General features: G+C 41.6%; 2 protein-coding genes across 3 annotated transcripts in view; one reads left to right on the top strand and one right to left on the bottom strand.

The window, feature by feature from the left end:
- Positions 1-1,649: 1,649 nt before the first annotated feature.
- On the bottom strand, positions 1,650-40,202 carry APPL2 (adaptor protein, phosphotyrosine interacting with PH domain and leucine zipper 2). Of its 2 annotated transcripts, XM_061371849.1 has the most exons (21): positions 39,984-40,202; positions 35,097-35,195; positions 25,024-25,083; positions 24,488-24,559; positions 20,070-20,157; positions 17,905-17,946; positions 17,727-17,785; positions 16,626-16,772; positions 14,345-14,427; positions 10,337-10,495; positions 9,081-9,269; positions 8,715-8,757; positions 8,581-8,637; positions 8,380-8,468; positions 6,620-6,772; positions 6,446-6,498; positions 5,146-5,320; positions 4,478-4,514; positions 4,210-4,350; positions 3,492-3,539; positions 1,650-2,727 (listed from the first exon to the last, which is right to left on the bottom strand). In XM_061371849.1, the coding sequence occupies exons 1-21, from the start codon at positions 40,035-40,037 to the stop codon at positions 2,599-2,601; spliced, it is 1,977 nt and encodes a 658-aa protein (XP_061227833.1). In that variant the 5' UTR covers positions 40,038-40,202; the 3' UTR covers positions 1,650-2,598. The 2 variants fall into 2 exon arrangements, with proteins under 2 accessions (XP_061227833.1, XP_061227834.1); XM_061371850.1 differs by lacking the exon at positions 24,488-24,559.
- A 17,000-nt stretch (positions 40,203-57,202) lies between these two features.
- Positions 57,203-60,041, top strand: part of CUNH12orf75 (chromosome unknown C12orf75 homolog) — a 19,981-nt gene continuing 17,142 nt past the window's right edge. Inside the window, exon 1 of the mRNA XM_061371848.1 lies at positions 57,203-57,546. Within this exon, the coding sequence (XP_061227832.1) occupies positions 57,282-57,546 (265 nt within the window). The 5' untranslated portion in view covers positions 57,203-57,281. The remainder of the gene's footprint in view (positions 57,547-60,041) is intronic.

Raw genomic sequence — 60,041 nt, 5'->3', positions numbered from 1 at the left:
GTCAAGACATTACCTGCACACTAATAAAATCTGTACTTTTCCCTCCTCCTAGATAGGAGACTCTCTTTTGGAAAGACACTGTCTCGGATAGGAAATACACTGCAGTTGAACTTGACATGGACTGTGCATTTTCTCAACAAACTGCTGTGGTTCTAGTGATGGCAGTTCTGCAGGCAAAACATAAGTCTATTTTTATAGAACCCTGTTTAATCTGGGAGACCTGAATGTATACTGTATGTGGCAGAAATGTATGCATACACACAAATATGTACAGTGATAGTATAGCTATTCTTGCAAATACAGGATTGTAGTTTGTATTTCCTCTTTTCTTTGTCATGTAGCAGCATATACAATTTTTCTCAACTGAAATACAAAATGGGTTCTGGATTTGGATGTGTCACACACCCCTCTGTCAGCAAGGGGCACATTAAATCCTTTTTCCCTTCCACAAGGAGCTGGAAGGGGGTGCAAAGGTCTTGCTTGTGGTGCTACTACTATTCTCATTGCTTTTGCCCTCCTGTTCTGATTATGGGAACAAAACAGATCCTGGGCTGGAGATGAGACTGTGGAGCTAAAACATAAAAATCCCCCAACCTCCCAGAGGTGATAAAAGGAAAGTGAGGATGATGAGTTTGCTCCAGGGACATAATGCAGGTCTGTAGACGTCTTCCTTCAAGACAAGGGCAGAACTAGGCTGAAGTGTGCCTGCCCTCATGTGCTCAGTCTTGTGTCAAGCAGTAGCAGCTGCTGTGCCAGAGGCATCTCAATCTGCTTCTGGTATGACACTGTGCCCTTTTGTGCCAGAAGCCAGGGGGCTGCCTTGCTGGTCCTCCTCCCAGCATGGTAGTAAGGGAGAGTGAAGCCACCTGATGCCTCACTCAGCCCCCAAGTCAAAAGGCATTTGCAGTGAGTGGTCTCTTCAGTGATGGTCCCAGAGGCACCCAACTGCTGTGAGGTGCATGGTACTGGTGCTGAAGGTAGATTCTGTAATTGGAAGTGAATTTGAGTTTTCATCTGACATCCATTAACAACAGCTGTTTTCAGCTTCTCAGGTACAAAGGACCAAATGTAACACTTAATGTTTCCTAACTCGGTGTACAAAAGGGTATTTTGTTACCTCTGTCTCTTTGGTTTGTGAGTAGAGAACATTATGTATATAAAACTGTGTTAATAAATGCAATTTTGAGAACCTCATTCTCAGTGTCTTCAGTAACATCAGTTCAGGAGGTGTTTGTTTATTTGTTTTTAATAAGACAGCTTCAACTTTTATGAAGTTTTTGTCAGTTACCAACAGTTTTCTTCCATGGTTGTTTTAAACATTCAACAACTAGCTTAAACTGAATTTATTCCATGTCAAACACTTGCAAACTTGGATCTTTCACATTCTACTTACAGAAAATCTAGTTTCTGATTAAGTGACTGAGTTAAGTTCAAGGAATTTCAGTCATTTGTTCTGGTTACCTTATCTTGATTAATACAAACTTCTGGCATTGATTATATCCCCCCAATACCAAATGTTTGTTTTTGCAGAGTACCATTTCTCATGTTTTCAGGTTAAACAGGAAGGGGGGAATAAAGTGAACTTATTAGCCAAATCCAATTTCAAGAAGACTAGAATAAACTCAAATAGACTATGAGACTAGTCAATATATTGTAGACTTACAATCTAGCATTTTATTACTCAGTTTCTCAAAACCAAATATTGCTGGTAGATTCAGCTGTTGCATATCACCATAATGTTAAAAATACAAAGAATTCTTCTTATAAAAGTACTTATTTGTCCTACAGTTACCACCTCTGGCAGCTTTGAAGTAACCTAACCATAGAAACAACTGCAAACAACTAACACACCCCCTTCTCTGACTACTCCTGCTATTTGCATGTCAGTGGTATTTAGAATAATAAATCATGGAGGTACATTCTGTCCATTATTTAATTACAGATGGTGTGAGTGTGGTCCCAAGGAAAGTAAGAGTAGGCACTTAGATTTGTTTTGTAAGATTATTCTAGATGCAATATAAAAATAGATTATATTAACAGGAAAAATTTAGTGTTTAACAAGTTGTTTTGGAAATAGGCTAGCACAAAAGAGAAGTCTTGTTACACTTAAAACTAGACTAAAAATAACTTCATCTGAAAACAAACGTAAATAGTGCATGTTTAGCCTTCATTCAGATGCACATCATCATGCAAACCATGGAAATAAGACTATGGTGGGGAATTTGAGGCTGGGTATTTGTTGAAGGAGCTGATGCTTGTACCAATCTCAGTGGAACTGCAGACTGCTGGCCAGGTCAAGGTGAAGAAGCGTTGATAACCCTTTGTGGCTGACAGCAGTGCTGTCCCAACAGCCAGCAGAAAGGGGCTAATGCTGAAACATTCCCAAGGATTGTCTGCTTCCTGGGCACACCTCCACACTGCACACTTGCAGATGCACAAGTCCTGCTGCTGTTCCACTGCAAATCCTGAGGAATCTCCAGTGCAGATACCCCTCTCCCTCCAGCAGGAAGACGGGCACTGACCTTCTGTGTGCAAGATGGCTGAAAACATACTCCTTGCTGCTCCTGCTCCCAGGCTGCAGGCAACTACAAGAGTCTGTTATGCTTCTGATTCCTCCCCTTCTTCACGTATGGCTCCGTCCTCTTGTGACTCATCATTCAGAAGAATGAACTTCCCGTCGTTTGTGAATGGCACAGACTTCATTAGCTGAGCTAGTGCTTCTGGATCCTGAAGGGAAAAATACCACAAGGGAGGTCAGCAAGCTGCAGCACTCCTTGAGGAGCACATGCTCCTCCCAGCAGTTTGCAACTCTTGGTAAGGTTTTACAACTCTTATGACAAGCTTTAGACTAAAGATTTGAAACTTACACAATCGTTTTTGGTTCAAGTAAACCCACCCCTTGAGTATGTGAGGGCAACAGTCATTCACTTTGAACTTTTATTTTGCTGTTCTTATCTGGCATTGCTAGAATTACTGAAAAACAAGGAGAAAATAACTGACTACATTAATTATTATACTTGTGCTTATTGCCTGTGACTAAAAGCTGATTCCCTCAACTGTTCTGAAACCTCAGCAGCAAAAATATGCAGCATATGTTGATACATTAGCGTCACATCTTTCTATAGGTAAAATTTCTCTAGTTAAGTGATGTTGCCATTTAAGTGAAAACCACTTTACCTTACAGTGTTTGGGGCTTTTTTACGACTTTGCTCACAGCTTCCATTCCAACACGACCAACTGAATTTGTATAGTTCTGAATCGGATTTAGGGTGGCAAAATTTTATCTAAAATTAAGCTACTGCAAAGTCAAACTGAATTTATCTTCACATGAACTACCCAGGGGCTGGATTAAATAAGAGTGCTCAGGACTTTGGCATTAGGAAGAATCGCAGTTCTCCTTTCATACACACACCAGGGGTACTTAAGAGGGTGCTGCCAAAAGTACAACAGGATGGATCACAATGCAGACAGGGAGAATGAAACAAACTTACCTTCTTTGCCTCAATGATTTCTTTTCCCAAGCTAATGGCATAGCAAATCTAAAACAAACAAAAAAAAAGTGTATATATATATGTAAAATTCAGGTTTGGGGTTTTGTTTCTTAATTGGGCCTAAAACACAGAAGTGTCAGTGCACACCCAGTCTTAAACACAGGTCTAACAGCAGAGGTGGAATACGCCTTCTTTGCTAACTACATAAACCGATGTTGGGTTCTGCTTCAAAGCTCACTTAAGCTGGTAAATCATTGTACTCAGTTTTACTCACCAAACTTTATTTCCAAACCCAGGGCATCTTTCCAGTGCATGTAAGACTGATGTTGTTTTTTAAGACAAAAATTCTCCAGCACATTCCTTATTTCTAATAGCCTGTTGTTATCCCATTGCAGTGTATTGTTTCACCATACCTATTGGTGTTAACACAGAACGACTGCCCTGTCTTTTGAAAGCTTTACAGATGTGCATGTCTTAACATGAGCTGATGTTCACACTTGTCACTGCTCATGCTTGGCACATGCTTCCCCCCCCCCTTCCTCCTCCTGGCACATGCTGCTGCAGCACCTGTGTGAACCTTTTCAGACATAAGCTATCAAAGGCTCGCATCTTCTTGACAAGAAACAGCTGCTGTTACTTCTGTAGCACTATTTCCCAGATGTGTAAGCCAAGAAGACCTCTTTTCTAAAGTAAGTATTTTATCAAATGTTATGCAAACCTTTTCCCCTTCTGTGTTGCTCTCAAAAACATATGCACTCATGGATTCTTCTCCCAGTGGCTCGCTGAGATGGACCACAAAGCCAATCAGTCGCTTGTTATCCTGATGAGCAGCAAACTGTGTCACAGTGGGGAGGTCAAACTGGAAAAGTGTCAAAAAGGATTTATTTTAACCAGTATATAGTTAGCTTGGTTGAGAGCTCAAGTTCATGTGACTTGAGTATTCAGTGCTGTGGTAGAAAACCAGGTTCAAAACAGAAGTTACTTACACTTGTTCGTGTAACTTGGGTCTGAGGATCTATTAACCTGTGATTGTGTGTAGGGGACAAAAAAGATTATTTTAGAGTCACTGTCAGCAATTTCAAAGTGCTGTATAATAAGAAGGCAATTGCTGTAGCAGTTCTACAGCTGGGGAAACGTGCACAGTCAAGTGCTTTATCAGTGATCCCAAGTTCGTCGACGGCAAGGTTCAGCTCTAGACCCTGACTCTCATCTGTCTAACCTGTGCAAGTCACAGGATCTTTCTGAAGCACGGACATGGTAGGCACCCTTCCAGCAGGAGTTACGCACTGGATGTAAATGCACTCCAGCTAAAATAAGTATCTTGCTTCAGCACATTCTACAGTGACAAGACTGTCCACATGACAGCAATGGCTGTCTTGCTGTTATTACATGTAAGCATCCTCAGTGCATCTTTATTTTGCATCTTTATCTTTGTAGCCCTGCTGCATCCCCTAAGGTTTGGTAGGATGTTCTTACAACTTCCTAGATACTACAGAGTAAGAGAAAGAGACATTTTTACAAAGTAAACTTAATCCTAGGGTCTTGCTGTCTTGAAGGGTGTATTTTTCTTGGGAAAACAAGCCCCAAAGTACTTCACTAATCACAGGCTGTACGAAGGGAAAAGAACACTGACAAGTTGAAAGTTCCACAGTACCTCAAGTTCTTGCTAGTGACCATGAGATGCGATTCAGTCATACGGAATATGTTGTGGATGGCACGAGCAGCTAACACTTGTCTCATTGCTTCATAAATCACCTCACTTGTGGCATCTGACTGAACAGCCATAGAGCCTAAAAACCGAACTATGAACATCTGCTGCAGGAGTGAATCTGGAAGATAAAAGGTGTGATTTCCTTTGCTGTGCTGCCTCAGTTTTCCAGTAGCTGAAGTTATCCATGAAGTAATTTACTTCCACCTCAGAAATTCAATAGTAAACCCTGTGGGTGGTGACTGCTGCAAGCAGTGACCTCCTGCTGTGCACCAGGCAGTGCTCTGACCCAGTTTTAAACAGTGCTTGAACTGGCAATGAGTGTGTACGTGTGAAATTACAGTTGCTTGGAAACTCTCAAAGTGTAACTGGCCCTTTATGCCTTATTTGATTAGCTAGTAAAATTTACTTGCCTGTCTTACCAGGTACACGTGAACTATACACATAAACCACGATAAACTTATGACTGTGATAAGCCTTGGCTTCCATCAAATTAACCCTTATCTTTAAGCCTTCTTACATGTCCTTCTGATCTTCCATGCAGCTGGGTCTAATGAGGTTGTCATTAAATCCTTCCCTGATTGTTGACTATCACCACAAGACTCCTAGCTGCAACTTGGTAGCCATTATGTGACAAAGCCACTATTTGATCAGTCTCCCTTTATGGTTGGTAGCGAGCAAGGTAAAGCGGGATGAGTTCTGTTGAATGTGATGGTTCAGAAGCTGCAACAGCTGTGTCTCCATTGCAGCAAAAGATACACAGCAGCTTGAGCTTAGTGATACCATCCACATGTGCAGCATGAGATGCAGGGCAGTCACCGGAACACTGCACTACCGTGTGCTGGAGGAGAGTAGGGTGCTGCTGCTGTCAATGTGGAGGTGTCTGTCACAACTACTCTGCTGCCAGGCAGCTTGCAGCCATCCTACCTTGCACTGGGATAGCACACATAAGAGACTGTTAAGGCTTGATCAGCTTGGAGAAGAGAAGGCTCCAGGGAGACCTTAGAGCAGCTCCCAGTGCCTTAAGAAATGTGGAGAAGGACTTTTTACAAGGGCATGTAGTGACAGGACAAGGGGGAATGGCTTTAAACTGACAGAGGGGAGATTTAGATATTAGGAGGAAATTCTTTACTGTGAAGGTGGTGATGCACAGGAACAAGCTGTCCAGGGAAGTTTGGCTGCTCCACCCCTGGAAGTGTACAAGGCCACGTTAGACTAATTTTGTCTGGAAAAATGAAGCACTTACCTTCCTCTTCATCTTTGCTGCTGTCTTCAGATTCCCCAAATGGGTTTGCACGCCTAAGAAGTAAGAAAAAAAACTGTAATTACAGATTCTGGTCAGCACACACATGCTGCAATACCTAATTTTCTCCCCTGAAATCACTCTATTAAGGTGATCAATCAATGTCTCTGGCCATACCTGCCACCTCTGTTCTGGTCCAGGAATTCCATGGCAGGCAGTACAATATCAAACTGAATCGGTGTTCCAGGAGCAATGAGTTGTGTGGAGTCTTGAATGCTGGCTGATTCACTGGGAATTATTTTATCATTTTCCATATTCTTTACATTCTGGCTAAAATAAAAAGGGGGGGGGGAGGGAAGTATCACAGTATGTTAGAGATTGTTTCAGTCAACCAGTGATGCCCCATCTTTGCTCAGGAAGGGAGACAAGATTATTCAAAAATCCAAAGCAGGACGGAACCACTATCCATAAACTTAAGTAACAGTATTTACCTATTTACCTGTTACTGAGGACTCTAAAAATCTGTTCTACCTTTTTTATACCTCAAATTGCTTAGGACAAATGTAAATGCTGGCATATTAAACCTGACTGCAGATCAAAGCTGAGTGTGGGCTCGCTTTCAGCAGCAGGCTGCTATTGGCCTCCCTGCCCTTCAGTGGCCATATTCTTAGCAGCACTATCAGCTCAAACAGCAGAGACCTGGACTTGTGCCTGCAGTTGCAAACGGCAATCCTGACATCTTAAGATCTTCCTTGGCCACAGTCTAGTCACAGTGCAATAGTTATGAAGTAGTATTACACACTGGGGCTGATTTCTTCCGGCGTCTTTTCTCAAAGAGAATGAACTTCCAAGTTTCCCACAGTTACAGAAGGCTTACCTATACTCATTGCTACAGTGGTGCAACTAGGTTTATCCTACTTCTAGAAAGTTTTCTGTTTCTTTCTGGTTGCATACAGATGTAGAAGTGACTCTGGAGATTAAATGGCAATACTCCTCTGTTTATAAATAGAGGAGCTGCACTGTGAATAAAATTAGAAAGAAACTGACTAGCATTCCCCTGGATACAGAGAATCTTTGGAATCTGTAAGCAATCATAATAAAGGGAATCATAATCATAGCAAAGGCACTGGCCTGAGAGAGGCAAAAGAGCTGGAAAAGGTTTCAATTTCTAGAAGTAAATATCTGAAGTAAGAATTTACAATTTTCTACCAAAACTTGCAGAGAATTCTTTCCATGTTGAAGTCAGTGTAACACAAACTTGCCCTATTTGTCACATCGCTTTTGAGAGCTGGATTTCAGTCCAGTGCTGCGATTGAAAGCTATTTCTGATGATGAAGTCTGAAGATTTCCCACTGAACAAGATACTATGATCATGTGGACACAAATAAATGATACATAAAATATGTATTTTGAATATCCTAAAACATTATTAACAATTTTTGAAGGAGGGGAGCTTTACTGGCTCCCCAGGGTTACTGCTGGGAGGCTTACTGCTGAATGAGCAGAAGAGAACAGGAATTACTCTGATAACAGTGTAAAGCATATTGCTGTGACAGACTGACAGGAACTTCTTGAGGCAGTACACAAGAATATACTTATACTGGGGACTGGTGCATTACCTGCATTATAAGTCGTCCTCTTACAGCAAAGCACTTACAACTAAAGCATTGTGTTTGTTCCTGAAGAACCAGCAAAATCCCACTGGCAACCACAAGGATCATCAAAGCTGTGATGTAGAGCATCACAGATGGCACCTTCAACATGTAGCATCTCTTAACATTTAGCTTTCAGCAGTAAGGAAACATCAGAAGCAGAGGAATTTGCTGGAACACACAGGCTTGTAAAGCCTACACAAGGCTTTCTACTGGGTGACTTTTGCCCTGTAGAAAGGGCACTATGAGTACACAGTCACTAGGCTGTGCAAGTGAGAATGTTACCTGGGGTGGTGAACTTCGTGTTTCTTCCCAAAGCTGGTAATGGGAGTCACTGCTTGTAGAGCTGTCTGATTTAACTTGATTGCAGCTGCCTATGGAAACAAGACAACAGCTCTTTGACACACCTACTTTACATTGCCACGTAAAGAACAATGGGAAAGCATGTTGGAAGGAACGGACCAAAAGACGGAAACAAACTCCCACCTCTGGATTGTCAGTGAGATAGATCTGTCTGGAGATGTTGTTGATGGCACATATCCACTGGAAGAGAAAGATGACATTAAACTCTTCAAGCTCACTCGTATACAAGAATAACAACATTAAGAAAATATTTTTACCTCCTCGTATTCTTTCTTGCTTTCTGCTTGAAGGGTTATACCCCTGAAATATAAACACAGTGTATCAGTGCTAACAGTGAACACCAGGACTGTTTTGACTCCAGGTCTTACAATAATGTCACCAAGCTTTGGATCAACCATCAAAAGAACAAAAATCAGGAATAAGCTCCAGCTAAAGGATACCGCATATGCTATTTCAGGCAGTTGTGGGAAGATGTGGCAGATGGGAAGGAACATGCTTTTAATTTGGAAACACCCTTCTGGAAACCCAGAAAGAATTACTATTATAGCAAGCATGTTTTATATGAAACAGCAGCTGAACATGTAGGTGTGACTGGCTGTCCTCAAATAAAACCTGTCTCATACGCTTTGCCTGTAGGAGTGGTAATCTGAAAGCAGTATCTTCTGTCTTCACAGTCTACAGCCATAACAGAGCAGTTGTCCAGGTCCTGAATCAATCCTCCAGCTACTGCTCCCCTTGGCTGACACATCAAGTTGCCACCTTGAGTGAAGAAATACAGCCTTTCCCAAGTTGTAGTCACCAGACCTGTTTTACTAAAGAGAAGATGCAGTGATAAAGACTCATTATTTACAAATCACTCCAAACATATGTGAAACCTCAAACATATCCTGACATTAATCTGAACTCTATGTCCAACCCTAGGATTTTTTTAATGAGTCTCTTAAGTAAAAGCAGCACTTCACCTATTCTTAGCAGACTAATCCTTAATGAAAGCTGAAAAAGTAAACTAATTCCTAACATCCAAAGTTAACAACATTCTCTGCAGTATCTCCTAGTTAAGGAGCAAAATAATTGAGTAACTGACATGAAATACTATTAAGCTGGATAAGAAGAAGTAATTAAGTCTGAAGAGCAGCATGAGCAACTTCAGCACAAAAAGTCATCATTACAAGAAGTATCTTCTGCATGTAGTATCTCTGAGTCCATCATCTTCCTACCTATGGAGCCCTATTATATTGTACTCCAGCTCTTAGAATGCTATGAGAAATTAATAAATGTCTACTCACACACAAAATAATAATTACTAGTCAAATAAAATAAACTGATATTTAATACATAAAGAGGGTTACTATTTGCTACCAATATACATAGGTCCTGAGGAAGCTGATGGAAGATCTGGAAAATCTCCAGAGGTAACTCCATGTATGGTACACATTCAAAGTTATGCATTTGCATTGTCAATAAAGATTTTATTTATGTAAAGGAGATTGTTTATGAACACATGTATTAACTACAAAATATAGCTGTTTATTTCTGTAAGCACTGTTTTCTTTAGCCCTAAGAACTGGGAACAATCTGAGCCCAGCCCCATCAGTTTTTACCCACTTCAGTGCAGGGAATCACCTCTGTAGGTGAGTTCAACAAGAAATAAACTCTGTTTTCAGGAAAACAGTCCTAAATATCTGTAATTTAGCTTCTAAATCCCATTTCCAAAGATGACAGAGATACTTAGGAGCCAAAGAGTACTGTGAATACTACTACCAGAACTACCACAGCGATTCAGGAGCTTCAAACATCATTACCTGGGGAGTCTTTATAACCAAAAAATGTAGCAGCTAGTTAGAAACTAAACAATTCAGCAAGTAGCAAGAGTTCTTACTTTCTAAGATTAAGGTAGCCAGCCTTCTGGATGAGATTTCTGTTGATAGCAGGTGAAGTTACATCAGAATCTGGGGTGTAAACGGATTCGTTAACTGCAATTAAATCCTGTTGGGATACCCTCATTTTTTCAGCTTCAGCTTCCAGCTCTCCTTGTATGCTGTAAAAAAAACCCAACACAAGAAACCCAAAGCCATCATTAGTCAATTTATACCAGGATATAGCTACATCTGTAAGTCAAAATGAACAAAAATACCAGTTGAGATACAGAACCTTTGGGAAGGCAACAGCCAGTGCAGATCTACCAAGTGCAAATCAAGCCTGACCATCCTGAATGCCATCTGTGATACACCGACTAGTTTGGTGGATGGGAGAAGAGCAGTGGATGCTATTTCATCTGACTTCAGGAATACCCTTCACACAGTCTCCCATAGTATCCTTATAGACAAATTGGTGTACTACAAGACAGGTAGAAAACACATCTGGGCTACGGAGCTCATGGGGTTGTAATCAGTGAGATGAAGCCCAACCAGTACCCAGCTATTAGTAATGTTCCTTATGGGTCAATACTGAGGCTTGCAGGTTTGCAGTCTTTAATAGAAGCTGGACAACCCACACGAGCAGATGACAACAAACTGGGAAGACTGCTTGACAAATACAGTAGAGTGAAGGGCTGCTGTTCAGAAAAACCTTGACACACTGCAGAAATGGGCAGATAGGAGCCCCATGGAGTTCAGAAAGGGGTAACGCCCTGCTGGGATGGAATAACCCCATGCAACTGTAAAGGATGGGAGGTAGCAATAGAAAACAACTTACAGCAAAGGACCTGCAGGTCCCAGAGGACAAGTTAAACATGAGCCAGCACCATGCCCTTGTGGCAAAAAAAAAGGACAGCCACATCCAGGGCTGCATGAGCAAGAGCATAGCCAGCAGGTCAAAGGAAGGAATTATTCCCACCCATTCATCACTGGTGAAAGAAACTCCATCAGAAGCACTGCGTCTAGTTTTGGTGCCCCAGCACACAGAAGACAGAAAAGGAAGTCAAGAGCCACCAAGATGGCCAGGAGGCCAGAACACATGCCCTGAGAAGAAGCTGCCAGAATTACTTTTCAGCTGCATGAAATCAAAGCTAAGCGAGGGGTGGGGGTGTGTGTGTCTCACTGCTAGCTTAACCTGACAGGAGGGGTAGTAGCTAGACCCTTACTGGAATACACAGTGATAGGATGAGAGACAGTGGGCACTAGCTGCAACCACATACTGTGTGCACTGTGCACAAGAGGGAGACAGACAGTGATGCTCAGAATTTGACTGGACACAGTGCTGAGCACACAGCTGTAGCTGACCCTGCTCTCGGCAGCAGAATGGACTATTATATAACTTCTTGAGTTCCACACCGCAGCAGCTGCAAATATTTGATTTCTTTATTAACTTTTTCAAACTCGAGGAGTTATTAACTGTATCCAGGCTACTGGCAAAACTCATGGGGTGGGAACATAAGAATACCTGACATTGCATACCTTTGAAAGTCCCTAATACTTGCACTTACGCAAGAAGCAATTTTATCCCTACTTCCTATCCAAGTGGTTAAACCTTTTGAAGAACGCAAGCATGTAATGCAGGCTGTACACAGCAAGACCAGCAATGTAGTCCTGTCTCTGACAGTGGCAAAAAGTCTGTGGGAAAAGTACAAGATAACTACATGTATTTCTTCCCTGGTCTTCACCCTAGTCTTTTGTGGAAGTTGGTGATATCCTGTAACTGATGAAGTAACCTAGAGACATAGCAATGCATTTGAAGCAGCACTAAGCAGTATCTGACTGGCCAGCAGAAGGGGTTTTGCATCATGCTGTCTGTTTCATGTTAGCTTATTTCCAACCTTTCTGCATGTTCAGAAAGCTGAGACTTCCTAAGCTCCCACATCACCTCCAAAATGAGAACGGCTGTGTGTGTCTAGCCAAGTCATATGAGAGGCTGAGTATAAAGGCTGAGTAGTATCATCAGATCTGAATTAAATTAGCCCATATTTTGCAAGCTAGTGCTTTTGCAATGTTATCATCAACTGTCAGAATAAGAATTATTTAAATTCCACTTTGAAATAAAATCAAACAGTGCGGGCAGTTTCTTACATAGGGGCAACTTAAATGAATCTTCCAATCAGACATTTTCGTTGCACCACAAACTGTTTCCAATAAAACTGCCCTTAGCATCTTCATGGTTCCAAAGACCAGATTATTCTTCCTAAGGCATGTTTCTCCCATCTCTCCAAGAGGAGAGATATTCTCATCTCCAAGGTAGAAGGACAGAAAAACTGATAATTCCAAAGTTCTATGCATTTGTGGCAATCAGACCACTTGGTTACTGAGAATATTGTAGCGAACTGTATTCTCTTATGTGCTTTTACATTGTTTGCAATACGACATAAATGAAAATACTGTTAAAAAAACTCAGGTTTCAGTCAGCTTAAATACATGCAAGACTACATTGCTGCTGGAATTCTGTACCTGCACAATACATCTCATCGGTTTGTGGTTCCAAGAAAACAAATCTGACAAATAAAATCCCTTTAGCCTGATTAGCAAGCAGATCTGACTCACTGAGGCCTTGTGATCCCCAGCACTAAGGAAGTAGAAGAGTGAGCAGCATAGTTTTCAGTGATTTCATAATCTTAAGTCATGAAGCCATGCCGTGTGTTAGTAACTGCCAAGCTACAGAGTGGCATTCAGAATTCTGCTTTTTCTCTTCTGATTTTTCCACAGACATCACACTCCTGTACTAGCTACACCTGAGTCGTACTTTCAAGCTTTGCTGTATGGCAGACATAAAATACAGACTCGGAGAAACAACTGAGCAGCATATTTTTGCTTCCAGTTACTACCATGTACTATCCAGAATTCAAATCCTTTGGACTTTGGAAAATAAGGGCTGATTCTAAGGTGAAGATCCAGTGACAGGATCCTCACTGTGCCTGTAAGACACAAGCAAGATGCTCTAGCCTTACTAAATAAAGGGCACTATTTCGAGGGAGTTTAAATCTGTCCTCCAGCCTGTACAAATGCTGCAGAAGGATTTATTTCAGAAGTGAGGGTCAAAAGATACATAAGTAAATATAAAGGTAGAGGAAGTAAAGAATCATTTAGTGAAAGACCCTACTAAGCAGGACAATTACTTACAACACTGTTCTCAAATTAATAAGTATGCATTATTCAAAATGCCACCAGAGTCAGAATAAGTAATGATTTAGCTACAGTCCAATATGAAAGGAATGAAGCAATAATGTGAAGGACTCAGTCTAGTGTTCCAGCTGATTTAAAATAAATGATGAATGTTCTAATATGATTACACTTTAAATGTAAAGTTTACATTTACAGGGACTTAATCACAAAGCAAAGGTCAGTCTTCACTACAAGTAGAAGATGGGGGTAGGAGTAAGAAATTGGGAGTACAAAAGTGGGTCAGTTTATTGAAATAAGGACCTAGCCAGAGAAGGCTGAAACCAGTGGACTGGTAGTGGATGCAATGAGTATGGCTCTCTAGGACAAGGAGTTTTGTTTGCCTTGTGCAGCTACAACATCAAACACTACAGGCTCTAAATCTTTATTTGAGATGTTAATGGACTATTATTACAGTATTGTTACAGAAGACCCAGCAAGTAACTCAGAATGCACCTCAGCTCTAATGTATTAATTATGCTAACTCATTTCAAGCCCAAATTGGATGCTTTCATGTCCATGTTGAGATACAGGGATGTAAGAAAGCATATGAACACTTTAGAGTGTATAGTTCCTGACTATACTGTACAGACACTCTCTGTAGTGCACTGACAGCATTTTCCTTTGCATGTACAAGCATACTTCCTTTCCACTTGCTGCTTCAGCAAAATATGCCCAACAGTGCAATGCAAACATGGTAGGAATCTCTTAAGAAAGGCACCCTGTTACATGCTGAAGGTTAGAGTACTATTACTCAGAAATCAACAGAATGACAAGAGGAAGCAAATGTACTGCATTACCTTTGAACCATGTCCGAAACGGATGACAAAAAGCTGTCCATTCTTTTGGAAAACATCTCTGCTCCTTTCTTAAAAAAGTTGATCTGAAAAATACAACAAAAATGGACACTAGAAGTTATCTTGGCTTTGGCATACAAATACCAGATGGTGAGGACTGAGTTAACAATGATCCCATCATGACTGATGCTTTTGGCTGGTGCTCAAACACATGGTCAAAGCAGCTGTGTTGCCTTTCTTTGCATTTTTCACTTTTGGAACTTCCCACCCTCACACACACATAAGCTACTGGCTGATGACAGATATGTTTCTAACAAACTTGCTAAATATCTGCAACAAGGGAAGAGGCAGTCTTCTCCCACACTGGCACTGGGCAGAACTGGGTCTAGTGGTGTTGTAAGCCACAGCATGCAGTGCCACCATATCAAACAGAATGAGGCACAAGCCATCCATTAGATTTATTTGTTCAACCTGGACTACCAGCTCCAACCTGGAAATTTTTAAAGTGCTATGGCAATTGTCAGTCAGGAAAGTGATGAAGTATAGCTGTGCTAGCAGAAGCCTCCAGGACAATCAGTTATGTCAACTAGAGATTTGCCATGGATTTTGTTCTACTGAAGGGGCTAAAAAAAGCTACTAAAGCCAAAATGCACATTTTAGGACAGAAGATGAATTAGGACAGAACTTAGCTGGCACAGCTCTGCAGGCATGCAACAGCAGCACTCAGTGTAGACTTGACCTTGGGTAACCTTCTGTGGGGCACACAGTCATCATTAGGGCCTACTGGCAACTGTGTGAAACATGGACATGGCTAATGCATGTTTGAAATTAATTAACTTAAAACAATAAAATCAGTGAACTACTCTGGAAAGAGATATAAAAGCAAATTCTTGGCTGTTAAGCAATATATTACCCATTTCATTCAATTTTGTGATTCTGCTCTTTTCCCCTAGCCTTTGGACTCTGGATTCCTTTAACCTGGAACTCAGATTCTGATAACCACATTATTGACCAGACTCCCTTTACAGACAAAGGAGAGCATGCTCTCTTAAAGAATGGTTTACCTGTTTTATTTCAGAAGTCTACTTCAGGAGGGAAGAGCTCTAAATTCACTGATGATAGACTGACACGCCTACCTTAGATGTTGATGTCAGTTTTCAGTCAAATAAACCCTGTATTAGCCACTGCTTCTTCCCAAAATCCTTTATGATTTGCTTTCATTGGGAAGGTGAAATATTACAAAGGTTTGGGTAATTAATAAAGAAAACATATACTCAGCCTGAAGGGCAGTTTGTGGTATTTAAGCATCAGTATCAACCGGCTTCTGGCTACTCAGTCATTCCCATGATGACCCAAGAGCTTCCTGTATAATGTACTCAGATATGGCAGTTTTGCCAGGTAGGTTCTATTTGGCTTCCAGTAAAAGAAGCTAATGCAGTTGTTTCGCTTAGTGTAATTACAGCAGAGAAGCAGTGTATACTCCTGTGATGGGGAAAGTGACCAAATTCTCATTTATTACCTATTTTACATGGGTCACATGATCTGCAAAAGACACAGGACAATGGAGATGATGACCCACACTACAACCAAACAGAGCGCTGCATCCAGTTTTTGTTTTCATAGCCCAATTCTCATTTTCCCAACTCTCTTTCATCAATGTCGAAGCACAACACACATTAAAATGGGTGGTAATTGGAATCAAGTGCTTTGAAAATACTAGGATGTCTCCTAACATCCTGGAGAACGACATTATTAGTATTATGCACTTTACAGAGCTGAGAAGTACTCTATGAAATTGCTGGCAGAATAAAGATTAGAAAGAGGAGTTGCCAGCCTTATACTCAATCCACTCTACTGTTCGACTGTTCCAGTTCTCCAGAGCATGCTCTGTTCCCTACCGTGCACGCTCCTCATCAGTATGCTGAACATTATGTGCCAGGAAGGGAACTGCTACATAGGAGAGTTTGTGCAGACAGAGTAAACAGTGGGAGCAAATGCTGCTGCACTGATAGCTTAGCTGTGAAAAAAAATTAAGCCCAGGCTGATTTTGCATTTAAGTGTACTGGGGTTTTTTTTATTGGTGCCTTTCCTGAGTATCTAAGCATTCAACTATCTCCCACAGACGAAATCAGTTGTTAGCATCCAAGCAAGCTAATAGATGTTTTTCCCTCCCCCGGTATGGTGTGTAAGTTCTGAAAAGAAGAAAAAATAAAATTCCAGGACTACAATGTTTTACCCTTCCCATGGAGATGTCCAAGAGATACAGACACTTTCCTGTCCATACCTGTCCTCTAGTATATCCTAGCATAGGTTCCATCATTGCCACTCTCTTCCTGTACTGCAGAGCATTCAGGGCACAGTAATACTGCAGAGATGAAAGGTGCTGCTTTCTTCTTGCGTTTGCCACTTCTTTTGCCACTTCTGCCTTAAGCTGAATAAAAATTGATAACAAGGCTGACAGTGTTATTGTCCATACGGATACATAATATTTTCAAATTGTTTTTAAACAACTCTTATGACAGAACTTCTCCACATTAAAATGATGGAGGAGAAACTAAGAAAGTAAATGCAAAACCCAAAGCAAGTACTTCAAGCCCTTCTCTGGCAAGATACTTCAGCATCTGGGCAGTTCCTGTGACTATAAACTATGTAACTATCACAACTAAAATTCTGCATCTGATCTCAGTGCAATAGATTCATTTGCATGTGAGATCACAACACAAGCCTACAGGTGCAGAATTCAGGGATTAATAATTTGCAATATGATATATCACATTCTGTTTTGTAAATCACTTCCTTTAAAGGACCCTCATGCAGAACTGATGCTCTCTTAGGGTTGAGCAAATCACACGCGTTTTGGCATACAGGGATATATTCTGGAATGGTGGTCCAGTGGGCAAAGAAGAAAAAAATGTAAAACAATACCACCAACAGAATTACGTACTGTAAGTGGAATGATAATTGATACAAAAAATTTTAGCAGGAAGGTAGATGGGAAAAAATGGAATGCTTTATAAACAGCAGACACAAGGCTTCATGACAGTTCACCATGAATTGTACCCAGAGATTAAGCATCATCACATATGCTGTACAACAGTAGGCCTACACAAATCTATTTATAGCCATTTGGACTGCCTCTGTCTGAAGAGCTCCCCTGGATCTGAAGGGCTCTAGTTCAGCACAATACCTGATCATTGCCTAACTTGGAAAAAACAGGCATAACTTTGCTGAATTGCGGTTTAAAAACTTTGTGTCTGCTTGGGAACAAAATCACAAGTACTCTTGAACTACTGCAAATTTAACTGATCAACTCTCTGAAATGCCCAAGCGAATAATGATGCAGACAGAACGGCTGATAGAAACTTTTCCCTTTCATGTTCGTTACCTTTTCATTTTCTTTCCTTTTCGGTAACCTGCTATACTTTGCCATGGACACGTCATGTTCTGTAGACAAGGAATATTATTTTCTTTTAGAAATGTGATGTGTGTGTGCACAGTTTCAAAGGGTTTCTGTGATATAACAGGTGCCCACCATTAGAAACAAACAAAACAGGGAAACGTACCATTGCTAGCAAGGCCAAAAAGATCCTTCAACGTGCTTACTTCTGGAAAACAGAAATCAAATATTCAGAGTAAAACCAGCTGTAAAAACCTTGTTCCATTGAGACCATTTGTGGCACATTTAATGGCTAAATCACTCCAGTCCTTTCACAGGAGAGATGCACAGGTTGTTCCTGTCTTGGAAGTGATAAACCCATTCAGCTGCTAGAGAAATAAACAGGCAGATAGCAAAGTAAAAGCCAAGTTTACCTGATTGAGCAAGTTATCTTTATGAAAAAGATTGTTTATCTGCCAGTGAAATGTACCCAAAGCACCACCATTTCAGTATGTTTGTTATGACAAAAGGAACACCGCTATCATAAAGATTGCCAATTCTGAGTATCTTCCTGATGATGCTCACGTGACACTGGGAAATCTATTGTCCTAGAGACACATGAACTACGCACTTTTCCTGTACATCTTCATCAACACGGAACATTTTGTGCTAAATTCCTCTGTGGAAAGAAACATGTATCTAACACATCTGACTGCTGGCTATGATGCTTACATAGCAAACACCGAGTCTCTGACACAGGTACCTCAACTTCCACACGTGTTGGGCACAAGCTCTCTCAGCGCCCATATGTATGCTGCAATTGGCAAAGCCCTTCTCAACAAGCTACAAAGAAAGCATATTCACAAGAACAGACATTATGCAACTCTGAAAAGAAAAAGGGGAAATTGCAGGATGTCATCAGGGTTTCTGATTATTTGCCACAACCTACTCATTATTCACCTTTGCTCCTCCCTTTTTCTCCCGGAACACTTCCTCATGACTGATGCAGAAAATCAGAAATTCTTTCCAGGACCCACTAACTTGTACCTAGATGTTTCTACAGAAATCAACACACAGACATAACCAGACCAAAAGTAAAAACAGGAACACTGTTAATCTTCCTTGCTTCCTTGTTTAATCCTATGATGAAATTTTAATATGACCAGGCCTCTACTAAAAATGCTGTTCTACAGAGTGTATCAGAGAAAAAAAGGAGGTTATGATAGATGGATAGAACAAAAAAAGACCCGCCATTCAGGGAAGCTGAAGAAACTTTCATCTTTTGTCATGAAGCAGCTGAGGCTTCGGATGCCGGCTTCACTTGCATTTTCTTTTTATGTCTTCTTTTATTAAGCAGGGGAAAGAATCCAGAAACATGGCAGCATAATCACTATATCAGTGAAGCCACATTAAAGATGTGGGAAACTGTTTCCAGACCCAAGATCTTACCATCCAAATCCTGATTTGTATTTGACATTCTATGATAAGATATCCATTAATGGAGATACCTTGATGTCTTCACAATTTCAAATGAGATGCTGTGATGCAAGGAACCTAAACCAGTCATTATTCTGCTGTAGTTGTTTTGCCTCCCATCAAAATAATGTGTTTAAGAAGTACATAAACAGGACTGAGATTAGCAGGATGAGAAGTAGGCTTAAAAAAAGGCAAACACAAAACAAAACCAAAAACCTGCAGTTAAAATTTAAAACTCATGTTTCTGTTGCATGCATAGGTTAGAGTGTCCTTGACCTTGAATATGAACTTTCCTTTTCAAATGACACCATGTTTGTGTTATTACTTTGCTATATGAATGTCCAAGTTTGTGCAATCAGGTTACACAGAATCACCCTTGGTTGGCAAGGACTTAAAGAGGACTGATTCCTTAGAAGGACAGGATTAGACTATACTCTCAAGTAAAAAAAACCAAAACCAACAAACAAAACAAAACATTCTTGTTTGTACTTTTCAAACAAACTCAAACTTTTGAAGTGAGACAAACACTGCAAGCCAGATGCCTTGCTAAATTTCCCTTCTTTAGGCAATCATAACACCAATGACTTCAGTGAAATTACACTAGTGTAAAAGCAGAGTGACCCAGCAAAGAACAAAGCTGTGTGTTTTCAAACTTGCACCATACGGCACATAAAATGTGGTGAGCTTGCACTCTTTATGCCTGCCTGAGTAACAACACGTACCCATCAAAGAAATTCTGTAGCGGAAACTAGAAGTAACACCAAAACTTTTCTGTTCAGCATAGAACAAATGATTACATGGCATTATGTCTCAGGTTAGTATGTAATAAGCAAGAAGGAACACAGAAGGAAAATTAAACCTTAGAATAAAATTTACCTGTGAGATCCTTCTCCCGAAACTGTATTATTGGGAGAACCATTGTATCTGCAAGCTGTTTTGCCAGTTCAGAATGAAGAATATTGAGCTAAAACAGAGAATAAAGGAATGCCCTAAGACACAGTGTAAATAAATACGTAATTTTAAAAAATAACTGAATTCTACAGCCTGCCATTTGTGCCCAGAAGACAAAGAAAGGATACAGAATCATAGAATAGTTAGGGTTGGAAAGGACCTTAAGATCACCAAGTTCCAAGCCCCCCTTGCCATGGGCAGGGACACCTGCCCATGTACTTCCAATGTACTTCAGTACTTAAAATACATCTCTCAAGAAATCTAAGAGGAACTGGGATTTTCCTCTAAATTCTTAATTCCTGCCTGGTGTTTTCCAAGGTTCTTTTCAGTTCTCACATACTGTATTAGGGCAGTTCACTTAGCCATTAATTCTAATGCTTAACCCAACAGGATTTAAACTTTAAGTAGCCTTTGTTAACCAGTTTTTGTTAGTCTTCATACTACAGAGTTACAGTCCCACTGCCACGACTAGAATCTCTTTCCATTCATTAAGAGTTACCCAGGACACAATCACAACAAGGGGTAACCACAATGAAAGATCCCAAATATTTCACCTATTGAGCAGTTTCCTGTTCCTGTTTTTGCAAGTGTTGTTCTCTAAAATTAAGCACACTGAGATATATTTTAAAGCACTCATGTGATTCTGTTTAGTATGGAAGGCAAGGCTCTCACATCAGCAGTGGACTGCTAAGAATATCAGATGGGTTCAGGTCAGATAACTAACAGTCACACTGCTAGCACAACTCATACTACAAACTAGGAGTGTGCCACAGGCTGACATGATATTCTGCTAGGCCTCTAGGCAGGGTTACAGGGTTATGCAGGTAAGGAAGAAGTCATTATTTCCCATTAGATGCTACAAAACTAAATGAGGGCAATTCAATGCCTGTAGAACAGAAAACTGAGAAACTGCTATGGGGGCAGCTAACACACAGAAAAGGTGGCTGAGGAATGGAGCAGGTTCTTGTGAGGGAAAATGTAACCAACAGAACTTAACAGAGAGACTCTCAGCTTTCTGCTCCCAAATGGAATGGTTCTTTTGTGCCTGGGAAGGAGAAACTTCTTGTTTTGATGTACTCATAGTTCACATAGACAAGTACAAGACCTGTGACAACAAATGCTCTTTCCAAGTATCCCCCAAGAGCCCATGTGCAGTTGGAGAAGCCTAAGGGATTCTTCTCACTATCTTGTTGAGAATTATCCATGGGCTCTACAGTTTTTAACTTACTTTTTGCCCCACAACTGTATCTCCTCTCGCAAACAGCAGATTTCAATAAAGCCTTTTTGCCTTCTTAATGCAAACTGAAAGTAGACTAACAAGAACACTTTTCTGATGGCACAGCCCTGCTCACAATAGAGTGATGTGACAAATGATACTTAAGCAGTAAGGATCTAGATACTTAATACAATCATACAATAGCTAGGGTTGGAAAGGACCTTAAGATCATCAAGTTCCAACACTCCTGCCATGGGCAGGGACACCTCACTCTAAACCATATCACCCAAGGCCTCATCCAACCTGGCCTTGAACACTGCCAGGGATGGAGCATTCACAACCTCCCTGGGCAACCCTTTCCAGTGCCTCACCACCCTAATGGGAAAGAATTTCCTCCTTATATCCAGTCTAAACTTCCCCTGTTTAAGTTTTAACCCATTACCCCTTGTCCTATCACTACAGTCCCTAATGAAGGGTCCCTCCCCAGCATCCTATAGGCCCCCTTCAGATACTGGAAGGCTGCTATGAGGTCTCCACGCAGCCTTCTCTTCTCCAGGCTGAACAGCCCCAACTTTCTCAGCCTATCTTTATATGGGAGGTGCTCCAGTCCCCTGATCATTCTCATGGCCCTCCTCTGGACTTGTTCCAACAGTTCCATGTCCTTTTTATGTTGAGGACACCAGAACTGCACACAATACTCCAGGTGAGGTCTCACAAGAGCAGAATAAAGGGGCAGGATCACCTCCTTCGACCTGCTGGTCACGCTCCTTTTGATGCAGCCCAGGATACGGTTGGCTTTCTGGGCTGCAAGCGCACACTGAAGCCGGCTCATGTTCATTTTCTCATCGACCAGCACCCCCAAGTCCTTCTCCACAGGGCTGCTCTGAATCTCTTCTCTGCCCAGCCTGTAGCTGTGCCTGGGATTGCTCCGACCCAGGTGTAGGACCTTGCACTTGGCATGGTTAAACTTCATGAGGTTGGCATCAGCCCAGCTCACAAGCGTGTCAAGGTCCCTCTGGATGGCATTCCTTCCTTCCAGCATATCAACTGAACCACACAGCTTGGTGTCATCAGCAAACTTGCTGAGGGCGCACTCAATCCCATTGTCCATGTCACTGACAAAGTTGCTGAACAAGACTAGTCCCAACACTGATCCCTGAGGGACACCACTCGTTACTGGTCTCCAGCTGGACATTGAGCCATTGACCACAACTCTTTGTGGCCGGCCATCCAGCCAGTTCTTTATCCACTGAGTGGTCCATCCATCAAATTGATGTCTCTCCAATTTAGAGACAAGAATGTCGTGTGGGACAGTGTCGAACGCTTTACACAAATCCAGGTAGATGACATCAACTGTTCTACCCCTGTCCATCAGTTCTGTAGCCCCATCATAGAAGGCCACCAAACTGGTCAGGCAGGATTTCCCCTTAGTGAAGCCATGCTGGCTGTCACCAAGCACCTTGTTGTTTTTCACATGCCTCAGCATGCCTTCCAGGAGAATCTGCTCCAAGATTTTGCCAGGCACAGAGGTGAGACTGACTGGTCTGTAATTCCCCGGGTCATCCATTTTCCCCTTCTTGAAAATGGGGGTTATATTTCCCTTTTTCCAGTCATCAGGAACTTCACCTGACTGCCATGATTTTTCAAATATGATGGCCAGCGGCTTAGCAACTTCATTTGCCAGCTCCTTCAGGACCCGCGGATGGATTTCATCAGGACCCATGGACTTGTGCACATTCAGATTTTTAAGATGGTCTCGAACCAGTTCCTCTCCTACAGTGGGCCCAAGGTCTTCATTCTCACAGTCCCTGCGTCTGCCTTCCAAGACTTGGGTGGTGCGGTCAGAGCCTTTGCCAGTGAAGACCGAGGCAAAGAAGTCATTCAGAACCTCAGCCTTCTCCAAATCCTGTGTAGCCAGTTCACCCGAGAGCTTCCTGAGGGGGCCTACGTTCTCCCTAGTCTGTTTTTTATTTGCTATGTACCTGTAGAATCCCTTCCTGTTATCCTTAATATCCCTAGCCAAGTTTAATTCTAACTGGGCCTTAGCTTTCCTAACCTGGTCCCTAGCTTCCTGGACAACATCCCTGTACTCTTCCCAGGCCGCCTGTCCTTGCTTCCACTTTCTATAAGACTCTTTTTTCATTTGAATTTTCCTCAGCAGCTCCTTATCCATCCAAGGAGGTCTCCTGGCCCTCCTGCTGCACTTCCTTCTAGTTGGGATGCAACACTCCTGAGCTTGTAGCAGGTGATCCTTGAATATCAACCAAGAGTCTTGGGCCCCCCTGCCTGCTAGGGCTATATCCCATGGAACCTTACTAAGCAGGTTCCTAAAGAGGCCAAAGTCTGCTCTCTTGAAGTGCAGGGCAGTGAGCTTGCTGTATGCTCTTCTCGCTGTCCTGAGATCTCAAACTTGACCATCTCATGATCACTGCATCCAAGGCTGCCCTGGAGTGCCACATTTCCAACCAGCCCTTCCCCGTTGGTGAGCACGAGGTCAAGCATGGCACCTCTCCTTGTCATCTCCTCTATTACTTGCAGAAGGAAGCTATCTTTTAAAATGTTACATGGGCAGGTCTAACAAAAGCATTTAGGAAGACTCCCAGTACTTGGCAGCAACCTAAAGGGAGTAGAAGTGCTGGGTGCACACAGATGTAGGACCTAACCTGCCTCCAGCAGGCATTCCTGCAGCCTCCCCTGGACACCTCTGTGTTCTGCACTCACAGCTACTAAATTGCAACTTCACTAGTTCACTGCTGCTCTGCACCCATCCTTGCTGAGCTTTGTCTCAAACTGCAGTGTTTAAAACTTAAATATATAAATGTCATTTTAAAATGGAATTAAATAAAAAATGGCCCCAGACTACATGACATGTCCTGTTTCAGCCTCTTTTCTAATTTCCCTATTTAGGAAGTTCACCTTTGCTCTGAGGACAGCATATGGGACAAAGCCACAGAAACACATTTTAAAGGGTGATATTAAAGTTCTCCATCCCCAATTAGGTGATTCTGTAAAACTCAGGCACTATCTAGCCTTCAGTGGAAAGGCTCAGAAGCAAAATGACAAAGATCAAAAGAAAAAACACTAGTATTCTATATTGTAGAAATAGAATATTGGCAATTTAAATTACCTCATCCACAACTTTTGAAAAGTAATGAAGGGTGGATATCACTTCTTCATCTCCTTTACCTAAGGCAAAATGCTGAAAATAGAAACACACATTTGGTCCATAAATCAATAAAATGAGTATAAAAGAAAACACGCGTTTTACTACACATACTCCTACAAAATGCAATAAATGATAAAGCTATACAGAAAACAGCAACTCAAATACTCTTTTTACCCTGCTCCTCCTGTTTTAAATGACCGGAGTTTGGACAGCATGTTTAATCCTTATTGTACTCATTTTAAAGTGACAGTCACACAATGGGAACAAACACGTTCATTCGCAACTTCATAAATTTAGTAATTCACATTTTGCACCTTTTTTTAAGATTCTCAGAAGTGCCGTAACTCCCCTGAACATCCTGGGGAATTTTACAGCTGCCTTCACATGAAACCAAGTAAAGCAAATGCCCTAAGCTCTTCTGTAAACCACACTATTTACACAGACTTCTTTGCAAGTGCTGAGGCAGAAAAGAAATCAAAGTCGTATGTTGAACATACCTGCTTTTCATAGGCAAGGAGCTGCTTCGAAAGCTGTTGTGTGGCAAGACACATTTCATTCTGCAAACAGAAGTGACATGTTAGTAGAAATAAGGAAAGGTCTTTAGCTCTGCTGCAACTACCAGCTTCCTGAGTGAATCTGCAACTACTTACACAAGGATTCAGCTGTATGAAAACAACTATCCCAAAATACCTGCATAGAGAAGCAGTAGCAACAGGTACATTTCAAACCTAAACACACAATTTTAGTTCAACTACTTTATTTAGAGGTAGGATTTGGGATTTAGTTTTGGGTTTCCCCCCACCTACCAAAATAACAAAACTAGAACAACCTCAAACATGTCAGCTGTCATAGCAGCGTAAAAATGTTTTATGTTGGTTAACCAACTTTTCCCCAAATCTACAGCAATGAAGAGAACAAGTAGATGTGCCTTTATATAATACATGCATACTCAGGGAATCTACTGATGTAATGACAGTGTTTTAAGTTGACACAGCACAGAGTTCTGTATTCTCATGGCTAAACTTGCCAATGACAGTATACACATCCTTCAAGATGTGCTTATGCAAAGCAAGACTTGTAGGAAGAGTATTTAATTTTGCTTGAGAGTTGAAAAAAACAGACAAGGATTTGGTCATGTCACTCTTTAATCAGAGTATTCCTAACACCAGTATGTCAAGTCCTCTGTCCCCGATTTGTTATCAATTACTTAAAACTGGAATAAAAGAAAAATGCAAAGGGATGGGACCTGTCTTAACCCCTGTCAGATCCTTTTCTTCCACAGTAATTCACAAAACTAATCATTTCTAATTTAATTTTACACCTTGACGTGATCTGTTCCTCTCTCCAAATACATACGGCCATTAGCAGTCTGTGTAACTGGGAGCAATCTCTGAGCTGCTTTAATAGCACCTTTTATGCTGGGGTTGGCACAGAAAACCATTAAAACTGGGACAGAGTTTATGTGTTCTTTTATTGTCCCTTGTCGTCCTGAGCAAGTGGAGCATGGCAGTTAGTTATTTGGGCCAGAGATTCGGAAACACACTTAACTTCGGCCTGAAGCCACCTCTGACATATTGCATTACAGCCTGGTGCTTCTGCACCACCCTGGCATACCTGGAAGAAGGGTTAATATAGAGAGCAAGGCCTAAACATTTAGCCAGCATCTCAAGTGAGCCCAAGTGCTCAGGAAGAACAGAGACATAGCCACAGCCTAGGTAACAGCAGCTGTATGTGAACACAAGGCAGGAAAAAAATGAGTGAGCTCATTCTGACCATCTTGAAACACTATGGTGATAATACTCACAGATGGCTGGAGATGGGAGAGCAGAGGCCTTCCACAGTACAAACAAGGGCTCAGAACCAAGTTAATCTGGGTCCAAACTCAGATCATGTGCACCCCATGACTGTTCTCACCTCACACTGATGGATTAGTCTTGTTTCTTGTCTCAGACCAATTAGTAATGAGCACTTTCATAAAATAATAATGCCAAGGTCTCATGTAAGAGTTGCAAGTTTGTTATGCAGATTGTGTAGTTTTTCTTGTGAAAAAGCTGTATGCAAATACTTATACTTGACATATAAGTATTTCCAAGCCCATGAACGGAAAAGGATGCCGTGCCTTATAATAAGGTAACAAACTTTGTTAATGGCTCAGGCAAGGACAGGAATGTGCCTGACCTTTCCGCCTTGAGGCTGTAAGAACACCTGAGAGACTTTGCAACTTCAAAGTGGAAGGTAGCAAGCAATGATCTGATGATGGAAAGGATGAGACTCCTTGCATGCGGACAGATGACATTTGTAGGGCTTGTTTCTTTGTATGCCTGTGGGTGGTCTGAAGATGAATTTAAGATCACAAAAATAAGCAGAGCTTCTCAGACCTGGGATCTCTTTCACAAACACAACCTCAAAGACAGAGCTGAGCAAGGCCTGAAAGAAGACCAAGTCTTCACACAACAATTGTGAAGCCACCTGTCAGTTGTACAGCTGGGTCACGGTGAGAGAAATCTTTTGAAATTAAGTGAGCATTAGAAACATGCCCCTTTTTTTTCTCTTTTTGTTTCAGTTGACTTATTCCTGTAAAGTCTGCAATGGTGTAGTCTGTTTGAATCTGGAAAAAAAAAATGCTTCTGCTTTAAGCTTGCTAACTGTAAAAGAAGAGTTAGAATAATGGGCTGACACCAAAGGCATCCTATTCCTTTGTATTAGCCATTCTCAAAGCTCATACCAGTTTGTTTTTAAAGACTATCAGATCCTCAATTTGCTCACCTAATATCCAAAGAGTAATAAAGAGTAGCATTATTCATCTGTGTGAGACAGTTCAAAGATGGGCAATGCAAAGAGGTGTAAGTTAACATCATATCAAGTGTATGATTAGGTGACAAGAGTCACACATAGACCCCAAGCAGGCATTCAAAGCATGTTACTCTGGGTACGGAACAAAGTAAGGGAAGGGCCTGACACAAAATTTACTTTGGGATTTTGGGACAACAGCTCCACACTTCACTGATATCCTGTTGATGCCAACAGGTCACATTTTTCATTTAAAGGCTTGGTTCTTTTTGACAGAACACCACAAACGAACTTGTTACTCAATCCCTGCCAATACAGAAGAGTTAATCTGGGTCCTTCATCCTCTCTCCCAACCTCTGCCAAACTTTGATCCCAGTAGAAGTAGAAAATGATTCATTGTATCACTAGGAAAACACACAAAACAAAACAAAAACCAAGAACACATACCAACAGCTGTAAACAAATCAAATTAAGCTAGCAAACTGAAACATAGCCACATTGCATAAGGAACAGGAAGCAAGCAAAGTGCTCTGCTGACCTAGTAGTAATATTGCATTGCTAAGCACACTGGGAAATCTGGGAAAGTTCAGCTTAATCCTCCTCTCATTTCTTCCTAATCTGCTTTCTCCCCTCCCTCCCACTACTAATCAGTCCCAAGACTTAAAAGTTATTTGCATTGCTTCAGACAGATCCATTTAACCTAGGCAAATTATTTTAACAGGTTTTAATCTATTTACAAGCCATTTTCCCATGGAATACTGCAATATTCAATTCTCTTGTCCTAAAGTGACTGAAATTCAGTATACCACAACAAAAGAAAAACTACAGTGCAGTCCTGACAGCTTGCTCCACATCTCTTCCACATTACATTAACACTTCAGAATTCATCAAGCATTTATGCAGCAGGAGAGCTTCTGAGGAGATGATGTATCAGGCAGAAATTCAGTAAAATCCCGAACAGAAACCGAAGTCGTCTATACGAAGGCAAAATTAAGTAGTACTGGGCCTCACAAATACATTCATTTTCATTAGATGATTTTACCTAACCGGGAACACACTGTTGCAGCATTACTGTAAAAAAGTATACCAGAAGGAAGGAAGGATTGTATGCAAACAAGTATCAAGCAATCAGTTATGATTACAGATGTGCTGGCTTTTCTTCTTTTTTAACCTAGCCCTAAGAATAAATTTTTATAAACTTCACTAATAGCAGTTCATAGAGATAAGGTAATGGAAGTGATGTCTTGAATCTAGCATTAATCTACCAGAAATTAAAAACCAACATATTAAAACATATTGCTTAATTCTTAAGTTCAGTACCTTACCCTGCCTCCACATCAGTTGGCAAGAAAACGTCCAACTGTTATTTTCTGATCTAGTGCCAGAACAAAGGCATGTGATTTTTCTGGGCCAATTTCACCTTCTTCATTATGACCTTTATTCACCAAGCTGTTCATGTCATCACAAGAGAGTATAATTTTTCTCTAACCTGTTTCTAATAAAATTTCCATGCTATTAATCATTTATCCGTGAGGCAGTCCATCCCTTTTTAGGGTCTCTCTTTGTATTTTTCCAAAATAAACTGAGGGCTAGTACACTGAAGTCCAAAGATATTTCTGTAGACAGTCACCTAACAGACTCCAGATTTGAGGGCATGTAAAGGATTAAGTTGAGCCTATAAATTAACATCTAAAACCAGACAACTATTCCAACATGTCCATTTCCAATCCCAATATAATGAAGCTTCCTGCAAAGCTACTTTCCTACTCTGGCTGAAGTTGGCATTTTAAAAACTCTGCTAGTAACCAGTGCACAGAACTGCCAAAGTTGTCTTCACATAAACAAGCAAGATACTGGCAAATGTATTTATTCAGGCACTGTACGTGCAGAACGATATGCAGTAAAATTGGGCTTGCATCTGGGAAAGCTAAATGCCCCATAAATGAGAAAACAGCATGTGGCTGAAAGAGGTAGTTGCAGCCTTCTCATCATTTCAGAACTAGGAAACACATTTACCTTCAAAACCAGGCACAGCACAGAAAGAACTGGATCTTGATACAACAGTTTTATGAAGCTTATCTACTTCTATAAAGCTTGTCTACACATGCGTGTCATAGAATTCTCCAGCAACCTAGGAAATGTTACAGTCCTACAGGCTTAGGTTTGCATATTAAATGGCTTGGAAACATGAACCCAAGGTTGAGAGAAGCTAAGTCTCACCAGGGTGCTCAGGCTGCCTAGCACTTTATAAGATGAAGCTAACATATGGCTTGCCCTGCTGCTGATTCACAGCATGGCATTCAGTCCTCACAAATGTAAACAGTTCAGCAAGAATCAGCTACAAGCTTCAGGAAACAGAAGATACTAGTCAAAACTCTGCTGTAAAATAGCAAAAGCAGCTATAGTAGGATGGCTGTTTCAGTAGAGAAAGAATCTCTTCAGTTTCCTGGAAAACAGTTACTAACAGCAGAGTATCCAAACATTTATGCCTCCTTGTAGTACTCAAATCTCCAGATCCTGCTTAGCACAACATAAACTCACTTCCAGGCATGGTGACAGCTTCATCACCAGTATTAAAAACAACTCCCATGGCTTTGTAAATACATTAGTTCTCATGTGATAACGCTCTGCTTACCTCTGTTAGCAACATATGGTGAATATGCCCTGGGAAGTGCAAAGGTATAGGGTGCAAAATTACAATGAACATTGAATAGTAATATATACAGTATTTCAGAGAAGCCGATGCTGACAACTGTAATTTACTGCAAGTGTTTTTTCCTATATAATATTCTATTGAAGTTTCTCTAAGTGGAATTGAAAGTTTACAAAAATGCTAACTTAAAATGTATTGTTTCATAAGGTTTTGGGAAAAATATATTTTGAAAAGGTAACAGAATTGTTCCCTCAGATGTGAAAAGAAAGCAATTAAAAGAAAAACTCTATCAGTGTTTACTTGTTAGTTTAGCAAGAACTAATTGAAGAATTCTGAACACTTGGGGTTAGCTATGCAACATAATAATAAAATCTATGTGTGCCCTAGAGACCTTGACACCTAGCTACCAAGTTACGGCCTAGGGTAGTCAATACACAGGAAGATGAAACAAGCAGCACTGCAGAAAAAAATGCAGTTATGAGCTGTCATGAATTTGGGAAGAGAAGTAACGCTGGTGTTAATCACCACCTAAAATAGTCCTGGACAGATTCAAGCTGTCCTGATATCCATGTAATACAGTGCATATTACCCAAGACTATTCCATAATTGTAAAGAGTTTCCTTGGAATTCTGGACATAAAAAGGCAGTGAGCCCCAGAGGCTGTTGCTGCTCTGACCCTGTGACTCTGGAATAACAAGACAACTGTTCACAGGGACAAATATACTGAACAGAATTACACTTCACAATTCCCATGCTGTTCTCTCTCTGGTTATACTGGTAAAGGCAACATGGATTTCTTTTTATTCCTCTTCTGCCATCACTGCTCCTAGTACCTAGACAGGTTGGTCAGGAATCATAAGATGAAATCTCTTTCCAATGACAAAATACTGCATCTTATTTTCCTCTAACCTACTTAACTGTTTATCCCTTGTAACAGTCAGTAGAGACACAACAGTCTCTTGAGTTTCCAAATAGCATTTTATTTCAAGTGGAGATCCCAGCTGAGCCAGTTCTATAGTATGATGGAGAACTTGAGGTGATGGCAAAGCTCTGAAAATAGTTTGCTATGGCAGTCAGGAATGTGAACTGGGCACACTTTGCTCATACATCATTGCAAAAGCCGCAGCATGCAATTGAAGTAAATGAAGTTTTCTACCAGTTTCTGCTTGCCGCATTGCCTATTCTCAGGTAATAAAATGTCCAGAGCAATGAATTCATCATTCACAGAACTCAGACAGCAGTAATGCCAGATGCACCATCAGGGCTTGCTTGAGAGGAAGAACTATGGGAATAAATCCTGTAGGGCGGATTTCCTCTGTAAGACCACTAAAGTGATAACTACCTCACGGAACCACAGCACAGATGGAGAACTACAGCAGGGAGTACAATATGTACTCACACGGATGTGGTTTATTTGATGAAGACATATAAAAATGCTTCACTGTAATTACACACATAGGCTTGCCAGACCAATCAAACCTTGCAACTCGAGCACAGCTCATACATTTGGTCCCTGTGACTTCTCCTTAATTGCAGCATCATGCATTGCATCTGCCATGTAGCACTGCAGTCTCTTTTTCACTACAGAACTCCATGTGCAAAATAGTCACCACCCCATTACATCTGGTGCGGGCCGCCAGAGGCGAGAGCACTGTCCTGGTCTTGCACAGCAACCAGGGGCTTGTCACACATTAAGGGCTGTGCACCCAAAGGCAATCTGCTAGCAGTATATCACCCAGCTGCAGCCTAGTGTTACCAGCTCTTCCACATGAACTGGCTCCAGGTGCCTAGGTAGCACATCCACTGCTACACACTGTGCTCAAGATGCCACCTTCCACTCCTGGGACAAAAGCAGTTTCAAGTCATTCCAAAGTCATTCCATCCTCAAGTCATTCCATCTACTTCCTTTTACTAAAGCCCATCCCAGTGAACACCCATCCCAACAATTGCCCCACTCTTATAAAAAAAAGTTAGAAGCATGCAAAATGAAGCTCTGCTTGAATACATGCAAGTGTGAAAAGTTAGGTCCCCATCACCTAGCAGAAACCTGTAGCTTAAAAAATGAAGGGGGGGGAGGAATGTTCAAAGATACTCCTAACTTTCTCAAGTGTTTTAAAAAGCTCTGTGGAAATTTCTCTTTCTCACATAGCTTTCAAAGGCACTGATCCAAGTGTTTAGAGTAGCTTAAGCTGTCAACTTGCAAGCTTACTGCTGCTCTGCACAGAAAACAGTGTTTTGGGACAAATATATGCATGTATCCACATGGATAATTAATAGCATGGTACTAATTGCTATCCCCCTGAGACTTTGCACTGCATCTATTCAGAATCATCAACTATTGTTATCTCATCATGAGTTACAGTGGCTTGAATTACACAAAAATCTGAGTTTTCATCACAAGGAACACTAAACTTCTAGTAAGCTACCCCAGAAAATCTTTTTTTCATTACTGCGGACTGGTATAACCCACTGGTGTTTTGTCTGCCAAAACTGATTCCAGTAATTTTTACAGTCATTGCTGCAAAGTAGGTCAGTAACTGTATTTCCTATTTTATGGGTAAGGAAATTAGAGCAGGGGATGACAATGACTTTGCAAAGACAAAATTTAAGTCAGGAAATAAAAAGATTCAGAACCTGGCTTCTCAATACTCTCAACTTTTACACTATTAAATCTTGCCCTCTCTCAAAATGAAAAAGGCTGGTAGCAAGTACTTCCTAATATGCTGCTATTGAGGCCAGACAATGTATCTCCTACCAACAAATACAATCATCAGCAAAAGCTGATTTTCTTTCAGGTTGTGATTAGACAGCAAAGAAGTATTACATACAGATTTTTCTGAACTCTCCATTGATGTTCAGTGTGCAATTCACCATTACACTTCTCTTTCTACAGCAAGTGCAATCATATAGCATGTGCCCCTCAAAAATTAACTGTTAATTCAGTTGGAAAGTGTGTCTTCCTTTGAAATATTCATAAATAGGTCCTGGAAAGCATAGACTGATTATTTGCAAAGCTCTGTAAAATTAGTCAGAAATCAATGTTAGCCTGTACAACACCACAATTTGCTTGGGCATTAACCACTATATATGGCTAAATTAAATATTTTCCTTAATTTTTATTTCAGAAAAAGTCAAAATTTTGTCCCAATTTCAGTGTATTCTTTTAGGTCTATACAAAAATAAAGACTTTTTAAAGCATCGCAAAAAGTTTCTGGTTTTTTTTCTGCTTACACAATTAATATGATACACTTATGCTTTCTTCTTACTGCAGTGACATTTTTGTGCCACTACAGGATTCTGAGAACACAAAGCCAAACTGAAGTCACAAGACACAGTGATTCCCAAATACTTAAATAGCAGAAGCAGCACTACGAAGAACACTAAATGTTAAGTGTCACTGGTAAAGTCCCCAACACTGGCCAGTAAATCAGTGGTAGTGCAGGGTGCCCTCTTCCACATCCTTACAAAGCTTGACTTTAAATAACTACTATGCACCTCCCATCTCAAAATGGCATCAAACTGTGATGATGTATTTCAAGGAACACATCCAATATTCACAAGTGACTGAATATTTGGATCAAACTAAAGCAGGAAATGTGCAGGAAGAAAGTGGCCAAGAAGTGCTGGGAGTAAGAAGTAAACTCAGTAGGACTCCAAAGGACAGATGGGTAAATGCGCTGAGACACTGAGAAGAAAGAGGAAATGTAGTAACTTTAGGGCAACAGAAGCAGAGAAGGCTAACCACCAAGATGAAAAGGAAGAGGCAAACAGAAGCAGACAAAGCATTTTTTCACAGATTACAGGCCAGAGTAACCACTTCCTAAAATGCCATCCTAAAAAAGGCATCAACAGGGGAAAGAGGCATGTAGTCCACAAACTGGACAATTCCAAACCGTATTTATCCTCCGATTTCCTTCTTTCATCCATTTCAATCCTACCTGCTCTTTGGTCTCAGATTCCTACAATCCAACACGCCCACACTCTTGCTACTCTTAAAGCTCAGTGACTCTACCAAAATGCGCATCACTGGTTTTCAGTGCTGATTCTATGTCACCTCTCCAGACCCTGGATGTGTATTGTATTGTCTTCTGAGTATCTAGGTTGTGTTGTAAGCCTCTGATTGCTCTGCATTTGCACACAACACAGGACATGAAAACTCTGAAGCACTCCAAATCTTTCAGGTGTGGGTAGCTATATCCTGGACAGACGTCTCTTCCAAGTCATACTACCAATACCCAAAAGCACAATCCCACCAATGGACATACATCTGCAACAGTTTTATAGCTGAACTAATTCCTGATAACTGAAGAATTGGGCACTGAAGTCTTCCAGTAAATTCAAAATACCCTACTTCTTCTCACCTCTCCCTGTCCTTTGATTTACTTGTGTAAGAGTAAAAATGCTGTTGTTTCTAAGGAACCCAGGTATTTAACTTACATAAATGCCTGCAAAAAATAGTCTATGGGATAGTATATGTCTCTAAAGACATCTAGATAGGGTATTTTGAAATACCTAGTTCTTAGCTTCACTGAAAAATCACTCAGGTTTACAATAGTATTTTTCAGAGCATTGGATACAATTTACCTTACAAGTTTTACTTTCAAAGGGATTTAGTCCTCTAGGTCATGTAAGTACTTCAGAAAGTGGTTTGTTGTTTTTTTTTCCCCTCTGCTCCTGTATTTTTCACACTGACTACTTTAGGTACTCAGCTTCAGTATGACATTCTTGGTAATCAACAGACACAGACAGCTCCTTCCAAATGGTGAGTCACAGCATCTAAGTTAGATGCCTGAAGTCAGTACAAATACTTATCTGTGTATTGTGTCTACATTCAGACAAGCAGTTTTGTCAAGGCTGGCCTTCCAGTGTATGGTAAGGTAAGGACATATCACAATTTTTTTTTTATTAATTGTTTGGAGACAGACAAAACAAACAAGATTTTTTCCATGCATGACTCTTCTGAATGTCAAGGCAGAAAGGGGCTGAGATATCAGACGGAAAACACCTGTGCAACTCATCTTAACCGCAAGAGGTACAGGTACTAGGCAACCTCCATGTAAGTAAGAGTATCATACTAGCAATTTATCTTCTCCACATTGAACAAAAGAAATACAAATGACAAATTACCTGAGCACCATAGACTCGTTGCATTGCCTGAAGCAACTGGTTTGTATATTCAGTAAGGGTTCCTGCATCTTCTTCAAATACACTGAGCAAAGACCGAGTCTTCAACAAAAAAAAAGAAAGCAAATTATTTTAGTCCTGAGTGAAAATATTAAAAAGAATCGTAAACAACTGTATATAGATGGTAGCAAAAAATACAAATCAAACAGAAATAGTAAGTCTTTAAAACTTTGCATAATTCTATTCATTCAGAATCTCAAAACATGTAGAAATTATTCCTTCTATTATGGATAAACTGAAGCATAAGGAAGCAAAGTGATAAAACACTCCAGCCAAATCCTGACTCCCGGTTTGTTGCTCCAGTTAATAGCCATTCCTTCCAACAAAATTAGGAATGTAAAAAATCCTGAATATCTATCTGCTGACTATAGAAATACAAACCATGTTAAGGACTCTGGGTCAAACACCACTGCTTGCTCACTTTACTTCTCTAATGTCAGAGTGCATTAAAAGCACCCTTTTCCATGAGATAATTTACACAGTATTATTCACTCTCAACTGTCTTGAGCAATTCTTAAAGGGACACTGCCAAACCTAGCTGATGTAATTGGCCCAAACAACTGCATGCTCGTCTAAATAACAGGTGCAGAAGCATACACCCATTCAGTGATACCCCGCACTTTCTCCATTCTGCTAGCTCATCCTTGTCAGCAAACAGCAGGGAAAAAGAGCATAATGACTTGTGTTATCTTCAAGACATGAATTCCCTTCATTTTTTTTGGTGGAATCATCAGGAACAAAGAATTATGTTGGTGACACAGCACCTGAGATGGGAAACAAATCAGAATAATGACAAGCGCCAGAGTTTGGTAGATCATTACAATAACGAAAGAGGGAAGGCTGTCTCTTTAACAAGGTCATGATCCATCCTTGGTCTTAACTTTAGTTAATCCGATCTATTTGATGCTAACTAGCGATGTCTTTCCAGCTGTACAGCTAACTTCTATGACATTAATCAGTTTCATCTGCTTATGTGAGGTGAACACAAAAATCCAGTACTTTCATAATCACATTAGTACTGTCACAGAGCAAGTGCTTTATCTATCCTACTATTACAGGAATCTCTAATGTACTTGTAGCATCCAAGTTCAAATCTGGGAAATTTATTTCCAAGATTTAAGATAGTTTAAAATGGCAGGGGAACTTTAACAGAAGGCATATGTACTTCCTCAAGCCACTTATTCTTCCCTGCAAAACTCTGCCCAGACTTTATATTTGTCCTGAAAAACTCAAGCATCTTTCAAAAATCCTGGCCTACGATTAACTATCATTTTGTCTCTGCCAAGAAGGATCTAAGTAAGCTAAGAGATGAGTGTTGCTCAGCAGTTAAAGTCATGACTTGGGAGTTAGCCACTGGGTTCTGTTCTAAACACTGCACGCGAGTACTTCCACACTCTGAGTAATTCTAAAGCTCTCAACATTTCAGTCTGCTAACATGTTAAGGTGCTACAATACTTCTACCTTAGAAACACTGGCAGTCAGTGCATTTGGGAGACTAGTTTGAGATGTTAGCATGCAAGGAGATATGTAATATGAAGTACTGTTTTCAAATAAAGAGAATGTAAAGAATGAAGAATGGACAGAAGGCCAAGTCAATGAAATGGATACTAAGAACCCAAACTTACAAGGGACCTTTGTGCAGAACACATGGACAGTGGCATGATTTTGAGAGTTTTCCACACTAAGCCATATTTCAGTGATTGAAAACGTATTGCTTTTAAAAAATACCTGGGTTTAAATATTTTACCCTCAATGATGAATTAAAACAAGCAAAACTAATGTCAACAAATTATCTTCCATCTCGACAGTGCTCATCTGCCTTGTTTTGTGTTACAACAGCACATAAAATGCATTGGGTATGAAGATAGTTAAAAAAATAAATCTAGGCAAGGCAAAAATGATAAAACTCAACACAGTGCTTATAAACATAAACCTCAAGTCAAAGCTAAAAAGTTATAAAGGAATTGTCCGAAGTAGGGTACAAATCACACATTTCTTCATGCTGGTTTCCAAACACGGGAATGACAACTAAATTCCTAAATCTCACTTTCTGCACATTCAGTTCTTCAGACATCTAAATATGGATTAAGGTAGAAGAACTCTAGGAAGTAATTTCTGAAAGCCTTGGCCTCAGTTATTAGCACACTGTTCAAAAATAATAAAAACAATTAATGATTCAAGTAGTTTGGAAGTTATTCTTGGAAGCTTTTCCATTTAAGAACACCATTTCAAATTACTGCAAGAAAATACCAGCACATGTATATTTCAGTTGTTGCTGTTTTGACAAATTCTGGAATAGCAGCTAATGCTGCTGAAATAAACCAGTAGTCAAAATATTAAGCTAACATTTAGGAGGCCTCATTAATAGCATCATTATCTCAGTTTCTTACAGCACAGGAAAAAGTTTCTGCTGTCATGGAAGTACTTCTCTTGGTTTTAGCATGACTGCTTACGTAAATTTCTGTCCGATTTTGTGGCCAAATATTTCAAAATAAAGGCGCTTCTTATGGCCTTTTTCAGACAGTATTTGGAGATAAATCAAGACAAAAGTACTATGCTGTTAGGGAGAGAGAAATCAAGTTCCAGAAAGCTGATGAAGAAATAACTTTGGCCTAATTCTCTTCTGTCTTGCATGTAACTCACATACTTCACATTCTTTACACAAAGTGAGGTTATATCCTTGTTTTACCATCCCTTTGCAATCCTGTGACTGTACAGAGCAGAGGAGAATCAGGTCACTTCACACAGAAGTAATCCCACAAGCTGCTATGCTGTAATTTCTGTGGGACAGAGACTTCCTGCTTTCATTTCGTAGCACCCAGGCCACAGAAGGACCCTTTGCATCGTGAATGTAAAGCTCTCCCCAGTAAAAAAAAGTAATACAAACACAAAAGATGAAGGAAAATACTACCCCATAAATAAAGAAATAGATTTTAGCAACACTGGCCCAGTATAAAAATTAAACAACACCCCTCCCTTCCAAAGTTGTAGGACTTGAAAAAAAGTAATGAACAAATTAAATCAAAACATCCTTCAAATATTTGGGTTTATGCAGAGCCTGGTATTTCCAGTAATTACAAAGGAGATGTTAACAATCCTCATTTCAGGTCAGAAGAAAGATGAAGACCTCCAGGTTCAATTCACTGCATTGTTCAGCTGCTGTCAGCCAGTGTTACATTTTTAATCATTGAAGGAAGTGTTGAGCGAAGAGGTGCAGGAGAGTTCACTTATCTTATGTGTCAAGTTCTTCAGCTCCAGAATGCAGTGGAGAAGTTATTAACTAAAAAAGTTAATAAATGCTCTTAATAATGTTATCTAGCACATTTTGGTAAGCTGGAACACAGAGGAATTCAGGCTGGCAGGGAACTCTGCAGGTCACCTTGTCCAAACCCCTGCTCAAAGCAGGGCTGTCTGACATTACATCAGGTTACTCACACTTTTTCTTTTTGAAAACCTCCAAGGATGATTCTACATACACAGTATCAAACAGATGATGAAAATCATTCTTACAAGGATGGGATTTCACAGAATCATAGAAAATCAGGATAAGAAGAGGTGATCAAGATGAGCCCGAAGACTCATTAAGTCCTGACAGGTGCATGTCCAATGTTTCCTTCAAAATGACTCATGACAGACTTCATAACACCTTTCAGCAATCTGCTGTGTATCTTACCTATTCATTCCTCCTCATCATCCATCATCAGATGAGTTAGGATTACAACACAGGCCTACTTGGGAGCTACTACCCTGTCCTCCCTTCTTCCTTCCCTGCATCGCCAATTACTTTTGTATTTCTGTCTGCACTATGGTTTGTCTTCAAGTGCGCCTTTCCCATCTTTCTGTGCAATTTTGACTCTTGCCTTTTCCCCTTCCTTCTCTATTCCACCCCGACTTCCTTCCTTCCACATTCCTTTCCCAGCTCTTGAGGCCTCATACCTCTCTGCCCCCCCCAAACATCCTGACATGGTGTGTTCTTCACTGCAGCTATGGGGCATCCACTGTCCTCTTCTGGGGTCTCTGCAGCTGTGTCAGGGGTCTCTTCTGCAGCTGTGTCAGATCATGATTCCAAGCGATGGGGCATGGGGCACGACACTGGGTTGGGTGCAGGTGAGAAAGGTCCTCCCTGCATGCAGTGGGGAAGGAAAGGCTGGCAACCGCCTGTTCTCGTTTCTCAGACTCCTTCAGGAGGTCATCTTTGATGGGATCCACCTCATCTATCCTCATGGGAAGCTCCTGTATCTGAACTACCTCCCCTGGGAGCGAGGAGGAGCACACACGCTGGTGGTGACATTCCTTCAGCCCACGTCTGTCACCAAGGCCAGGTGACTCACAGAACAGAAGCCTCCCTTTCCCTCAGGGACTTAGGAGGAAGCCAGGGCCGTGTGCCATACCCATCTATCCTTCCCCAGCACACCTCCCCTCTACAAGGCAACTCTTACAGCTACCCAAGACAAGGGCACATGAGGAAAAAGCCAAAGGAAGAGTTTCTCAAAGGGTGCTGTGCCCCGACCTCTTCACACCATGCCCCTGCGCTGGGGTGCAGCTCTCTTCCCCGGAGGCCCCTAGCAGCAGCCACAGTTTGTATTTCCCTGGGAGATGCTCAGTAGGAAAGCCCTCCCCCGACGCCACACGGGTGCTGTTTACCTGCTCCACAGCATCCCGACAGGCGAAATCACCCCGACCCACTTCTCCGCCCGCCCTGCTGCACCGCCTGTTGACACCCCTGTCCCCGCTCCCCGACCCTCCCGGGGTGTCATCCCTCCGATGCCCCGGCCGGACCCAGCGGGCTGCGCCCCCCGCCCGGCCTCGCCCCTGGCAGCGGGCCGCTACCTGCGGGCTGTCCTGCAAAGCCTCCTCCAGGAGGAGTTTGTCGACGGCGGGCATGTTGTCGCTGCGGCGCGGCCGGGCGCTGGGAGCTGGGTGCGCGGCGGACGCCCTCTGGCACGCCCCGGCGGCGGGGCTCGGCGGCGTCCCTCCTCCGCGGGCAGCGGGGCACGGCGGCGGGGTGGCTCCGCTGGCGGGGTGGGGGCAGCTCACTCCTCCCAGTTCCCGTCCGCCGGAGGAAGCGAGTCACGGGGGAGGCCGGCAGCGGGAGGGAGCGTGGCGGGCGGGGGGAGGCTTCCTGCCGCCATTAGTGCGTCGGCCTGGCCGGCATCGTGGCGGCCTCACGAAGGGACGGAGGTCCCTTGTGGAGACTCCACCAGCCCGTCCTTCTCAAGGGCTGGAATGACCTGCAGCAGCCTTGCTCTTGCCTCCGTCCACGGGACAGTAGACTGATGGGGAGCGGGGTGCAGCTGGAGCTGTGGGATCCCCCCTCAGCTGAGGGAGATCTCTCTGGGTGTGGGATGTGGTGGAAACGAGGGGAAGAGCCCATCTTTCAGCCTAGGCTTGTGAGCAGTCCTCATTTGTGGCATCTGCATTCATTCTTTACTGACAATTCCACAATGAGAACTACGGGCCGTAGAATGCCCCAGGCAGGTCAGTCCCTGGTCAGCCATATCCCTATGCTTGGGGGGCTAGGAGGGGTGCATTTTGAATTACTGGTACCTCATGTACAAAGCCATGTTTTTATTAGCGTCTCACTGGTGTCTTAATTGTGTCAGATAACTTCAGCATTTGGACATTAATTCAGAGGCTTAGTTGAAAAAAAGTAATGTTTTCAGAGTAAGTAGAGTCTTGCTAGAGGCAGGGATACCTCATTATGTTCATGTCTTTGAAGGGTGGCCGATGCTTTTGGATGCCTCAGTTTCTCTAAAAGTCCAGATTTACTAATCTGCAGATCAGTCTCCCTGTGCTTGTTGGCTGTAGCTTTTGTTGTTCCAGTATGGCTCGAGACTAAAATGGAGATACTCAAAACAAGAATCACATTTAAGGAAGAAAAACAACATTTCTGGGAAATTTAGGAAAAATCCTGATAACAGAATAGGCAGAGAAAAAGACTAGGTGTGAAATGGTAAGGTGTTCCTGCCTTCAAAGAGATTTCAGTCTTAAGATACCTCAAGTTGCTACCCTCTTTTAAAAGAAAAAGAGTTTACAACTTGGGTTGTAAAAGAACCCCAAGCGTTAACATTGGTCTGCTTTGCCATTATGGTCGGTGCCTGCTTTGTGCATCTAAATCCTGGTGGATATTTCCACTTCTGATATTCTTCAGCATTAGTGAACATCCTGTATGGCAGGAAAGGTGATTGCTAATACAGATTTTATTTTTTTTTCTGTTTGAGAGGCCTTAGGAAAGCTTTTCAGATCAGCTGGATGATTATTTGCTTTAATTATGTGTAAGAAATGACCGCTGAACCCTGTAATTTGGGCTAAGATATTTCTGTGTGTCTGACATTGATTGGTATTGCTTCTGAAGCTCGTGAGAGGACCTTTAACCCAATGTGCCAAGCCTGCCTTGGTATGATTCTGCTCCAGTGGTCCCAAAGCTGGACTCCCTGTTCCAGGCCCTTGAGTACGAACAGAGTTCTCACGTTCAGTCCACTTTTCCTGCCTGAATAAAGACACTGAACCATAATAAAAATCACCAGCTAATACCAAAAATACCAAGTATGACAGTACATATTTATGTAATAAGAAAACAAAAATAAATATGGCTTTTTCATAATAGTGTTGTTTCAAAGAATTTTGGAATGGGAAAGAGGTCAAGGACTTTTTTTCCTACAAAATATGAAACAAGGCAGTAGTTGGGCATTAGACTCCAGGGTCCATGACCGTTTCTGAGCCAGTTTTGTCAGTCTGTGTGAAAGTTTTATTTTTCTTTCTTCAGAGATTTTGAAAACGTTGCTTGAAATTCACTGTGGAAGAGAAGACCATGCTTTGCCAGATTTCTGCTATCTTTTAAAGTAGCTTCAGGGCATTTTTGAATACTTTCCAAATACTTCTGTTCCAAGTCTGCCCTTGTCTTTCCCTCTCTAGTCCTGAAATAGTTCAGCAACAGCTCTTCCCCATTGGGTTGAAGTATTTCCTTCACCAAGAAAACATCGGTGGTTTGTGTTTTTATTTCACATTGTCATCCTTCCCAAGGGCTACAATTTTTAAGGTCTTATCTTGCTGACTTTTGATGACTTCGTTTAGTCTAAGGTTCAGGTGTGGAAGCCTATTGTCATTCCAAACTTGAGGATGGCTATTTCCAGAACAGGTTCTACTAGTTGTGTTTAAATAAAACAGAAAGCACTTCATTAACTACTGAAGGGTGACACTGTCATTCTTTTATGTATCATTTGTTACAGAGCTATAAACTTGCTGGATTGTTTATTTACAGTGATCAAACAGTTTTATTGAACTTTGCCAATACAACCCAAGTGGGTTTGAATAAAAAAAAATAAAAAATCTTGCCTATTAATATTTGAAATTACCTTTTCCTTGGATTATTGATAATTGCAATCAATTTCCCAGTCACCTAGTTCTATTAGGTCTCAAGAATTATTATTCTGTCTTGGTAACTCCAAATAATTTTTCTAAAATAATTAAAATCACACAATCACAGAATGGTTTGGGTTGGAAGGGATCTTAAAGCTCATCCAGTTGCAACCCCCTGCCATGGACAGGGGCACCTTCCATTAGACCAGGTTGCTCCAAGCACTGTCCACCCTGACTTTGAACACTGACAGATACAGGGCAGCCACAGCTTCTCTGGGCAACCTGTGCTAGTGTTTTCAGCTCCTGTCTTCTAAATCCAGGTGCTGAATGTGCAGTACTCTGTTACTACAAAAAGCCTTACTAGTGAAAAACATTCTCAAAGTTGTTCTTCAAAGTCAAATCTAATGGGAACATTATATATATGGAAAGAGAATGACGAAACAGGCACAGTATCTAGAATCAGTCACCTGAATGTTCAAAATCCTTGTCATAGCAGTATGAACTGAGCTGAAGAATACTTCCAGTAAGCAGGCCAATTAATTTTTATGTGTGTTCTGTAACCTACAGATGATTATGTTAACATAAATGCCACTTAGAATGTGAAAATATAAGGTAAAACCCTTGGAATGGCCAAAATGAAATTCATACATACTGCTTATAAAATTAATTAGAATTAATAGTATCAAAATTAATACATAATTGAGTGTTGAGTATGAGGTAATTCATTATGTGAACTAATTGTGCTGTTTCTAAGAAAATATGGTGCTTCCTTCCAGCAAAAGCCTGAAGGTAGCCCAAAAATCTCATAGTAGAGAGAATGAACAATTTTAAAGGGAAGAAGAAGAAAGTTTGGATTGATCTGTCAGCTCAAGATTTGTCTGTTGCCTGAATCTCATGGCAAAATGATGTAAACTCTTCAGTACAACTGCAGTTTTGCAGAAATTGCTGCATCTTCAAACTTGAATTTGGGGTTTTACGTGTGACGGTCTTGTTCCTCGTCAAGGCTGGTCGGGAATATCTCTTGGTAACCAGCTGATCAAGTATGGTCCTCCCCAGACTGCCTTTGCTTATGTGACAGAAGGGGCCACAGCATGAAATGGCAGCTGGGGACTGTGCTTGCTGCAGGATGTGAGGTACTCAATGCCATTCTTCCAGGTCTGCCCAAGTGCTTTTTCACCCAACTGCCCAGCACTAGCTTGGGGCTGGAAGCAGCACTGCTGAACCTGGATGGTGCTGGGTGTGAGTGAATAAGCCCTGCCAGCGTTAATTGGCCTGTTTGAAAACAAGGCAGCTGTTGTGCATCCTTAGCATAATTCATTTCCAAATTTGATAATCCACCAGTATTAATGGAGAGCTGACTATAATTATTTTTCTGGTTAGACTAGTTACAGAGTAAGTCATGTTGCATTGTGTTTGCTTTCTCATATGTTCCATTATAACTTTAAAGAACATATTGCGTTATACTTCCTTTTTGGCTTCATACCTTATACTTTACAAGAAATTTCTGAGCAGTGGTGTGCTAGTCACATGTTTGCTAAGTCAGCTGAGTCTATTTATGCATTTAACACAGTGTCTAATATTCTTACTCTTCTTTGTGCCCAGTAACAAAGAAACCCTTGAACTACAGATGACTTTTAGAGGTATAATAATCTACCCTAAGTTATGTGGCCATCCTGCATAAATATAGAGGGTATATTAAATGATAGTAGGAATAAATTGCTTCAAATGAATTATTTGCAAGTGAAAGATTTGAAAAAGGCTCTCACTACTCTCAGTACCAGAAGCATCCCAAAACAGTTTCTTAATAGTATCTGAATAACTTACCAACTAAATTAATAACAGTGCATCTAATATACAGGATAAATCTTGGACACAAAAGGAGTATCTTGTGATTTTGTGTATAACCCACAAGCTAATACCAGGCTGAAATAAAATTCCACTGAAATTATTAATTGCCCTGTAACCAAGATATCATGCTCTTTAATGTAAAACACATGGCTTTGTTTATTTCCATTAAACACACTAGTAATATGCCAAAATGGATATGCACAGATGTATTGTCTAGTGGGATGGATTGAATTAAAACCTCTTTGAAGGTGAAGAGTGGAACTGCTCTCTTTAATTTCAAGCAATTTAAGGACAATTAAGTTCCCTCGTAACCAAGTAGAGCAGCAGCTTCCATCCAAATCCAGAATAAGAATCTGGCTTCAAAAGCCAGAGTTTCTGTTGCCAGTACTGCTGGAGATATTGCCAGCACTTCCCCCAGGCCTACATCTGCCCTGTGTGTGGCCTTCGGTGGTGCTGGCATGACTCTTTGTTTGGGAGCCTGCCTGGTGAAGGGCATCTGATTTAGCAGTTTGTATTTGCTTTCCAAGGAACAGGAGCTAGTATTATTACCTTTTGTCCACAGTTTTTGCAGTGCTTGTGCAAATATGAACTTACAGGCTCCTTTCTCCTTTTAGCTGTGCTTCTGGTAATGTATGTTGCTCTCTAACCTAGCAGACACTTCTGTTCAAGTGATGGTCCAGTGGAGTTCAGGGGTATCTGAATTATAGTGGAAAATCTTACTGTGAAATGCAACAAGTGACAGAAACAAGTGGTTTGTCAAAGAAATGCATGTGTGGTATGATTGTGTAGATTGAAGTGAGACATCTGATGCCTGGCATATAATTGTTTTATGAAATGCTGATAAGTAACCTGTTCTGTACAAAGGTTACCAAAGGTCAGAATAACATGTTGCAAGTGCAGGTTGGATCTGCAGATAGGACTCTCATTTTAGTGTCAGAGGGAGCACTGACTCAGAGCCCTTCTTTCATAGTCTTTAAAATACAACATTAGTACAAATATCAGAAGCAAATGCACTTAGTGTCACTTTGTCTAAAGCCAGCTTTCAGCATAATTTTTATATCATGAGATCACCTGAACCAACCTAAACTCTTGTGTTTCCTTCTGAACAACAGAACTGAAAAGTTCATGTTGTCTTAACTCTGATCACTGCCTTTGATTCACCTTCCATTGGCATTTTTCTGTGCCTACTTAAGCCAAAAAAAGCTGAACGATAAATTTGTAACATTTATGTATAGCAGAACATATCCTAAGACCTGTTAGAAGTCCACAGAAGTCTGCTAGCTCTATTATTAATATCCCTTTTTGCCTTCCTACTTGCTGTTTGGGGTCTTTTTGTTCTGTGTCTGTGGTGTAGCACAAGGGGTTGCTGTCCATTATGGAGGCTCTGTAGACTACAGAAGCCCCAAACATCTCTCCTGGTTGCTTCCCCGTTGAGCAGAGCCTGCCTGTACTGCCGAAGGAAAAGGCAGAGCAGGACACTGTGGTGCAACAGGGTGTGTTTTTGTATTTTTTAGAGAAACAGCAGAAAAACCAGAAGATGTTACAGAAAGTAATAAGGAAACTCTAGGCAGCACCCAAATGGGCACTGGTACTGCATTCTGTTTCCTGGAGGGGAGTGACTCCTCTGGGCTGGCTGCCAAGGCAGTGTCATGAACACACAGACACAAGCAAGTGCTGACGTACCAGGAAAATACTCTGCTGCATTGCTGTCTGGGCAGAAGGTTTGGACACCCCCAGTCAAGCTCAGCAAGAACCATCTTACCAAGCTCTGTGGTCCTCCACAGTGCTGGGACTCTTTCAGCTTTGCAAGATCAGACATTTCCAATTTTTCTTTCTGTAATGGCCACTTTAAAGTTCTGCTGCCTAGAGAAAGCCAAATGCTGGAAATCCTTTCCTATCATATGACCAGACCTACTGTTGCAAATGCAGGGCTTGCCAGAAATCCAGATTTGTGCAGTGTGTGCATTGACACACTATATCCAGTGTTGTTGCTGGTGGCAGGATCATCACGCTGACATGCTGGTAGCTTGCTTTCATGGGAGCCAGTGAGGACTACAAGGGAAGGAGAGTTAAATGATTATAGTATAGGTTGCAAGCCATGTTTTGTTACTTTTCATAGTGCTGTAGCTCTTTGAGTGTCTTTTCAGAGATGTGCTGGTCTTGGAACTTGGGGATGAGCACTGCTCCTAGGAAAGCTGGCAGCAGGGCCAGGCTGCCACTGTTAGCAAAATAGTTCTTCCAGCTGGCAAAGCTCTATCAGTATTTTCCCAGGGTGAAGGCCACTGTGAGCAAGGTACAAGCAGGATGAATTATCTCACCAAGCTGTGGGCAGCTTGCTGGCTCTGAACTGCCCACCATATGTGACTGTTCTAACACCTCACATCAACTCCTGCAGAATCTGCCATGCAGCAGAGAAGCTGCCCTGCCCTTTTGCTTTCCACTGTGTGATTTGTGATACAGGTAGATGTTTTGTAACCTCTGTAATGGTGCCGTCTGTTACCTGTGCATTTGACTGGCTGGCTCCAGTCATTCAAACATAGAAACTTGCATTTAGTCTGTCAAATTCCTGGAGATTAATCAGGCATATAAAAGTTGGCTGGGTCAGAAAATAGTTTTCCAGTTCTTTCAAATTCATTTATGGTAACACATTGCTTTTTGTTGTTTTTCTTTCACTTTTTAAAAACAGAACATTTAGTTCCAGGGTCACATACAGTCATTATCTTTAAATACTCTGTACACGTAAATGCTGACAAGATCCTAGGTCAGCAAGCATCTCTCTTTGCGAAAACCATGGAGCATGCAGACAACATGTGCAGCAGGCAGAGTCAGTAGGACCTAATAGGAGATGTGAGTTTTTCTTAGGGGGAATCAGTGGTTCCTAATTCGTTTTTCACCTTCTCAACTCAAACCTGCATGAAATAGCAATAAGAAAAAGCCCCAAGAAAAGAGCAATGTATTTCCGTGACTGAGAGAACATGAATAATAATGCAACAGAAACTGTTCTTGTCAGCATTTAAACTTAATTGCTTTGAAAGAAATCTATGACAAAAGAAAAGTCTCCAGTTTTCAGCCCTTCCCTGAGCAGAACTCTTTGTGCATACAGTACTTTGGAGGTTTCATTACATTGATTCACACTGCATTGTAGTGTAGCATTGCCAAATGGAGAAATGATCGGTAGTTTGAAAACGGAATCAAGAGTGGCTTGGTTTCAAATAAGCACTTTGGTTATTGTTAGATTTGAGTCCAGATCTCATTTACACTGGTTTACATTTGGATTGGTGCTACCAGTGTGTGTTGTTTCACTTTGTTGCTACCTTCTATGGCAGGTTTGCTGTCAGGGGCTACCAGGGCTGTCATCTCTCCATTAGCTTCCCTGAGTGACCTATGCTTCTTGTTACGGGATGAGAGAGATTTTGGTTTAGCTGGAAAAGGACTTGTCCTTCTCATTGTGGAGGAAAGAGCAAATACAAATCCTCAAAACCTAAATGTAAATGCTCACTAATCAGAAATCAAAGCAGTAAATTTCCACACCACTTATTTTAAACTAAATGCATAATTTTTACACAATCCCATGCATTTTCAGAGCCCCAAGTCATGATTTTTGGACACATTTATAGGTGCAAATACTAGTAAACAAAATAGTGCTTTGGGAGTGGCTCCAGGGCTATACTGAGAAACAGCTGGTCTTGGGTTTTGGTGTGTTGCTGTCCTGGGTTCAGCAGTAGCAGTCTATTTTTCTCCTTCTTGGTAGCTGGTGCAGTGCTATGGTTTTGACTTTCAGCCTGGGAACAGCGCTGATAACACCGATGTTTTCAGTTGTTGCTAAGGCATCTTTACCCTGACCAAGGACTTTGTGAGGCTCATGCTCTGCCAGGGAGGAGGGGAAGCCAGGATGAAGCAGAGACAGGACACCTGACCCAAACTGGCCAAAGAGGTATTCCATACCACAGCACGTCATGCCCAGGGGAATAACTGGGAGTTGCCCGGAGGGACACGGGGTCTTTGCGGTCGGACTCGTTTTTCGGCGGGTGGTATCGTATTCTCTTCCCTTGTTATTTTCTCTTATCATCGTTGTCGTTGGTGATTTGTGTTGTACATTGGTTGCTGGACTGTCCTTGTCTCAAGGAGTTGCATTCTTTCAATTCTCCTCCCCATCCCTCCAGGAGCGGGGAAGGGGAGAGCCCCCCCGGTCGGGGGACACATGGGCCTCAACTGCTTCCAGCCTGGCACCACTCACTGGGATTGGGTGAACGAGCTGTCTGGCTGGGTTTAAACCATGACAGTTGCCTGCATTATGTTGTTAAACCTGCAGTGAATGAAACTAGGTAAAATGTTTAATGCAGCAGTTCCCAAACTCTGCCCGTTTCTGTGTCTCTGTTCCCTCTTTGCCTTTATTTGTGGATCCAGAAGCTGGCTCCATCTTAGAACAAGGGTGAATTGCTTAATTGTTATTCACATGAGTGAGATGAGATTGTCATCTTTCTTTAGGTGCTAAAAGGATGCCTCCTATAAGAACATCATGTAGCTACACCTGCTGATTGCTTACAGTTTGGTTTATTTGATGTGTACAGATGCTCTGCTCTTACAAATATTTCAAATTATGTATATAAAAGCCTTCTCCAAGGGCTTAAAAATTACTGATATTTTATCTGTCAAAAATCACATTCTGATTAAAATTCAGTGTTAAAAACATACTTTTGCTCTTTGTCAGTCAATGCAAAATAATATAATTATCACAAGTGGGTGTCTTTTTTGAATAAGCTAACACACACTACTTCCATATTGCTAACTGTATGAACCACTTCTGTTTACTGTGTGCCTAATGTGACAGAAGTTTCAGTTAATCAAAATTATTAGTATCCTCTGGTATAAATGCAGATTTAGACAAACAGGTGCTGTTTTGATGGACATAGAGTTTTTCTCTTTTTCTAAAGTGACTGGTGTTTGCTGAAGCAGAATTCTGTATTTTCCATAAAATGGCATATACAAGTTATGAAAGTCCTACCCAGTGTGAATTATATATATCCTCTCTAAATACTGGCAAATTGTAGCCTAAGTTTTCAAAAGGAAGGTGTTAGTTAAGTAGATGTGTATAAATATGTAGATTTGATAAAGACATTTTTCATCATGAGGATGTATGTTCTGTTTCTACATCTGCAGGCACACTGCATACAAAGATGAGGCAGTGACTGTGCTATTTGGCTTCATTACCAATATAAGGCAAAAGCAATTACTTTGTGTGGAAAACTGTAATGGAAATCTATGTCAACAACAGAGGATGAATTTATATTTGGAAAAAGTGCATGAAAACGGAAAGAATAAAGCAGGGATAGCATCTTCCCACGAAACTGAGCAAGAGGTTTGTGTGCAGAAAGGGCCTCTCTTGGAATAGAAGTGTGGGACTTCTTATAACAGATCATTATAATATGTAAAGAAGCATCTCCTGAGACTTTTGCCTTTTCTCATATACAGTTTTGAGGCAAGGAGAATTCTCTCTCAGGGATCTAGATCAGGTTGTCTTACACTGAGTACTTGTTTGCTTACTACTTGAGTACTAGTTTAGGTTTATCAGGTGCTGTTGAGTGTGTGTTAAGTACATATCAGTGGGATTAAGCATATGCCTGAAGTGAAGCACATGTTTGTTGTTTTTTTCTAAGGGGATGCACTGCTGCACTGGCACCTCAGTGACATCTCAGTATAAAGATTTTTCCTCCAGCATTTTGCCATTTATTTTATCTTTTCATTTTTATGATCCCTTCTTTGTTTGTGCAAGCTGGTTTAGCAGCATCTTGCAAATTAATTTATGTAGTGAGAGACAGGGGAAAGAGATTACTCTGTCTGCATAGCATATTAAAAGAAGAGAGTAAGACGCTTTTCTCCTCCAGAATAGAGCTTTGAGAGACTGTTATCAGCAATAGTAAAATGAAGGTTGAGTGACCTTAGAGGTAGGAAGAGCTGTTGCATCTCTCCTGTATTTTTATAAGGCCTCCGATAGAAGGATCTAATGCATCATATATATAATCAACATTTCAGGCACGGAAAGGATTCAAAACTGTTTCTGAATGCACAGTGTAAGCATTTGCCTATTTGTTATTTTCAAGGGCACCTGCCTTGGATTATAGCAAATGCACCAACACTGAGCTAAACACCTTTTTCAAATAAAGGGAGGAGAATTAAGGAAAATGTGCTCATGAATTTGCAATGTAATTAATTAAAAGCCACTGAGATTCTCTATTTGTATGTGGAAAGGGAAAAGACAGGGTAGTTGCCTAACTGATTCTGCAGAAATAAGACATGGAAGGTCAGAATTTGCATACAGATACAGATTTCCGGGATGGTTTTCCTTGTTTCCCTCTGCCTTTCACAGGGAGGATTCTGATGTGTCAAATGTAACAATTTCTTGAAAGCTGATGATACACATTCCCAGGCCTGAACATGCTGCAGGTGTTTGAACTGTATTTCACTGCACTGAATGCAGCTGTTCAAGGAGACTTATAAAATATTCCTTCTGAATCAGCCTTGAGGTTGATACAGTGATCCTCACTCAGACAGGGATCCCTGAGCTCAGAGAATGCTTGGTTAAATGACCCAAACTGAATCATCCTTATGGCTCTGAAAGAAAAATCTGGCAGGCAGTATGTAGTAGCTGAGCTCAGGATCAGAATCTTCAAAAGCTCTGTGCAGATCTGTGTTCTAAAATCTAGACTTTTTAGGAACAGACATGACACTGATGTGAGCATGCTAGTATTGAATTATCACCTATTTCTTCCCCATGAAATTGCCTTTAAAAGTTTTACTCCTGAACTCTGTTTCTGCCTTGTGCATCAGCTAAGAATCATATGCCCTGGACTGTTAACTTTTAAAAACAAAGGGGATTTCATGACTAGGCTCAATAAACATGTTCAGAAAGAATTATTACAAAATTAATTACTTTTTATCCTGACAGAATTTTTTTTGTTGTTGTTTTGGTTTGGTTTGGTTTTCTTTGTTTTGTTGTTGTTTTTTTTTTTTTTGTAAAACTGACATATCCACTAACAGATTATTCACCTTTCTTTGGCACTTATTGGCCCTCTGGCCCTCTACTTAGTGATCGCTTGTGTTTCTCCCTGGCTGACCAGTGGATTCCTTGTTCATTTCTGTCCAGGTGTTTTAGGAGATACTACAGTTTCACGAATGTAATTGATTTTGTCCCATTCCATGTCTGCTTTGGCCCAATAATGGAATTTTATGTGTGACTTCCATGAGAGCAAGAACAGATAGACCCATGAAAATCATCTTGCCATAGGAAGACAAAAACCCTTGCTCTTGGCAAATACTTTTTCTTTAAACAGAAGTTTGAATGATATTTTTTTTAAGTCAGCTTCCATGGACTGTTATAAACCAAAATGTTCTACTGGTTTTTGTTTTTAAATAGGAGTCATCAGTTTGATTTAAGGGAAACACTCAAGTCAAGTCACTGCAAGGAGAAGGAGAAATTGGTTTTCCTCTTGAGTTCTTGCAGTTTGATTCTTTTCTTCATTGGGTTGATGTGATAGGTAATGTTGTATGGATGATTTAAGGCTCACTGGTAGCTGGCCCATCTGTGGGCTTCTCACTACAGTGGTGGGCTCAATGTGAGGTGAGAACAGCTCAGGGCTCAGAGGACTGTGGGGCTGGTGCTGAAAAGCTCCCATGGCAGGCATGAGGTTCCCAGGCAGCCAGGAAAAAGAAGAGAGTGGGATGGTGTGGAAAGCTTTTTATTGTTCACATTTTCTCACTGCTAACACACACTGCATGGATTACAGTAAGTCTACGATGGGTAAAGAAGTTTGGCTCTCTCTGTACAGGGTCCCTGCACAGCTGCTTTTATAAGCTTGGTATTACTAGCAGAATTTAGTCTGTAGAACGGGGTTTTTAAGTCCTTACACATCAAATCTCTTTCAAAGTATTTTAACTACCTGTTGGTAGAGCTGCCAGGAAATGACAGCTCACCATCACTGATCCTAACCAAAGATTAACATAGGGGATGTGGCATATTGATTGTTTGATTCTGTGGTGTTTATTCTACTGTGAAAAACAATCATAAATGACATAAAATGAGTGATTGATTCTTTAGTGTTTATCCTGATCCAAGGAACAAACCATCAATAGCTGGAAGGTGGCAAGAGCCAGGCTCAAAGCAAACAAAAGGAGGTTCTTCAAATCACATGTGGCTGAGAGGTGGAACACAGGAATGTTTGGGTCCAGGGTCTTATGTTTGGGTTCAAGGGTGGGTGGGACAGGTTCATAGGCAGAAATGTTTTGAGGGTTGCTAAATGTATAGCGACCATGTCTGTTTTGGGTAGACTGTGATCTGCAAAGGCTGGAAAATGGGAGAGTTTGGGGGGAGACATCCCACATGGGTGTCCTGTGTTCTTTCAGAGCTGCCAGAGACAGGATCCTGAGCAAGCTGGATCTTTGCTTTGACCTAATACAGCTTTTTATTTGTTTATGTTATTTTTAGGTGCATCCTTTTTTTAAATAGTAATCCTATCCCACTGTTTCCTACTTTCACTTCTCTGTTATCTCACCAGTCAGCTATTTCTTGTCTCTCTGACTGCCAGCAAAGATTAAAATTCATTATATGTCCAGGTGGTACCCTGTACAGTTGGAATCAGCCTGGTGTGAACATCAGATGTTATCACAATATGAGTGTTATATTAAGAAATGCAGTAGAAACATGGGGGAGTGTTTGTATAATAATGATAAGGGAAATAACAAGGGGAAAGAATATAAAAGTAAAAGGGGAAAAGGAAAACTATAAACACAGGTGATGCACAATACAATTGCTCACCACCTGCCAACCAATACCCAGCCCAACCCGTGCAGCAATCTAGGTCTTCCAGGTGACTCCTCCCAGTTTATATACTGGGCACGATGTGTTGTGGTATGCAATACCCCTTTGGCTAGTTTGGGTCAGGTGTCCTGTCTTTGCTTCCTCCCGACTTCCTCTCCTCCCTGGCAGAGCATGAGACTGAAAAGTCCTTGATCAGGGTAAACATTACTTAGCAACAACTCAAAACATCGGTGTTATCAGCACTATTCTCAGACTAAAGCCAAATCACAGCACTGCACCAGCTACTAGGAAGGAGAAAAATAACTGTTACATCTGAATCCGGGACACTGTATATAAAATCCTGAAGCATGCCCACTGCCATGTAGTGTGTACCTTGATGGTTGTGGAATCATGATGGCTTTTACTGAGCTCTTGATCTTTAATTTATTTTTTTTTACTGTTCATATCAATGAAAATAATTCACTGTCTTGATTCCTTGGGCTTTGTTTACTGCCGTGTAAATTCAAATAACCCCTAGATGACCCAAGAGAGCTTTTCTGGGTGGTAGACTGAGGCTTGGACTACTGACTTTTCAAGCAGAATCATCCTTGCAGGTTTACTGGGAAATTTGGGGTGTAAGTCTCTGACCTCTGGTGGTTAAGTGATCACAGCCATGCAGCACCATGCTATTTGAACAAGTCAGTGAAAGTTACTAGCTCAGGTTGCTAGCTATAAAACAACAGTGCTGTAGCAAGAGTGTAAAACTGTCCAGGGAGAAACATAATACATGGTAGCCTGAAAACACAGGAACTCGACAATGGATTTGTAGTGCAAATCTTAAAGTGGGAAAGTTTGGTGTAAACTGAATTCCTGTTGTAAACGTGACCAGGAAAAAGTTAATCTTAGGATGCTAAGTACTGATGAAGAACTGATAGCCTTTTCAGGACACTTGTGATTTTGAGAACATCCATGTCTAAAAGATGTTCTTCAAAAGAAAATACCCAGAAGATGGTCATTAGCACTACATGTTTTCTATACTTGCATGAGCTGAGATACAAGCTTTTAGAAATAAGTCTTTTATAAGTAAAAGTCACGAATGAATAAAGTTTCTATATGGTTGCTTAGATAAGAAAGAATTTGGGAAATTATACATTTCTATACAAATCAGGGCTGTTCTCTAATACCCGTAAGTAACTATAGGATTTAAAAATCCTTCTCCATAGACCTGCGTATCAACTTGACAAGCAGATTGTTTGGATTTCAAACACTCAAGAGTGGCCAAAATGTCCAAAAAAAGAAAATCACTGGAATTTCAGATTTGGGTAATCCTGTTAGCCAACCTGTTTTCCTAACTGAGTAAATTTTAGGTTGATTTAGGGTAATAATAGCAAAGTCCCTTCTCACTACACCTGAAATAATTGCAGAAGCTCACATCCATGCATTTCCCAATCTTCCTCAGAGGAGATGGAGTACGCAGGGTGCATGATGGCAGACACTGAGAGTTTACTGATGCAGGGAACACACCGCTCCTTTACTTTAATATAAAGTGTTCATTTAATTAACTTGCTTATGCAACTGTACTTTGAAAATGGTTATTTTCAGTAATAAAGTGAAATGATCACAGGTAAAGCTGAAACTGAAGTGTGTCTTCTTACTTGAAACAGGAAGCACCTAAAATACACCTGCCAAGAGAGAAAGTTCAGAAGGGGCTGCCTCATTATGAGCTGGTATATAGAGGAAAATATATAGAAAGGTATACAGAGGAACATATCACATTATTTTTGTCTTAAGTTCCCTGGCATCGCTACTAGCTTCAGCTTTGGTTGGGTGCCCAAAGGGCTGGAGCACCTCTCCTGTGAAGACAGGCTGAGAGAGCTGGGCTTGTTCAGCCTGGAGAAGGGAAGGCTCTGGGGAAATCTGAGAACAGCATTCTAGTACCTAAAGGGGACCTTACAGGAAAGCTGGAGAGGATCTTTTTACAAGGGCATGTAGTGACAGAACAAGGGGGAATGAGTTCAAACTGAAGAGGGTAGATTTAGATTAGATATTAGGAAGGAATTATTGCCTGTGAGTGTGGTGTGACACTGTCACAGGTTGCCCAGAGATGTGGATGACCCATCAATGGAAGTGTTCAAGGAGAGATTGGGTGGGTCTTTGAGCAACCTGGTCTAGTAAAACGTGTCACTGCCCATGGCAGGGAGGTTGAACTAGATTATCTTTAAGGTCCCTTCCAACCCAAAGCATTCTATGATTCTATGATTCAATGCAGCTCTTAGTTTATACACATAGGGTGCTCGCCTTGTGTACAATGCAGTGAACTTTTAAGAGGAGTATGAGTGTTTAGAAGGAAGCTACAGCATCTTTCTGACATCCTTAATAGTACTGCAGGTTTCTGAACCAGTCTCATATCTTCTCCTTGTGGCCAGGGCAATGGCTCGGTGTGAGGCATCCCCAGGGGATATTTTTGCTTCCCCAGCTGCCTCTTCTAATATGCGAAGAGATGGCTCGGTTTCTGTGCTCACCACAACTGCTTCCTCCCAGGTAAATTATATATTAAAACCATGTTGATAGATTATTCTGCGGTGTGCCAAGTCTATGGTCAGTGTGGATGCTGGGGTTTTTTGTTTGGTTTTGTATTAGAAAACCATATGGGATCTTAAGCAGCAGCGTGTCCTTCAGCCTTGCTCTCAGAGCACCCTTTTAACCCTCTTAACTCTGCCATTAACTTTTCCCTTTGGGCTGATGCTTGGCACTTGAAAGCTCAGCCTGAGGATGTATGTTTCTATATGTGATTGTCAGAAAATTGGCCACCAGAAAGAGGTGGCTGTAAACCTTTGTGAGATGTTTTTTTCTGAAGCAAAACACACACAATGATGCCACCTGTCTGCTTGGGGGCTGCTGGTGGTGAAGGAGTTATGGGGCCATGCCGATGTGCCCATTAGCCCTGCCTAATTGTTAAATTGTGAACTGATTGTTCAGGTTCAGGCAGTTTGTCAGGGAGGTGTAGGCAAAGACCTGTTGACTTCCTACAAATATCATGGCCAGCCAGAGGAGGGAGATCCTACAGATGCCCATTCTTTTGTAAGGTGTGCTCAGTGCTAGCTGGACATCAGTGGGCCATGCAGGTGTGCCTCCCCAGGGCAAAGATCCATAGAGGACTGGACATTATTGACTCTGCCGTTTATGGAGTTGCTTGTTTTTAATATGTGTGCTTGGGGAAGTCTGTAAAAGGACTGAGGTATCTTTGTTTCTCTTCTCTGAATAGACTGAACCATCAGTCAGCAGCATTTTTTATCTGGCCTCTTTGCCATAGTTATCAGTCATATGTATATGTGAGACTTGTACTGGTGTTTATGTGACACCCCAAAAACATCTTTCTGAGCCCTTAAACAGATTTGTTGTAGCAGCAAAATAGAATCATAGTATAGTTTAGGCTAGAAGGGACCTCCAAAGGTCATCTAGTCCACCCCCCCACCCCCCCTCCTCCACTGAACAGGGACATATCTATCTATCTGCTCTAATGTATTTGTGTTTCCATCTGGCTGTATCTTTGGGGTTTCCACTCCATGGTCATTTGAGAGGCCTGAGCAAGAGTCAGTCATCAAAGTTTGGAAGTATTGTCCTTCTCTGTGTGGAAGAACGGTTTGGGTTAGCAGAAAATAAGTAAAATTCAGTTTGGGGAATGATACAAATTTTGAATTAGGAAAAAAGACTCACTTTGTAAACTCATCTTGCACATTTCTTAGTGATGTTGATATTAATTTGGAATAGTGAATCTGTAGCTCTTACCAACCCAGTGGATCGGCAGTTTCACCATCATATTTCTACAAGAAGAGAAATACTGAAAGTGACCAATAAATACTTGCTTAAGATGGTGAACTGGATGTTACTGATAGTAGCAGTTGTAGGCTTGCAGCCTGCACCTGGGGTTCCACCGGTTTCCCCCGCGGGGAACGACGGGTGTCCTGAAGCAGCAAGGAGCACCTCCACTGGAAGTGGACTCTCCGAGCATCCTTGTGGGGATCCTTCGGGGTCCGGCAGGGTTATCCCTGTGTCGAGCCTTACCGCCGGCTTAGCAGCTCCAGCCTCAGGAAAGCGGAGGAGGCGGGGGGCGACTTTCCTCGGGGATGGACGCGGGGTGCAGTGCGGGGCCGGGCGGCGGCGCTCGGGGCCGCCGGTTTCTCCGGCGATGGGTGGGGAGAAGACGAGGAGGAGGAGGAGGAAGAGGAGGAGGGGTCCCCGCGGCTTTATCTCCCACCCGGCTCCGCCCGCCGCCGGCTGCCTCCCGTCGCCGCTCCGTGCCGTACCGCTCCGCGCAGCCGGGCGCAGCGCCGGGCAGGGCAGCGCCCATGGGCTGCGGCAACTCCACGGCCGGCGGCGCGGGCGGGCGAGGTAGGGCGGCGGCGGTACCGTGCGGTGCGGTGCGGTGCGGGCAGTGCGGGGCCGGGCTGGGCTGGGCTGGGTGAGCGGTGGCGTGAGGAAACCCCGGGCACCCCTACACTCACGATCCCCGGTGGGGCTGCCTCCCCCTCCGCCGGTCTGGGGGATGCCCGTCCGAGCCGCGGGGGTCGCTGCCCGCGACCCTTCCCCGAGCATCTTTCTTTCCCGAGGCTGATGCACTTGCCCGAGGGATAGAGGGTGATGTGGCCCGCTGGGCAGCACTGAGGCTGCCTGGCACTGAGGTGCCCGGGTTGTCTTTAGGATCACTGTTATGATCGCTGCCTCCAACAATAGCTGTCCTGGGCACAGCCAGCCCAGGCCAGGAGCTGGACATAAGGATCCTGCGGGGGATGTACGTTCCATCCTCTTTGCTTCCGTATAAGGCCACGAATGCCACTTCTGAAATGAATTTGTTTCACTTCTTCTCCTCTGCTTGCTGGAGAAGTTGAAGGATATTCCATGGTTGAGGCTTCCTGCGTGCTGATGTGTACCACTAGCTGGTGTGTCCATCTGGCTCCCTTATTTGTTCATTGTTATTTTCAAAAGAGATAAGATCTGGGAAGATGGTGCTGTTGTGCTCTCCTCCTCCCTAGCCCTTGCAAAAAATGGAAAATACGTGGAAATAGATAAGTGGACCTTCACCGTGTGCTTGTAAATATGAACATTTCTCAATCATTTTTCATCCTAACTGCACTCGGCAAACATTATCACCTGTTTCAGTACCTGTATTCAGTCTTTCAGATGAACTTGTTAGCTTCAGAACCTCATAAATTGCCAGCAAAAGAGTGGCTGGACCAGTTGGTCTCCATCTCTTACTATTTTGACTTACTTTATCCAGAGCTTCAGTGGTGCCTCGGCTGGTGCTAGTCCTGCGTTGAAGAACTGGACATATCTTTGAGTGTGAATAATCATGTGTGTGAATAATCAGAGGCCTCTCTCATCCATAAAGAATGCACTGTATGAATTTGCTTGTACTTCCAGCACTCTTATTAGAGCTGTCAAGTTTGCAGACTGTAATTCTCTCCTGTTGGTTGATTCCTGTCTTGCTGTGACTGGAAGTTGTTTCAGTATTTGACCAGTGTTTATGACCAGCTTCATGCTGCTGGGATGCTGCTTGTTCTCATCTTATTTCTATTTGCTGGGTAAAAGCACCAGAGCTAGCATCAGAGAAGTTCAGAGGAAAATTCTGAGTTCATTATTAGTCCCTTTGTGGTAGCTTCTTGGTTAATGTAGGTCTGGCCACCCTGTGGAGCTTGTAACAGGCCACAAATGTGTAAATGTCAGTTAGGCTTAACTCTGGCAGCAGTTATTATTTAGTGAATTATTTTGAACTAAAGGTGTTTGTTTAAATGTGTCAATGGTTGCATTAAAAACAGTTATCTTCAACAGGTTTTGCCTTGCAGGTTCATAAAATGTTTTCACTGAAGGTATGACCCCTTTGGTAGTTCAGCTTTCGTGTACTGTTTCTCATAAAATATTTCAGTGTGCGTTTTGTGGCAACCTTTTGCACGCTCTTTAGAAATAGCCAACAGATCTTCAGTGGCTTAGTGCAGGTGAAAAACAGCTTCATGAAAAACACGTAATTAGTATTATTGTACTGATAGACCTTTCCAAAGCAAATACAGCTTTGAAAGGTCCGGTTTTCTTCTCACTTTCACTGCTGTCGGACAGGAATAACTCTATGCAGTCTATCATCTTAAAATAACAAACAACTGGTAATAAAAGTAAGAAGTCAGATACCTACTATTTATTTTTTCCATTTAGCATTCCTTAAAAAGTGTGTCTGACAAAAATAAAGTTGTTTTATACAGGGCAAGAAGAGGTACCATTTTTAATCAGAATCCTAGAGCTTTTAAGGAAAGCGCAACTCAGTATTTTACCAAAATACATGAATACTGTGTAAATACAAATTAAGTGTGTGGTTTGCACAGTATGACTAGATCTTTAGCGCTAAAGTTATGACTGTTCTACAGTCAGTAATGTCAAAACTAAAGGTACGTAACATATAATTAACCTGTAACACTCTGTCATATGACTAAGGATAATATTGTATGATACTTCACAGAAGACATTAAATGTGTTACTCTAGTCCCCATTTTCTTACTCCAGTGAAATTTCTATTGTAGCCTAACTTGCTTTTTGCTAAGCAGACATATATGTAATGATAGTTCAGCTAATGATATTATCTTTTGTTGCATGGCTAGAATGACATCAGAGGAGCTATCAGCCCTATGGTCTGCGAGATATAAACTAATAGGCATAATCTAGAATAACGTTTCTGTCTGTGGTGTGGTACTCCAGAACACCAACATAAATCACAGTGTTTCAATCTTCCTTCCAGAACATCAGACACTGGCAAAAGCTTCCTCAGTTGAGAAATGGCAACTTCTGTTATCCAAGTAAACTTCCTGCCCCATCCCTTGAAGTGTTCAAGGCTAGGTTGGATG

Source organism: Neopsephotus bourkii, unplaced genomic scaffold (genome assembly GCF_033783945.1).
Source record: "Neopsephotus bourkii isolate Nb327-2 ecotype Australia unplaced genomic scaffold, CSIRO-AGI_Nbou_v1 NB_1589, whole genome shotgun sequence".
Classification (NCBI taxonomy): Eukaryota; Metazoa; Chordata; class Aves; order Psittaciformes; family Psittacidae; genus Neopsephotus; species Neopsephotus bourkii.
Note: the sequence above shows the minus strand (reverse complement) of the source record. Positions and strands in the feature narration are given on the sequence as shown.

Excerpts from the sequence above, each read along its gene's own strand:
- APPL2 (XM_061371849.1), bottom strand. The coding sequence starts at position 40,037 with ATGCCCGCCGTCGACAAACTCCTCCTGGAGGAGGCTTTGCAGGACAGC. Across the intron at positions 35,196-39,983 it reads CTTTGCAGGACAGCCCGCAG|ACTCGGTCTTTGCTCAGTGT; the intron begins GTAGCGGCCCGC and ends TTTTTGTTGAAG. Across the intron at positions 8,469-8,580 it reads ATCTCACTGACAATCCAGAG|GCAGCTGCAATCAAGTTAAA; the intron begins GTGGGAGTTTGT and ends TTGTTTCCATAG.